Raw genomic sequence first — 72,089 nt, forward strand, 5'->3', positions numbered from 1 at the left:
GCTCTTTTTACGTAGTTGGAATGAGCCGATTGATAATAATTTGATTTTTCGACCATGGCTCGTACTGCCAGCACACGTGCGCTCCGTGCAAAATAAGACACACACTGAGCTACTGAATGCGACAATCCTCCGCCAGTTCGTGCTTGACCTTCATTCCAAAGGCGTTGCTAGAAAAAAAAATATCAAGAATGTTGATCACGCGATTATTTCTATCCTGAGCCTCAGTCGCGTTCATTACCACGAGGTAATCTTCTACGTATCTAAAAGCTTTCTGCACGCCTGCGCTGTAAAGGGACGTTTGAATGTGCTTGTCAATACTGGATAAGAAAATATCACTTCATAGTGGTGGAGCTAATGTAATGCCTACAAGAGCCGATGCACACTCCTTTCTGCACACTCAAGACACAAGATGGCAAGTTCGTGCGTAGACCAGCGCAGAAACTCTACAAGCTCGAGTTGGCCCACAACTCTTTGGGACGGGAAGATGTAGAAAAAAAGAGTAAATGTGCGCAGGCAAGGACTGCGCAAGAAAAGGAGGAAGTTCAGAACGCAAGAGAAAATGGTTTGGTGTCTGACTTCTCGCTTCGGCTCATAGTTTTCTTATAACTCTTGTGAAGGATACAAGAAAATGTTTACTCGCCACGTCTAAAACGCCAATGTCGCTCATTACATAAAATCCTGCCGAGATTGTGGACGTCGGAAAACACCGCCTGCAAGGCCGGCCGGCCTATTTAACCTGTAGAACCATCCTCGAGACCATTCCAGCAAATGGACATCAATCTACTTGGCCCCTTTCCGACGTCTACTTCGGGCAACAATTGGATAGTAGTTTTAACAGACTACCTGACAAGATTCGCCCAAAGAAGGGCCCTGTCGTCTGGAAGTGCGGTCGAAGTGGCCAGGTTCTTTGTGGGGAACATTGTTCTGTCACATGGTGCACTTGAGGACCTCATCACCGAAAGGGGAGCGGTGTTTACGGCGTAGCTAACGCAGCAGATTCTGCATTTCAGTCACACCAGTGATGGGTGAGCAACGCTTACCACCCCCAGACCAACGGGCTCCCGGAGCTTTCAAACAAGATGCACGCCAATATGCTCGCTGTACGTCGACTTGGAGCACAAGACCTGGGATGAACTTCTCCCGCACTTCACGCTCGCGTACAATAAGGCGCAGCACGAGACAATGGAGATGACTCCATTCGAGCTAATGTAACGCCGACAAGCCGCTAGCATGTTGGATGCAGTGTTGTGTCACGTCCAGGACAACCGCGTGAACACAGACGCTGCCAGCTTTGTCTAATGCGCTGAGGAGTCTCGCCAACTTACCCGAACACGTGTCAAAGGACAACAACGCCCAGACGCCCGGTATTGCGACGTACAAAATAGGCAATAAGAATACTACGTGCCCAGTGACCGTGTTATGGTGACGAAACGAATGCGCTGCCGCGAATCACCGCTGCGGACGGCTCCTGTGGCAACCGGAAGTGGTCTACGTTGTGCGCTTAAGAAGTTTTTTGAGCGGTAGAGAACTCGTGGGCACATTTTTCTTTCTGGTTCGTTTGTTTCATTCCATATATTAAAAGTCATGTTTTGTTCCAGTGATTTGCTAATGAAATGGGGATGCTGTATTTTTTTTCGGTGGGGAATTTGCGAAGTGAGCTCCTAGTTTTCACTGCCACCTTCGGCGCCGTCTTGTTATCAATTTTATTGCGATAGCAATTATATGGACACTTCAACCGGATTTCTGCCGTCGCCGTCGCCGTGAGGTTCCCTATAGATAAAATCGTCGCCGCGCGCCGTATGCCCGAGCGGAAGCGTGCGGGGACGCGCGCTGTCACGGAGAGCGAAAGCACTCAATCTCCCACGCGCAAGCAAGGAAGCGGGAAGCCAGCGCCGGAGGGAGCGCGGGGGGGGGGGGGGGGCGCACTTCTACTCTGCCAACAACCGCGCTCGTCGCTCCGCCCGCACCGTCTCTTATCTCCCCACGGCTCTGACCTTTATGCGCCGTGCATTCGCCGCTCAGTTTCCGTTGAAGCGATAGACCGCACGTACCTTCGCCGCTGCGGCGTTTGCGCTTGCTGCCAGCGTTTTGACAGTCGTTGTCTGCAGTCATTCAGTGTGATCTATTCATGTTTGTGCGCGCTCACACCACGCTTGTTCATTCAGTTAATAGTCGGGCCACATTTTCCAACGCACGCTACACATGCAATGCTGCCCGGATCGGCAGTGCAGCGCTACAGGTGTGTCCCTTCGCACGCGCTGCCCAAGGGAAGCGCTTCTCATCAACACCACCGTTTCACACGCGCCTTCTCGTGGTCATCGAGTCTCTCTTCATGTCGGTCTACTTACGCCGCAGCACACCTGCTTACTTAATCATCTCATGTTTACTACAATTCATATTGCTACCAAAGCCGCTCACCTTACTTCGTATGACATTGCTGTGTTGCTATCGCATTCATTGCTTCGCCCATAGGGCGAAACTGTGACATTTTTTTTTGTAGCACGACAATGCGCTAGCGATTTCAGATTGTTCATGCGTCCGGAAAACTGTCGTCTTCTTTTGGATGGACGGGCTCGCCCGATAAGCTTTATGCGCATGCTCAGAGATTCTAGTGGCAGTTAAAATATTTTTAAAAAACTCGCAGCTTCATCAATTGCGACAGCAACCCGCCGCGGTGGCTTAGTCAGCTAAGGCGTTGCGCTGCTGAGCGCGAGATCGCGGGATCGAATCCCGGCCGCGGCGGCCGCATCTCGATGGAGGCGAAATGCAAAAACGCCCGTGTGCTTGCGTTGTAGTGCACGTTAAAGAACCCCAGGTGGTCAAAATTAATCCGGAGCCCTCCACTACGGCGTGCCTCATAATCAGAACTGGTTTTGGCACGTAAAACCCCAGAATCAATCAATCAAATCAATTGCGACAGCAAATTAGTGGATAGCTATACGAAGTAAGCATAGTGTTTTATAGGCCGTATAAAACTGTAAACACCTCCGCCCGCCCGACTGCGCCGTTCGCCTTTACCGCGACGGCGGCTTTCACCACCGCCACCGCTGGGAAACTAGCCAGAGCGACCGATGGAGGTGAGGTCGCACAAAACGATTTACCTCAGATGCATCCGCCAGTTATGATGCTCAAGAACAAAATACACGCGTTAATAGATGGATTATGTGCAACGGCTTTAGTGGACGCTGGTGCATACTTACTCGTACTCAATGAACAAGCATGGTGTGACGCGCGCACGAGCGAACATGAACACATCTCACTTGATGACCGGGGAGACTCGCTGTCAAAACGCTGGAGTGAGGACAGCAACAACGACAGCAAAAAAACTATAAGAAGCTATTGAACGTGCAAAAACAAGTAGTCCGAATTTTCGGAAACTACCATGGTAGGCTGCGAGACTTACCCACACACAATCTTTTTGGCAAACATTCATTGATCCAAGCAAATTAAGTTTTTTATTATAGATTACTCTTACACATAAAAAACACAGACTCCATGTTGTCAGCCTACCCAATTCTCCTCCTCCATACCTATTACGCAATCAAATCAGAACACCACCATTTACGCGTACTAACTATGGATGTCAGGATCTAAACTATCAAATACCTAGGCTACTAAACATCGTTCAACAAGAAATTACATTTTTGCACCCAATTGTAAACAATGTATAAAAACCTTTCTCTTACATTCTCAAATTCATTATAAATAAAATGCTATTGCACTAAAATTTTTGGTATTTACTGTATATGTATATTCATATATGTAATCTGGGCGGTAATGTGAAAGTACATACGGGTAATTTTTGAAGCATGCAATGTATATTCATGTAGTAATTTTATAAATCTATCTTGTTTATTTGTATTTTCTCCATCGTACTCACTCGTTTTTGTGCTGTATTTGCTTTGCATATCATGTATGCCTAACGTGCTTAGGAGCGAGAGCCTCTGTCAGGCCACATAGCCTTCAGATCTTGTTCCTCTTTCTGTATCAAAGAAAGAAATAAACTTAACGTCAACTTCAACTTACTTCCCGCTTTCCTTGCGTGGGCGTGAATGAGCTGCGATCGCCGGCTCACCCTCACACGCTTTCATTCGCACATAGAGCATACGGTGCGCGCGACGATTCTATCGCCGTTGGAATTTATACGGAACCTCGCGGCGATGGCGACGGCAGAAATGCGCCAGGAGTGTCCATATAATTGTTATCGCAATAAAAGTTGACGGGGCATACTTGAAAGCGTCCTATAGGTAGCTATGCAATAATATTGCGACACCAATTAAATATACACTCCAGGTGAATACCCGCCGTTGCCGTTGGTGCCACTGTGATGTTCCGTATAAAGTCCGAGTGCGATAACATCGCGGCCGCGCGAGGTGCGAGCGAGGTACTGTAGGTGCGAGCGATAGCTTGCGAGGCAGTGCCGAGGAGGATGGTGGCTTGCTGCAGGGGTGTCTTCTCGCGATCGCAAGGGAGGAATGTGGGGAAGGTGCCGGCCGTTGCCTCGCAAGCACGAGGGGAGCGGGGGTTGTGCGCGCGCTAGGAGGGAGGGGCGAATGGGACAGGTTCGGGCGGATCTTCCTCCAGCTGCAGTGGCTAAGCGCGTCCTATGTTGGAGTTAATCTGCGCTGCGTTCGAAAGCTAGCCGACCTGAGACAGCTTCGTCTGCGCTGCGTTCTCGCGCGCTTAGTTACCGTTGAAGTAAAAGGCGGCGCGAAAGGGAATTTTCTCGCCGCTGCTGCCGCTCTTCAGCACGCCAGCGCTCTGACAGCATGTCCGCGGTCACCGAGTGAGATGTGTTCGTATTTAATTGCCTGTGCACGCGCGACAACGTACTTGTCAATTCACTTAGTAAGCATATTTGCGGCACTTTATTGAGCTGATAAAACAAGTTACCTCACTTCGCGTAGCTCTCTAATTCGCTATCGAAAACAACGCTTCGCCTGTAGGGCGAAACTTTTGATTTTATCTCTTTTCTCACAGCAGATAAAACAACCACAGCTGCCACAGGCGAGACAGTTAAAACCGTCGTGGTGGCATCATCAAATACTGCCTCAATGCCGTCTATGCTATCAAACAAGTCCACTTCGGACACAATAGCGTCGATCGGTGATATGCAGTCCACGGAAATACCTACAACGCATTCCCCAGTCAAAAAACGTGCATCAGGTGAGCATGTGCACCTTTGTGCTCTGTTGAAGTGGGCCATTACTATAACCCCAACGTTGTGTTGCCCCGTATAATGTTGAATTGAAGAAAAAACACAGTTTATTTATTGTTCATTATTTACCTTACAGAGTTTTGTTTTAAATCAGTGTCCCCGTCTCAAGGCGCATAAATAGTCCGTGCATACTTGTTATGCCAATATAGGGAATTATTTCCCGGGCACATGTGCGCTAATAAAATCAAGTGTTTTCATAAATCACCAACTTGTCGGGGTTTATTTTCACTTCTGTATCCGGACTGGAAGTCAAGTGATGCGAAATATTCATCAATGCGTGAAATGCGATACACAGTCTTTATGCGGCGATAATCAATGCACAAATGCGCTCTGCTATCTACTCTTATATTTCGTATGTCACAGTTGCGATATACCGCATCCTCTTTGTCGAAAGTTCAAGTTTGATCTGCTGCGCGGTCAGCAGGCTTTAGTTGTACATGTTCAGATAGTGATATAAACCATGTTATCTTTACAACAGCCGTGATCAAGAAGAAGAATGTCCAAGAACGACCGATACATATATTTTTTTTTCACTGCGTAATCTGCCGGAAACAACTGTTACATATAACAGAATTCCTGCCTGCTTTTAGATATACATTTGATGTTATCACGCTTACCGACAACGGATACACATTCGTGCAACATAAGTAAACGGAGATACCGTGCAGCCGCAATGAGGTTGTAATGGGAAAGGCGGTTGAGGGATGCAGGGGACAACTTCAGGCGGAAGAAAACGTGATGGGAGGCAGGCAAAACTTGCCAGATCGTAGCATAAGGGAGACGCAAGGGTACAACTGCGGTGGAGCATAAGGCATGTATGGCGGCGTAGTTAAGAGGTCGGTGCCGGAAATATCACGTGATCAGTGGTCGTAGAAGGCGAATAAGTTAGACGTATGGTGTCTAGCAACGGTAACGCGGACAGCGCGCATATCAATGAGTGCTCGCTTCTATCAGCTACTCAAATGTTAGATGACTATGCAGATATCAGCATTTTCTTCAAATACCAACGTAGTGGACAAGTCCCCAGAGGTATTTCAGCGTCGACTTCAATAATCGCAGCCTGGCCACCAACGATGACACCAAGTTTACTCTTCAACAAAGACTAGCAAACATTTTCTCTCCACCTCGTCAATGCGGCATCGCCTCGTGGAACGGCGCTGTTAGGGAAGGCACGGTGTTAGGTAGAACGGGACTGATAGCGATCATCGGTGAAGCTTGGTCATGGATGCTATTGGCTGGAACACTATCTATAGACATGAGCAGCTCGAGGGCAGTGCAAGCACATGAGCATGTCGTCTGGTGTGCTCTACTATTACAGATTGTTCGTGCCGTAGAGCAATTAGCGGAATGGGCGAAACGCATAGGAGAAATTTAGAAACATTGTAGCGGCAGCAAGGTCGCGTGGCATCACTATTAACAATATTGTGAATGATGGAACATGGAATCATGATAAGACCACAGTATCAAATATATTGTATGCTTGTATTAGCAACTACTTAACACGCGAAAGCCCGCCGGGGTAGCTCAGTTATTTAGCGTTACACTGCTGAACACGAAGCCGCCGGTTCGATGCCGGCTGCGGTGGCAGCATTCAAATGGGGGTACAATGCAAAAACGATTGAATACAGTGCATTTGGTGCACGGTAAAAAACCCCAAGTGGTCAAAAAGGAATTCGGAGTCCTGCACTACGGCATTCTCTCTTAATTATATCGTGAGCGCCCATACAATCCCCAAGAAAGCCGCACTGCCGTTTTCCCCGTCCGATCACTGACCACCGCATCGCTGGCATGTCACGAACCGCAACCACTAGGGACGATATTATTTTTCCACTAATGGGAAAAAGTTCACATGGCTGAACCGAAGGCTCTACAATGCAATATGTGCACCAAGGTATAGGCATTTACAAAACGTAGTACGCTCTTGATGTCCTGCACGAAGTACCGTATTTGTGCAAGATGTATTGGTCCTGATGACGATTAGTACTTGGAATCGAGGACTGCGTAACGATGAACGACGAAATGAAGGCGATGAACCGAACGTTGAGCATGAGATCATTAGGTTCACAGAGGCAGTTGGGATCAGTTAAACTGTGCGTGTGCTGTTACATAGGCTAGAACTTTAGTTTCCATGTAGTACATGTTATGCTCTTAACTGCGTTAAAACAAATTCTCGGGTTTTACGTGGCAAAACCACGATATGCTTTGAGGCACGCTCTAGTGGGGGATTTAGAGTTAATTTTGACCACCTGGGGTTCTTTGACGTGCACCGATATCTAATGTGTTTTGTCATTGCGCCCCCATCGCAATGCGGCCACCGTGGCGCGGATCGCATTCGCGATGTCGAGCGGTCCGGCGAAACGCCAAGGCCACTGGGCTACCGTGGCGTGTCTTAAATGCATAACAGTCCAGAGTAGTCATCGTGAGGGCTGCTGTACCCTTAGCGGCACGCTTCGCAACTACCTGCTCTTACTTCCTTCTGTTCATGCTCTAACCATTTGCACTAACCGACACTCCCAACCTGACTGTGTGTCTCTGAGGCCATGTCTCTGTGGACTTGTCTTCGGGCGGACATGCATGAGAGCGACCATGTCTATGAAATCCTGCTTGACCACAGGTGTTTATGGTCAGACATTTGTTTGTTTTTGCATAATTTTATATCGCTTTCATTGTGTCTTCATTGATTCTTTGCTTGCATTTTTTTTCAGCCGGCATTGTTTGTGTTTTTGGCCGTGCCTGGGACGTTCCCTTGAGCACAGAAGACATTGAGCCCTGTGACCACATTGTATTTGCCGAGTTGCTCGGCAAAGGGCCGTCAGACGATATCTGGAGTGAGTAATAAACCTTGAAATCTGGAAGGAGTAATATACCGTACACGGAGTCTTGCACGAAAATTTGAGGCAGCTCAACCACTCGTTCATATTGTTGCCAGGAAGCCTTTCATTCTTAATGTTTTATGTTATGCATAGGTCAGACTGCTTAGATGCTTAAGGTTTTATGATGTATCATTTTTAAGCGTCTACACGAACGAGAACACCTTTTCAGAGCAATGGCATCAATCTCTCTGAAACCTTCAAAAAGGAAATATTCGTATAAGCGTCCGATCTTTTCTCGTGCTGAGCGCAGAAAGTTGAGATGAAACCGGCAGATGACGAGCAACACACAAATGCTGCTTTCGACAAAGAATTATTAGAAGTTGGGTGATACCCTAGAGCAAAACTCAAACATGCAAAAGTTATGAGCCACTGAGAAATTAGAGTTATTTGCTCTATAAGAATAGTGAATGAATACTAACACACTGTTGATCGAGCAACGATAGATAAGCTTGGCCTTATCTATCGTTCCGGGTTCACTTATTAGTCTCGTCACTTCGTCTTTATGCCTGCGCACAAAGTAATGAAACAGAGGCGATTGTTTGTGGGATCCAAAGTTTCTGAATTAAACACTGGAAAATATGTACAAGTAAAGCCGAAACTCAAACCTTGCAAAGCGTAAAATCTATCGGATGTATGCTTCATTTTAAATGTTAATTATGTTCATCAACGTTTTAAAATGATCAGCCGCACGGATCCAATAACCTCTCTAAAGGTACCCGTGACGCACTTGGTTATTCCCTTGAGGAGACGTTACCGGTGTTTTGTAATCTTAATCCCATGCAAAAATGACTGTTGGTTTACCGTTGATGATTTGTTGGGTAATTGTTGAATCAACGTACTTTCAACAAAATTCCAAAGGTCGTTGAGTTCACTTAACAGTTGCACAACGATATTACCGTTGAGGCTTCTCAATAAATAATTTGATGGGTAATTTGTGTTCATTTTCGTAATTGTTTTTTTTTTGTTGTGCAGCAGTTGAGTGCAGCATATAATAATTAGGACTCGGATATGAAGGCGACATTTCAAAATTTTATTGCTCAGCATTCTTTGCCTCATTCTTGTAACATTGTGGTAGGTAGGTAGGTTCTTGTTTTTGCTCGCTTTTATAAAAATTCAGACCTTCACCTGTCGAGCAAATGGGGCTGAGCGAAGCTTGTGGCAAGAAGACACTGTCGCTGGCGTTCCGCTTCGTTTGCCCTAAACTCAGGGTCGGCGGCTCTTCGCTGATGTTTGGACTCAACATCGCGCTCCCCCAACTCGGGGTCCGCGGCTCTTCACTGACGTTTCGCATGGGCTTCGGAAGCCCTCACGATAGAATCGGACGACAAGCTTCGCTTACACTCATTTTCTCGACAGGGAAGGGCTGGTGATGATTTTGTCTCTTTGGGTCCCACGTGTGATAAGGGTAGTTCAAGTTAGCGTTACACGTCCCCGAGCCCACAGGAGTATGTTCCCTTGAGCTTGGACCCTTTCTGCATTATCGCCAGGATCAGCCTACAGGACAGGGGTATGGGCCATTAAGGTTAGGCACTTTCTGCACAATCTCCAGGATCGGCCTACTTTTCAGCGTGACACCACCAACGCAGACAGTTGTGAGCCTATAAAGCTTTCCATTAAAAAAAAATCACCACCCCTTCTCCTGTCGAGAAAATGGGGGGTAAGTAAAGCTTGTGGCAAGACGACACTGTCTCAGGCATACCGCTTCGTTTGTCCTAATCTCAGGGTGGGCGCCTCTTCGTTGACGTTTGGCCTCAGCATCGCGCTACCGCAGCTCGGGGTCCGCGCCTCTTTACTAACGTTTCACCTGGGCTTCGGAAGCCCTCGCGCTAGAATCGGACGGCAAGCTTCACTTGCCCCCATTTTCTCAACAGCAGAAGGGCTGGTGATTTTGTCTCTTTGGGTCCCACATGTGACAAGGGAAGTTCAAGGGTGCGTTACAGGATCCTGAGCCCAGAAGGGTATGTGCTAGAGCACTGCAAGGGCCGATTTTTCAGCCCGGCCCGGGCCCTTTTTTACGTTGGGCTGCCTGCCCTAGCCCGACTACAAGTTCTATTTAGTTTAGTTCTATAAAGTTTGACCCGGGTGCAGGTCAAAAAGCTCATGCCGTGCCCGAGCCCGGCCCGAGCCCGTGAAAAAACTTCTCTACCCGGCCTGGCACACGGGCCGGGCCCGGGCTTTCGGGTAAGCCGGAGCCCGTGCAGTGCTCTAGTATGTGCTATTGAGCTTGGACCTATTCTGCACAATCGCCAGGATCGGCCCACTTTTCAGCGTGACACTGCCACCACCGCCGAAACTTGTGGGCCTATAAAGCTTCGCTTAATAACGCCTGACCGATGGTGGCATTGAACGTTCGCCGTCGAGCACAGCAGCCCGGTGCTCTAACCATTAGGCCACGAGCGTACGCATACGTCTATCGTTGCAAAGCTCTTTGAAACGCTCTGCGCGCGCACCCCATGTCGTTTCCTTCATTTGCGATAGCTCGCGCTTTGAGGCGCCGTATTAGACTGAACTATCTACGAGACCAGCCCACTTTGGTAGCCGTTTACGCTACGTAGAAAACTGCGATGTTGAGCCAGTTTCATGATCGCCCAAGTTCACATAGCTTTAACACTGGTTCGCTGCCGTACAAATGTCATCGTTGTTTTAAGAAACACCAGAAGGCACAGCGATCCATAGGTGCAGTCGAAAATGCGAAATTTTCGTGGAGCCGGAAAATGCGAAATTCACTTGCAAACACGGTGACTGCGGCATGTGGAGTTCCCGAAAAGTAGAGACAGCGCGGCTGGTGGCGATAAGGCAGGCGCCGACAAACGACGACGCTACCTTTGAGCATCGGACGCGCTGTGGGAACCGTGGGATGCAAGTGCGCACACATTGTAAGCATACACCTGAAAGGTCTTCGAATTTACTGTGCCGCACCCTCTGTCTCGAAAGACAATGTATTTTGTTGAACAGCGAAGCTGTTTAAGTCAGCCTTAATTTGTGCGTGTGCCACAAAATGGTCATCGTCAGCATTGGCTGGAGCGTCGTCGTCTTGTTCCACAGTTTAAGCCAGCCGTAATTTGTGCGTGTGCCACGAAATTATCATCAACAACATTGGCTCGAGCGTCGTCGTCTTCTTCCGCAGTTTAAGCCAGCCTTATTTGTGCGTGCGCCACGAAATTATCATCCTCAGCATTGGCTCGAGTGTCGTTGTCTTCTTCCGCAGTTTAAGCCATAATTTGTGCGTGTGCCGCGAAATTATCATCGTCAGCATTGGCTGGAGCGTCGTTGTCTTCTTCCGCAGTTTAAGCCAGCCTTATTTGTGCGTGTGCCACGAAAGTATCATCATCAGCATTGGCTCGAGCGTCGTCGTCTTCTTCCGCAGCTTAAGCCAGCCTTATTTGTGCGTGTGCCACGAAATTATCATCATCAGCATTGGCTCGAGCGTCGTCGTCTTCTTCCGCAGTTTAAGCCAGCCTTATTTGTGCGTGCGCCACGAAATTATCATCCTCAGCATTAGCTCGAGTGTCGTTGTCTTCTTACGCAGTTTAAGGCATAATTTATGCGTGTGCCACGAAATTATCATCAACAACATTGGCTCGAGCGTCGTCGTCTTCTTCCGCAGTTTAAGCCATAATTTGTGCGTGTGCCGCGAAATTATCATCATCAGCATTGGCTCGAGCGTCGTCGTCTTCTTCCGCAGCTTGAGCCAGCCTTATTTGTGCGTGTGCCACGAAATTATCATCCTCAGCATTGGCTCGAGCGTCGTTGTCTTCTTCCGCAGTGTAAGCCATTCGTAATTTGTGCGTTTGCCACGAAATTATCATCAACATTGGCTCGAGCGTCGTCGTCTTCTTCCGCAGTTTAAGTCCATAATTTGTGCGTGTCCCGTGAAATTATCATCATCAGCATTGGCTCGAGCGTCGTCGTCTTCTTCCGCAGTTGAAGCCAGCCGTAATTTGTGCGTGTGCCACGAAACTGCCGCGCCGTAGCCATGACAACCAGGCGACGCCACACAGACACGGCCTCGCAGAGCTCCCGCCAGCTGCGCGTTACTGCGCATGGGCCTTGACGTGATCCTGGCGCGCGTGCGCTCGCCGCCCAAGAGAAATAAATAAATAAATAAATAAATAAATAAATAAAAAACAAAACGAACTTTCTTGGCAAGGCAGGATTCGAATCCGGGTATCCACATTCCGAAGGCGAGCGCCATAACCTCTGCGATATACACCCACGCTTGCAGAACGTGCATTTATGGGAACCATATGGTTGCATTGTACTGACGATTGCAACACAACTTCCTTTGGGAGAGAGAAAGAGAAAATGAGAGTGAGAGAAAAAAAGAGATAGATCGAGAACGAAGGAGACAGAGAGAGAAAGAAGGGGAGAGACAGATAACCTAGCTACAACCAAGAGACGCAATCTATCGGCCAGCATCGCTGTGTCTTGAGCTTTGCGCGGCCTAGTGCAATGCTTTCGCCTTTTTATCCAACGGCCGTGGCACTAGACATCAAACAACGAACGCGCTTTGCGATCACTGCACGCAGCTGTTACAACCATTGACTTGAAAGATCGGATTCAGCAACAACAGCCGCAACAGTAGGACAGCTAATCGCTGTCTCAGCGGCCCCTCGCGACTCTCACTTTACAAGAAACATGCGATATAATCCTTGTCATTGAAGCCTCGCCGAACTGTCTCCTTCCTTGCCTGCACCTCTCGAATGTTCAGTGAAACAAACGAAGGCCAAAGGGAAATGAAACAAATCCAAAGAAAGGTTCTGTGCTCACATTATACCCTACTTCTTAACGAGTTATCTACAAAGATGCTGCAAACTATTTAAAAAGTGATTGTTCGTAAAAATAAAGAAATTAGTAATAACTCACACTAACTTCAAAGGCGTGTGTATGAGCTTGAGTGAGTACCTATGAGTGTGAGTGCACGTTAGTAGAAACGCGAGTGAGTGCCCGTTGTTGCGAATGGACGTGGGCATGAGCGAAAGTGACCATCGTTGAGAGTGACTGTGAACGTGAGTGTGAACGTGAGCACACATGAGCGCTGTATAGGGGTGATAGCTTTTACATTTACTGGAATTTTAAAAATCGCATGTTACAGGTAGCACAATTCTAGTCCTTGAGCTGGGTTATTCAGAGAGGCGGATTTTACTTGCACGAAAATAGAAACACACTGAAATAATTTTAAAAAGTCACTAATTGCCTTTTTATTTCATTAATTTGTGGCAAATATTTCATTTTACGAATTTTACCCGCTGCGCTTGCAAGGTGTATCCGCTTGGAATGAATTTCCAGAATGATACCAGTTTCGAGATTCGCTCCATCAAACTCGCCGTAAAATGTGCTGTTGTTACACTTACTTTTTAACAAAACGCACCTTTATGCACTGGAGCAGAAAAGGAACTGGAACGGCCCATGTATTTCGTCCCACACTTTGGAAATAACATCTCGAAACTGGTGTAATCCTGGAGCTTCATATCAAGTGGATACGTCTTGCAAACTCACCTGCCACAATTCATAAATTGCAGTATGTGCAGTAAAGTAATTGCTTAAGAAGTTAATTCGTGCATTTTTGTTAATTTGTTGAATATGTGTTACGATTCCTCGTGCTCGTAATGTCCGCCTCCTCGAATAGGAATAACCCAGCTCAAGAACAACAATTCTTACCTGCAACAAGCGATTTTTAAAAAATTTCGGGGAAAAATGACTATCGCGTATGAGTGTGATAAGACGTGAGTATGAGCTTGAGTGAGTACCTTTATATGAGTGCGCGTATTCGCCACTCATATAAGTTCAACCGCATGTGCTCACATTAAGTTCGCTGCAGCGTTACCTTGGAGTTCTCAAATCGCCGTGATGTCGCAAAGCACTACCCCCCCCCCCCCCAAAGAAAAGAAAAAGGCGGAGGGGGGAAGACGAATGAATTTTGCTGTGTACAATTATGCGTGTCACCAAGGGGGAAAGATGGCACTTCATAATTTCATTGATTCCCGGAAGTAGCAGACAACGTGCAGCAGGGTGCTACATAGATAGGAAACTTGCGCATTGGCGAAAAAATGTCGCAGTTTCGCCCGAAAGGCGAAGCATCAATTGCGATAGCAAATTAGTAGAGAGTTATTCGGAGTAGGGATAGTAGTTTTATCGGCTGCATAAACGTGGACACATTCGCTTACTAACTGAATTAACAATCGTGGTGTGAGCGCGCACAAGCAAACATGAATAGATCGCACTGAATGACCGCAGACAACGACTGTCCAAATGCTGGCAGCAAGCGCAGCCGCCGCAGCGTAAAGGCCGTTTCACATGGCGCGATTTTCACACAGCGACACAGCGAATTCCGTCACTCAGCGACCGCCGCGACCAGCCGCGACGTCGCAGGCTCTCCGCGACGGGATTCCAACATGTTGGAATTTCCGTCGCTGAGTCGCAGCGATCGGCGCGATGTGGGCGGTGCAACGAGACGTAACAGCAAGCGCCGTCGAAATAGGCACTTTCCTGTTTTACCACGTGTTGGAAGCTCAGTGGAGCAATGTCGCGCACCAGTTTTAATGATGTTTTAACAGAGCGTACCCACCAGCGCCTGTGGCTCACGAGCTTCATCAACAATTGCTTTCTCCAGCTCGCACAATTCATTTAAAAGGAGACGCTGCATGCTATCCAGGTCGGAAGCTGACATACGGCACGTACCCTCACGACCGTCGCCGTCGTCAAAGTCTTCATTGCTACAAATTGTACCAGGCACTTGCACACTTAATAGTACTTAGCTTCTTCTTTTGGAGAGGAAAATACTCCTGCAGGAGAATAGTTGTGGCTTCCATCGTACCGCAACAACACAACTAGAGTGTACAAAACAAAACCACCCCACCACGCCGCACGCTTATGCGGTTTGTGCAGTATTTTCACTAGCCGCAACTGCGGACAAAGCGATCGCCGTCTCAACGCGTTTAAAGGCTGAAAAATTCTGCACTATTCTATTAAAAAAATAATAATATGAAATTGTAATATTTGACTAGTTTCCATGTTGTTTTTTATTTAACGATGAAGGCATGGATACTTTGTGAGCAGGGAGCAACCTTGGGCGTCGCTACGACGGAAATCGCCGCGTCAAAGACGCATGTGAAAGCTGCCAGCGAAAATCGCTCTGCGACGTGCGCGCCAGAACGATTTTTTTCGCCCCAATCGCGCCATGTGAAACGGCCTTAAGAAGGTTCGCGCGGTCTTTCGCTTCAACGGAAACTGAGCGGCGAATGCACAGCGCATACAAAGGTCAGAGCCGTGTGGAGATAAGAGACGGTGCGGGCGACCGCCACCGCCGGGCAAAGCGCAGAGGAATTGTGCAGAGGAGAAGTTGTTGGCAGAGGGGAAGCTCCCCCCCCCCCTCCCTCCCGCGCTGCCTTCCTGCTTTCTTCCTTTCGCGTGGGATATTGAGTGGCTAGTTTACCTTACGCCCAGTTGCAAGATAAGCACTTAGTGAAGCAGCACAGCGTTGCCCCACCTCCCTCCCTTTCATACCCCCACGACCATTCGCGCGACGGTCGCGTTTGCTTTCCGCCGTGCGTTCGTTCGCTCTCCGTGATGGCGCGCGTTCCCCCGCGCTTTCACTCGCGCATACGGCGCGCGGCGACGATTTTATCGCCCTTGGACTTTATACGGAACCTCACGGCGACGGCACAAATCTGGTTGAAGTGTCCATATAATTGCCATCGCAATAAAAAGTGACTGACTTTAGTCAGTCACCTTGGTGGTTTATTCGAAACACTTCCCTCGGGACGTCTTTATTCCTGGAGAGTAAACCATTCATTTATTTTATTATTGCGATAGCAATTATATGGACACTCAAAAGCAGATTTCTGCCGTCGGCGTCGCCGTCGCCGTCGTCGTCGCCGTCGCCGTGAGGTTCCGTATGACGTCAATGGAGATGAAATCGTCGCCGGGCGCCGAACGCTGTATGTGCGAGTGAAAGGGGGCGAGGGACGCGCCCTTTCACGGGGAGTGAACGCACGGCGGAGAACAAATGAGCGTTCTGCGCCGTGCTCCCTTAAGGGCTGCAGAAGTAGGCGTCTCTTTCCTCCTTTACAATCACCATATATGTAGAGCAAACGCGCCTTCTTCCGACACGCGAAAGGCCGTGGGGTAGGGAAGGAAGGCGACGTTTAGCTGCGGCACCAAGTGCCTATTTATATCAGAGGCTCCGGGCAACAGTCACCAACGCCGCACGCATTTTGAGCGAACGCGGGCAAAACGCCGATGGCGTCGACAACAGTTCTGCGTGTTGCCGGTGCTGCTGCATGTCCAAGTTTATACAGCTCATAAAGCTAATATCATTACTCCGTATAGCTCTCTACAAATTTGCTATCGCAATTGATGCTTCGCCTTTCAGGTGAAACTGCGACAATTTTTCAATTATATGGACACTCCATGCGGATTTCTGCTGTCGGCGTTGGTGCCGCGTCGCAGTGAGGTTCCGTATGAAGTCCAACGGCGATGAAATCGTCGGGGCGCGCCGTATGCTGTATCTGCGAGTGAACGCGCGCGAGGGACGCGCGCTTTGACAGAGAGCGAACGCACGGCGTGGAGCAAACGCGACTTCTTCCGTCGCGCGAAAGGCCGTGGGGGGTCGGGAGGGAGGGGAGGCAACGTTTAGCTGCGGCAACAAATGCGTATTTATATGGAAACGTCGCGAGGCGAGAAGGTGGTAAAGACTTCCGACACTGCTCGATAAGTATCCCGTTCTCATCTCGTCGAAAACCTCCGAGCCGCCACCAGAGGCACCGGGAACAGTCACCACGCCGCGCGCGTTCGTTGTGAACGCGGGCAAAACGCCGATGGCGTCGACAACAATTCTGCGTGTTGCTGGTGCTGCTACATGTCCAAGCTTATGCAGCTGATAAGACTACTATCCTTACTCCGTATAGCTCTCTACTAATTTGCTATCGCAATTGATGCTTCGCCTTTCGCGTGAAACTGCGACATTTTTATATAATTTAAGTACGTTTGTGGCGTTTTGTATAGACAGGGGCTTTAATAAATTAGTGATGTACGCTTACGCTTAATTTCGTTTGGTTAGTTTAGTTTTCTGCCCCAGCATTAGTGCTACTAATCTCTCAAGCACCAGGAATACTCATGCTAATGTACTTGTGTCTGCAGGCGCCGGTAGCAGGAAAGGTAACTAGCTCGGAATATCTGCAGTTGATCATAGACATGTTATGCCGCGTAGCGACATATCATTTGTATATCATGTAGTTTTTTTAGCGGTGTAAGTAGAAGCTGCTGTTTTCTCATTCAGCGCGGTGAGTTGTCAGCTTATTCGCTGGCAAGTAATTTAGAAGCAACTGCAAACAGCGCTCGTTCCAGATTTGGAGCATTTGTACTAGCCATAGCGCCACTAGTTTCCTTTCCGACACTGTGCACAAAGCCAAATTACATTAAAACTGGTTGGATTCGTTTCCAAGTCATGCTTTACAGCAATACAAATCACATTGCCCAAAAGAGAACCCTCGATAAATTTCTGCAACCTATTGAAAGAAACGCAACATGGTCCAATGGGTTATTGACTTCTCACGTTTCACCGGGGTTTGACAATTCCTACGGGCGCCGGTTGTCTGCTGTGTTCCCGAGCCTGCACCTTACCTCGAACACTGTGTGCTGCGAGCATGAACAAGTACCAGTTATCAGACGCAGACCACCTCATCACATTGATCAGCTAACTATAAAGAGAAAGGTGCACCCTACTCACAAACGGAACTCTAATTTGTCTTTATCCTAAGACACATTTACCAGGTAACCTAAAAGTTTTTAGCCTCCTTCTACCAGTGCACAATACCTGTATTTAGCTTATGAAAGCACGACACACATTACTGTCTACACATTGTGAGATGCTATGTGATATACTGCAAAACGAGTCACAGTGGCGATTCGCCTATGAAGGCCGAAAATAGTCAAGTATCATACCTGTAGCAATGGAACGACGCCGCTCACAAGTGCTTGCACCTTGCGGAGGCCCGTTACGCACAAACACTTCCTGTTTTAATGCGAACTTCAGGGTTTTTAAATATATATATATGCGTGCGTGACACCTTCATTTAGCCGATTCCATGCGAATATCGTAAGCGGAAACAACCATTTCCTTAAAGAGCCATGTCATGAGTAAGTTGTAACAGGAACTTGAGTCGTGCCTGCTTTGCCCTAGTGGATAGGGTCCTAATGCCAGAAGAAGCCAGGTGTGTGGCATAGCCCGTGCATTTATTGGCGAAAAAGTGCAGATGTGGCAAAAAAAGCAGACGTTGGAGGGAACAAAGACAATGCGCAGCTTGACCCGTCTCGTCGTCTTCGCTGCTGAGCTATGATGAATGAAAACCGCATAGACCAGCTCAGGCCCCTCGCGCAGCCTGTTATTCGCCGCATATTTACCGGCTCACTCTTTCCTGAAAATATTAATAGACTACACAGCGCACCACGAGCTTCAAAGAACTGAAGGACAGCCACGACCGGTAAAAGAGAGAGAAGAAACTTAATTAAAGGGGGAGATGTCGGCGTTTGTTATTTGACGGTATCGTGCTACTTCACGCCTGGGAAGGGGTTTGGGGGAACTGTTGTGACAGGGCAGCAAATGAAGCTGGTATGTCCAAAACAAGGATGATAGCTGCTGTACAGTCAAGTGCTCCTGTTTAATGTACACGCTTCACGGCACACCTACCTTGGCAGAGAGGGATTCAGGCTTCTACGGTGTAGCAAGGAGAAGGTCTATGGCATGCATAATTTGCACAGCTGTCCTCGCCACCGCTGTTCGAATCTGTACAAATACTTCACGTAAAAAACCGTTGACGCAGGACACCATACCAGGTTTCAGGTTCATCTAAGCCAGCGAGTTTACCTTGGCGTAGAGAGCACTGAAATGACTAAAGTGGCCTTTGTTCAGTTGTACATTGCGGACTACGCAACTAGACAGCGTAAGACACAATTAAGGAATCAAATGATGGCTTGTTTCTATCTCTCATGTATAACTGCACAATTCCGAAATTCTAGGCACATTTTCCAAGCGTTTACTTGTCTCTTTGCAACTGAGACTATATTTATACCAAATTTATCAATCGGAAAAAAGCTGGCATTTACAATTTCCGGACAAAATTAAGTTTTAAGGCTTTTCCTAGAAACTTTAATAGGCACTGAGACGAAGGCTGCTTCATATCGTGCGTGATGGTACGTTACCCAATCAACAAGTAAATTTTTTTAACTTCGGTATATTAAAGGCTTGCAGTTTATCAAAATAAATCCGCAGACTACTGTGGCATCAATCATAACCTGTGTGTTTCCCTCATAAATTACGAAAGCAATTTTCACAAGCAAAGCTCAATTTTCTTCAATTGCAGGTGACAGTAACTACAAGCTGGCCAGCGAGGTGAATACGACAGCCGTCTACCTCGGTGTGTGGAGCCACGAGATACCGCGTGACCAAGCAGATGACTTTTACGACCTACTAAAAAGTGAATTCCCTGAGTGGAATGCCTTCTGTCTCTTAAGTATACCTTTAGATACGGGAAAGATGGGATGGGAGGAGGTGCGAAAGATAACAAAGGTATGTTGCTCCACTTTGCCTTTTCTATTTAACTGAAGAAATACCTACGCGCTCACGTAATTTGGGCAGCGTGCACGACGAATCGCGCATCAGTCTTCGCAAGTGTGTTCGCAAGCGCGAACTAGACACAGACAGAAAAAGATCGCTGGCACTCCCGTAATCGAGAGTAGATGTGAGCATTAAATGGCTACCGAGAAAGCACATTGGTGCCGCTACCCAGGTCTGAAATCTTACTGGGCCGAAATGAATCTGTTTTAAACTGAACCTCGTTGCAAGTCTCGTCTCGGCCAAACAACCATCCGCGGCGCGCCGGCCTGGTCACGCAGCGCGGCGCCCTCTCTCGAAGGAGGTGGCGCAAAAGCCGCGCCGCGGAACTCCCGGACCGGTGGCTTTGAAAAGAGCACCGGTAACTCTTGGCGAATTCCATTGGGAGAACAGGAGCAGGGCGCCGCGCAGTGCGAAGTCGGGCGACAGCGCAGTGAGAGCAGGGACACTCGACCCGCCACAGGGACACTCGACCCGCCATTCGGAGAGCTCGGAGACTAAAGCAATCGACGTCCCACTATTCTTTGCAGGAGAGCGGCAAAACACGCGTGATCGTCTTGTGATCTGTCGGGCGTAACGCTGTCACCGTTTGCGGCCACGTACTACATACTTTTGTGCAGCGCCGACGCATCCCACAATGTTTCGGCCTGCGAAGATAATCTGAAACTGCAACATGAATCTGAAGTTGAGCTCCAGCAGCTTTCGCTGCTGTCACCGTCGAGCGTCTCAAGCACTTCAGCAAGGCGAAGACGCCTTGCTGCCGCTGTCCCCCGCGCATCCAACGAGAAGCATGGCGAACTAGAAATGCCAGGATCTGTCGCTAAATACCTGCGAAGCTCGCACGCATTACCGACGTCAAAAAACAGCGGTGCCAAACCACCAACTACGCTTGGCTGCCTCCGTTGCCGCCGCGCGCGCCGGCTGAAGCAAAATAAAAAGAAATGACGAGGATATGACAGTTTAAGTCCCGTGACTTCCTCCGTACTCCGCTTTTCAGGCGAGAGCAGTCCGGACTGCTCCCGGCTGCTCTCGGCGCAGCGAAACTGCTCTTGTTCTACCACTGGATGACGGCTCTCCCACTCCTGTTCGACCATTGAAACACGTCGCCTCTGGAACGAGCACTTTCAGCGTGCGTTTGATTGCTCCTGTTCTCCCAATGGAATTCGCCATCTGTCTCAGCGCCAAAAGATGACCGTCAAGTGTATGGTGCACTATGTCTGCCGTTTAAACGTCGCTATTGAAAATGACAAAGTTCCGCGTACAAGAAGTTACAGCTTGAGAGACATTGTGAACAAACATTAGGAAGAAATCGGAAACAATATTTTAGGGGCGAAGCTCCTTACGCCGTGGGTCAGTCTCTCCTCCGTCATAGCCACCTCGTCTAGTTCGTGAAGTGATCACTAGATGGCGTTGGTGGCGCTCGCTCCATTCAGCGCGTCTGCACCGCTGCCGGTGCAGTGCAGCGGTGCACGGACATGCAGTTTCTGGATCCGCTTCTCGGCGTCGCCGTGCACCTTCTGCTTCGCGGGTTCCAACGTCGGGATCCGTTTCTCGGCGCGGAATAAAATTGCGTTCGATATGTACAAATGTGCAGGTGTGCGAGAGAGCCGTACACGACGGCGAGTTTCCAAAACGCCTCTGGCTGCACTTTGACGACGCGGCTTATACAACACATGGCTTGCAGATATGCTCTCACGTGCACATCCTTTGACTACTTGAAACCCACGACCACCCGAGGGACGTGCATAGACATTGCATTGACGAACGGCCAACTGCAACCCATACAAGAACCGCTCTCCTTGCAGTTCACGGACCATAAAGCCGTCATTTGGAAGGGACAACGGAAGCCAAACCTCATCTAAGAAAATGAATAAAAGTTCTTATATAACCTCACACACTGGTTCTCACGTCTTTCATGATGATGCAATGGGCGAATTTTCACGGAAGAGTCATGAACCTCCGGAGCTTCGCCCACTCATCATCATTCACCCCGTGGATATGCCGTTTTTTTTTAATTGTTTGGGCAGTAACAAGCTTATGTAGCGCTGTCCTGTACAATAGGTTGGGGGCCAGAGACCGCATTTTCTTAAGTTTTGACTAGTTGCTCAGGTGAGCAACTAGTCAGCTTGACCCCTTTTGCTTTCGCAACGATGTCCGGATGTTCTCGCAGGTTCTCGTTCCGTTCACGCGCCCATTCTCTTCTTGATTTCCCGGATAACTGCTCTAGATTTTCGCTCAAGGTCTCTTGAAGGTCGCCGACAACATGAGCTAAAAACCTCTCATGCTTAAAACGAACGCACAAACATATACAAATACGCTTCAAAGTTCTATGTTTCCCGAGAAAAGGAAGCGTGGTTATGTTCAACAAGAACCTAACTGAGATCTGGTGATTTCTGCTCTGCTCCAATATATAGCTTGGAGTTTAGCTCGGCTCCAATCTTAAGCATTAACTGTGCTAAGAACCAGTGTTCGAACACCAAGTATACTTGATTTCGCTTTATTTATTACTATTTTTGCCTTTCCATAGGTGAGCTATTGGTGCGTTGAGCGGTGACTGTTGGTGAGCTATTTTGTCCATGACATCGAAAGCAAAGATCGCTAAAAACGGGACTAAGCAGAAATACACTAGACAGAGCGCCGCAACACTGTGATCAGGGGGACACAAAGTGAGATGATAATTATCGCTGTCAGCAACCGAATTAACTAAAATTGAATAATTAACTTTTCATTGAGTGCAGTAAGTGTGCATGTCTGTATTTAAAAGTTAGAGGCAGTCGTGTTTCTACACAGTTTCACTTGGAAAAATTATTCTAGCATGTAGGTGCTCCGAGATATCCGACTCCAAATTTGAACTGTCGTTCGCATGATTACGCATGCAAGAGGCTGAGCATCGGCGCAAAGCTCCTAACTATTCCCCTTCTCCTCTCGGCTGGCGAAATCAAGATATGACAGCGCGGTGTGCCGTGAGCAGTACGCATGATCCTGTTAAACGCGAAAACAGGAGATAATTTTTCGGCACATTTTTGTATTACTTGATATCGCAGCGGGACGTCATCTTGTGAGCGCGTTAGCTTCACTGTCACCTACTAGAGTGCTTCTGGAATAGCGGTGCCTCTGTACAGAAGTATAACCAATAATATCCACGTGGAGTCCGTTTATGCTAACATGGATGCTTCTGGCGAGACGAGGTATTCTACCGAAGAAAAAAATTTCGCAGTTTCACCCGAACCGGGAAGCATCAATTGCGATCAAATTAGTAGAGAGCTATACAGAGTAGGGATCGTAGTTTTATCGGCTGCATAAACTTGGGCACATTCGCTTACCAATTAATTACCAAGCGTGGTGTGAGCGCGCACAAGCAAACATGAATAGATCACACTCGATGACCGTAGACGACCACTGTCAAAACGCTGGTGTGAGCACGCGCGGCCGCCGCAGCGAGCGACGGTTCGTGCGGTCTGTATACGCTGTGCTTTCGCCGCTCAGTTTCCGTTGAAGCGAGAAAGGTCAGAGGCGTGTGGAGATCGCTTTCAAGATACGGTGAGCGCCACAGCCCGCACCGGCGCAAATGTACGCAGTTGTCAGAGTAGAAGCCGCCCTGCCTCTTTCCTGCGCTCCATTCCCACTTTCCTCCTTTCCGTGCGAGAGATTGCGTTGCCAGTTTTCCTTGCGCCCGGTTGCAAGATACGCATTTTGTGGCGCAGCAAAGCGTCGCCCCCTCTTTCCCTTCCGTACGTTCACAGCCTTTCGCGCGACGGAAGAAGTCGCGCTTGCTCTCTGCCGTGCGTTTGCTCTCCGTAAAAGCGCGCGTCCCCCGCGTGCTTTCACTCGCACATATGGCACGCGGCGACGTGTTTATCACCCTTGTACTTTATACGGAACCACACGGCGACGGCGCCGACAGCAAAAATCCACTGAAGTGTCCATATAATTAGACGTGCTACTTGCATTGACTGAGATGAGTGGGAACGCTTCATTTGCAATGCGGCTGTACGCGGCTCGCTACCAATACCGTCTCCTTCCAACTAGGCCTACCCTCAAAAACGTGTTTCGGCGCTTTCGCACAACAGGGTCACTCCATCGTCCGAGACAAACAAGGAAGACAATCGTCGATGAAGACTTTTAAATCGACGTTGTCGCGTGCGTAACGTCGAAGCCAGAACTTAGCATCCGACAGATTATAGATCAGTGCAGTTGCAGCGTTGGAACAGTCGCAGATTTGCTAAGAAAGCCCATAAGTTTTATCCCTATCAAGTTTACCTTGAGCAGGACCTAAGTGTGGCGTACTTTGGAAGGCGGGTGGACATCTGCAATTGTGGCCTGATGAAAATTGATAAAGAAATGGACTTCTTACAGAGAATAATTTGGACAGATGAAGCTCGGTTTTGCCGCAATGGCACTGTGAATATTCACAACGCGCATTATTAGTCACAAGAAAATCCGCACTGGCTGCGGCAGCACAAGCATCAAGTTTGCTGGAGTGTGGTGTGGCATACTCCGGAACAGGATCATTGGACCTCATTTCTTTGAGGACAACTTGAATGGAAAGTGTTGTGATCGACGACTTTGTCTCCAATATTTCCCTGAATGACCTGCGCCAAGTGCGGTTCCAGCACGACGGAGCACCACCACATTTCTCCACCACGGCAAAGAGCTGGTTGGACACACGTTTTCCACGACAGTGGATCGGGCGTGCAGGAGCGATCTTTTGCTGCCGAGATCCCCTGACCTTTCTCCGCTCGACATTTTGCAGCGTAAGTTATTATGGGCTCATTCCAACAGCCGTTTCGGTTCGCGATGATGCCACCGCTGGCGGCTCCCACCGCGTAACCGCTATCGCAGGAAACGCGAAAAAAGTACCCCGATTACCGCCGGGATCGAGCCGGCGCCCGTTGCGTGGGAGCCGGATACTATACCACTGAGTCAAGCAAGTGCTTGCTAACGGACAGCGGAAACATGCCTCAAAACGCTCCCAAGTACGCAGGGGGAGACGACTCGAGCCTCCGCCAGTAAGGTGGCGCCATCTAGGTAAGATGCCTGCAAATGCAGCGGCACAGGCACAGACGACGGGCATCAGACGACGACATGCGATTCAGACGAGGCACGCTATCAACATGCTCCAGAGCTGCTGAGCTACCACCAGTGTCGTGGCGCCATCTAGTTAAGGTGCCTGAGAACGCGGTGCTCCCGACATGCAAGTTGCAGTTGTAAGGCTTGATGGGGCTCAGCAGACTGCTTTGCACATAGCATTACAAGCCTCATCTCGCCGTCGACGCCGGGCGGACAGTTCAGATCGTTCTCGTCAAAACGAGGCGAACAGACTGCCGCGAAGACTCTGTTGTGCGGGGTGCCCAAATTGGAGCTACTCTTGAGCCGCTCCACCAGCTTACGCTGTGACTATGGTGCGTGTGCCGCGCAGACCTGTGACTTTTTTCTTTGGGGCTAGGTTAAAGATCGAGTTTATGCAGTAGAGCCCAGTGATGATAATGATATGAAGCACAGGATAACATCTCCCTCCAGAAGTACGGCGCAGAGTTATCGAGTCGGCGCGAGTGTGGTTGATGCTTTGCGTTGCGCTGGAAGGGAGCCATTTTGAATACTGTTTAGGGCATTGACATCAGGGATGGTGAAGTGTTTTCATGAGATTTGTGCATGACCACACCAAACATAAAGCGGCAGTATGAAATATTCGTTAGCATAGCTAAAACTGTTTCTGGTGTTGATGGTGCAATTGTTGCTCTTGATTTCAATAAAACTTACAATACTTGGAAATCAGCAGTCACTTTATTTGCGTAGCCCAGGCAATGACCATGTCTGCTCGTCTAATCAACATTACGCAAGCGCACGGCCCTCCAGCATCTCAGCGCGCGCCATTATCTCGGCATGGCAACTGCCGCCATCGTTACCGGCTGCGCGGTCGCGTGTTACGACAACGGTTCCGGATTTTTCGATTTTTTTTATTTCGCCAGGCGAGAGGGGAAGGGGGACAGTTGTCTTTGCCCATGTCCCCGCCCCGTTCAGATTAAACGCCGCACGCAACAGCCGCGTCACATTCGGGTGGACCTTTGCGGCGATCCAAAACTCTCTTGCGTCCTTAATCATGAACGGCAATTCAAACTTGGAGTCCGATATCTCGGAGCGCAGACACGCTAGAAGAATTCTTCGAACTGATACTGTGTAGAAACACGACTGCCTCTAATATTTCAATGCAAACATACCCACTTATAAGCTGCAGTCAATGAAAAATTCATTATTATATTTTGCTTAATTGGGCTGCTGACAGCGATAATTATCATCTCATTTTGTGCCCCCCTGGCCACATAACTTATTTGCAGGGGTTATTGTGGCGTGCCTCCCAGTGCCTAATTTTAACAAAACCATAAAGCTTAATTTTGAACAACCTGCATGTTATAAGACTGAGACCGATCAAGCTGCCCAGCGCTTCTTTTATTCCCAAAAGAAAACTCTCCAGCTCATGCGCGAAGAAACAGAAGATCAGGTATGATAATGGCTATGTACACATGATGATGGCTATGTACAAAGTACTATGTACTAGAGCACTGCACGGGCCGATTTTTTCAGCCCGGGCCTGGCCCGGGCCCGTTTTTACGTTGGGCTGCCCACCCGAGCCCGATTAAACGTTTTATGGCGAGACCCCGGCCTGGCCCGGGCCCGGAAATAATCTATGTTACCCGCTCGGCCTGGCCCGCCGCCCCTTTACCTTAGGCCCGAGCCCGGCCCGAACCCGGCTCGATATCAGCCCGAACCCGGCCTGAGACCGAAAAAAACATGTTTTTCAGAGTCGAGACTCGCGAGTTTAACTCCCTGCACGTTACATACATACCACCAGAATGTCCGAGCCCGGCCCGGGCTCGCATCAGAAAACCCGAGCCCGGCCCGAGCCCGTGAAAAAACTGCTCTACCCGGCCCGGGCTTTCGGGTAAGACCGAGCCCGTGCAGTGCTCTAGTATGTACTATGTAACTTCCCCCCATCATGGAAGCGACCAGCCTGGCCGCAGCTTAGAGATCATCTAAACGGGGAGTGGAGGGCTTCATCCGCGAGACGTGAACAATTTCTGTATTCCGGCGGCGCCGGTCAGTGACGGAGTGTACTGGTCGGACGAGATAGTTCACTGCAGATGTTTGCTGTTTGCTGCACAACAGTGTACGGGCCAATGTAGCGTTGAAGGAACTTTTCACAGAGGCCTGGAGTTCGGACTGGAGTCAAAAGCAGGACTTGGTCTGCAGGGTGAACACGGACGTCGCGGCGTTTGTAGTCGCAATGACGTTTCCTCTCAGCTTGGATGGCTTCCGCGCTTTGCCGGGCGATGTGACGGCAATGTGCAACTCGGCCAGCCAACTCTTCTGGAATGGACGTGTTAGGCGAATAAGGTGCTAAAAAGAATGCTCTGTCGATATGGTGGAACGAGGTCGTCCATACACAAGGGAGAAATGGCTGTAGCCGGTAGTCCGTTGAACAGCAGTAATATATGCGAATGCCACAAAAGGAAGAATTTTATCCCAGTCAGTGTGGTCAGGACGGACGTACATGGCGATCATGCCAGACAGCGTACGGTGGAAAAGCTCAGTAAGGCCGTTCGTTTGCGGATGATAGGTAGAAAATGTCAGCGACCTCAGAAGCGGTACCGGATTGCAGAGGCGCAGCCTCGGCATATCATGTTAAATGGTCGACCGAAGTTACAATCCAACGGTTACCGGAGGGTGTCAAAGGTAAGGGATCATATAAATCAATGGCAAGAAATTCAAGAGGTGCGTCCGGGCAAACGAAAGTTTGTAGTAAACCGACAGGAGGGATGTCGAGGGTTTTCGGTGTTGACATGACGCACAAAAGGCAACGTATTTGGCCAGAGTTGTGAATCGGCCAGGCCAGAAGCAGTGGGTCTTGATGTGGTCGTAGGTCTTGTGGAAGCCTAAGTGGTCAGCCGATACGTCGTGGTGAAGTGCCTCTAATACTCGAAGGCGAAGGCAGCGAGGTAGAACTGGGACCCACCGAATACCTATCGGGTGGTAAACGTAGCGGGACAGCACGGCATCTTGAAGGTGGACTTGTCGAAGTTGGCGTCACAAAAAGCTGTTGGGTGGTTCGGCGAACCCACGAAGGCAATCCATGAGACTTCGACAGTAGGAGTCGGCCCGCTGAAGCAAGACGAAATCAGAGCGTGATGAAAGCGTAACTTGGTCCAGAGGCGTTAGCGAGAGCTGGTGTGAGGCAGGCGTGTCATCGGAACGACGTGGTGGGGAAGACGACGACGCGTTACCGGGAGAGAGCGACAGCGGGCGCGTCTGCATCATGATGACTTTTTCCAGACTTGTACGTTATTGTAAAGTCATATTCCTGCAAGCGCAGTATCCAGCGTCCTAAGCGTCCTGACATGTTTTTCATTGATGACAGCCAACACAGAACATAGTGGTCGGTGACGATGCTGAAGTGGTGGCCGTAAAAGTATGGGCGAAATTTCTGAATTGACCAAACGATAGCCAGGCCCGCTTACTCTGTGATAGTGTAGTTCCGCTCAGCTGGAGAAAGTGTTCGGCTGGCATATGCTATGACTTGCTCTTTAGAGGCTGCATTACGTTGCAGAAGTACTGCGCCAATACCTTGGGCGCTTGCGTCAGTATGAAGTATGGTGGGGGCTCGATCATCAAAGTGGCGAAGCACTGGTCCGGAACTAAGATGTTGCTTAAGAGCTTGAAAAGCCGACTCGCAGTCGTCAGTACTTGTGAAATAGGCACCGGTACCCAGTAGCTTGTGTAGAGGAGCCGCTATTGCAGCGAAATTGCGTATACATCGACGAAAATGTGACGCCTAGCCGAGGAAACTACGTAGATCTTTCTGTTGCGGGGGGCGAGGAAACTGGACAACAGCACAACTCTTTTCGGAGTCTGGCTGGTTGTCATCTTCTGAGACGGCGTGGCCTAATACATTTATAGTTTTGCTTGCAAATTTGCATTTTTTTGTATTGATCTGGAGACCAGCATTTGCAAGGCACTTGAAAGCTTCCTCTAATTGTTTAAGATGTTGTCTGAAGTTAGACGATAAGATGACAATAATGTTACGGGGAGAAAATACGCTTGAAAATATATTTACAAATATATACAACGGGTAGTAGACAGGCATACCAGAAGCCCATGCGCGCGACTATCCGGGTGATCGTTGTCTTCGTCAGTCCTGTCATCATCGTTCACTACTGCAGCGCCTCGTAGCAATATTGTCCAGATAACACAGGCAGGTCTTCCCTTTTAGTCCACGAAGAACATAATGTGTCGTGCTCTCAAATGTGGCTGGAGCGCTACAAAGGCCAAAAGGCATCACGTTAAATTCATAAAATCCGTCTGGTGTAGAGAATGTGGTCTTTTCCTTGTCAGTCTCATTCATCGGAATTAGCCAATATCCTGATCGAAGGTCAAGGCTGTAGTGTGTCCCTTGTAGTGTGCCCAAAGCGTCGTCAATTCGAGGTATTGGATATACGTCTTTGCGTCTGATCTTATTGAGCGCTTAATAAGCAACGCAAAAGCGAACGGAGCCATCTTTTTTCTTTACGAGAACGACAGGAGAAGCCCAGGAGCTAAATGAAGGTCGTATTATCTTTCGCGCAAGCGTGTCAGCAACCTGTTGTTCAATGACCTTTCGTTTGGACGGCGATACACGATAGGGGCAGCTTCGTATAATAGCAGAACCACCGGTTTTGATGCGGTGTGTGTCCACGGATGTCTGGCTAAACAGAGGGGAACAGTTATCGAAACAGGCTTTGTGCTCCGCCAAGACAGTCAATAAGGCTTCGGACTGAGTGGCTGGTCGGTCAGAAGCGATGACGGCTGGGGGAGGGAAAGAATCATCCAAACCTGAGGTTGGTACTAACGAGGAAGAAGGGCAAAGCGTGAAGATAGAGTTAGGTTGAGCGTCGGTGATCCCTTTGAGCAGCATCACAGGAGTTGAGGATGTGTTGCAAGCAGACAGAAGGGCGCAGTAGGAGGAGTAGAGAAAGAAAGAAGGCAGAGATGTTAACCGGAAATGCATCTGGCTGGCTACTCTGGGGGACGGCAAAGAGGGAATGGAAACATGAGGTAGAGAGAGGAGGGGGGAGGAAGGTACATGGTGAGCTCGCGCACGCAGAAGGACCCAGCCACGTGAAAACTGAACGAGAGCAGGCAGCACTGAGAATTCCGCGAGAAATACAGCGGGAAGAAGGGGCGATTAGAACGTCTTCGTGGCCAGGACGCAGGACGTAGTCTACAGCGATGGCCAAGTCAGTAACAGTCAAGTCCGTAACAGCAAGTTACGGACAGAGTTCGTAACAGGTGCGAGCGCTGTATAGGTAATATGGACAACTTCACCTCTACATGAAATGACGGCTGAAGCAGAATGTAGGAAGTCCCAACCCAGTATAAGTTCATGGACACACGTGGGAAGGACAATTAACTCAATGTGGTGGCGAATGCCAATGAGAACACGAGCAGTACACTGTCCGTAGGGGTGAGTGAATGCATCATTAGCACCACGCAAAATAGGTCCAAGATAAGGCGTTGTTATTTTCCGTAGCGTGAACACAGATAACTACGAAGAACAGAAACGGCGGCACCGGTATATAGTGTTACCCGCCGAGAGGAATTTTTCAAATACTGAACGGGAGTGCCTGGCGCTGGTTTGGGCAGTAGCACAACTCCGCCCCTACGTATACGACCGCACATTTTCCGTGGTTACCGATCACCACACCTTGTGCTAGCTCTCGGCTATGAAAGACCCCACCGGACGATTGGGTAGATAGGCGCTACGGCTTCAAGAAGACTCATTTGCTGTTTTATACAAGTCAAGCCACTTGCACAAGGACTCCAACTGCCTCTCTCGTCATTCTGTCGACCGCCCTGAAGATTAGGCGTATGACACCTACTTTTGCGTCCTGGCCATTTATGATCTGCGCGACATCCGCACTGAACACCGGCATGACGACTGCTTACGTGTTCTTATCGATCGTCTCAATTTGGGACATTGGGAGCCTTCACTGCTCGTGTTCGTGATCCGCGACGACGTTCTCTACCGTTGCAGCTTACATGCCTTGAAGGACCAGAATTTTTACTCGTTGTACCACGCCATCCCCGGACCTCGGTGCTTGATCAGTTGTATGACGCCCTATTGCTGGCCACCTCGACTCTTCGCCTACCTACGACCGCGTACGGCGCCGCTTCTACTGGCTAGGCCTGTACTGCTCTGTGCACCGCTGCGTTACAGCGTGTGCGCTCTGTCAACGAGGCAAAAAACCTGCTGTGCTGCCCGCTGGACGCCTTCATTCCATCGATGTGCCCTCAGAACCATTCTATCGCGTCGGTCTCGATCTTCTCGGTCCTTTCCCGACGTCGAAATCTGGCAATAAGTGTGTCAATTTTGCGACTGACTACGCGACCCGGTACGCGATCACGCGAACTTTGCTCACAAGGTGTTCAACTGAGGTGGCGGATTTCCTTTTACATGACGTCATCCTCCATCACAGCGCACCCCGGCAGCTCCTCATTGACCGCGGCCGGACCTTCTTGTCCCGCGTTGTTGAAGACCTACTTAGCCCTTGTTCTGCTGAGCACAAACTTTCCACCGCCTGCAGACAGACGGACTCAAGGAGCGGCTCAATCGCACGTTGATAGAAGTGCTGTCTATATACGTTTCTGACGACCACATTGATTGGGACTAGAGCACTGCACGGGATCGGACTTACCTGAAAGCCCGGGCATGTAAGGTGCAGCGAGTTATTCTCGGGCGTTTCAACCCTGAAAAACACGTATTTTTCGGTCTCGGGCAGGGTTCGGGCCGGTTTCGAGCCGGCTCGGGCCGGGCTCGGACCTAAGGTAAAGGGGTGGCGGGCCGGGCCGGGCGGGTAACGTAGGTTATTTCCGGGCCCGGGCCGGGCCCGGGTCTCGCCATAAAAGTTTTGATCGGGCTCGGGCGGGCAGCCCAATGTAAAAACGGGCCCGGGCCGGGCCCGGGCTGAAAAAATCGGCCCGTGCAGTGCTCTAATTGGGACAGCACGTTACCCTTCGTGACATTCGCCTATAATTCGTCGCGTCACGAGACCGCTGGTTTTTTACCCTTTCCCCTTCTTTTCGGCGGCCACACTACTTTGCCCTTTGACACACTGCTTCCTTCCTCGACCAACGCTCCCATTGAATAAGCTCAAGACGTCTTCACCCGGGCTCACACAGCACGCCGAATTGCCGGCTCCCGGCTCACCGAGTCTCAGGCAGCACGGAAGATCCGGTCGACAGCCGACGACATAGGGACGTTCGATTTCCTCCTGGCTCCGTTGTCCTCCTATGGACACCGTGTCGCCGCGTCGGCTTGTCTGAAAAGCTGCTGCCGCGCTACACAGAGCCCGACACGATACTGCGTCAGCTTGGCGATGTGAACTACGGAATCGCTCCGCTGGACTCGCGCGTCCCCACTGACGTTGTGCATGTGTCCTGGCTGAAGCCTTACTTTGCCGCGAGTTCACCTCTCTTTAGTTATGTTACGGCGCAGCCAAGAGTAGCGCCAGTCCGAAGAAGACGATTTGACGTGTAGAGGTAGAATCGGTCTCGCCAGCCATCTTGTTTATATATCGTTGCCTCTCTTGTATATATTGTAAATTCACCTGTATATGTGACTTCCGCAACGTAACAATATGTTATTAAAGCTGTTGTCGTACACATGTAACTTCGTTCATTGTCTAAGCTTGGCCGCAGCTCTTTAACGCCCTCTGCAGAAATCAATCTCAGAGCAACGTGGTCACTATACGATTGCAATGTAGGCTTGTCGATGTGTTCTGCGAAAGTACAATTGCGAAGCGGAAACAATTTCCAAGAATGTGTTTATTTATATAAACAAGAAAGAATGGACGAGGACAAAGCTGAAAAGTTATTTAAAAATCTTGACGTTTCGGCTGGGACAGTGCGCCTGTCCTCACAAACGAAAAAAATGAGTCAGCTCTTTTATTTTAGTCGCCACTTATCCAGAAAGCTGCGCAAAATGTGAATCCTATAGACGGAAATCTTAACCCGAACTATACGCGCGCACTCTACATAATATACTCAGCCGCATATAACCTCGCACCCATTCAGCTTACCCCTTCATTCTGAACAACGCTTCCCGTATGGGGACGGAAACGTCAACACTATAAAATAAATTTCTCCTTGGTCGGCGTCTGTTATGTTTTTCGCCATAATTGTTGCCGACCCGACGAGATCTCTTCAGACTGTCGGCTTCATGACCCACTTACGCCGTTGACCAAGCACCGTAACTTGCCTGCTTTCAATGCAGTATTGCTATAGCAGAAGTATCTCGCAAAGCATGCAGAAAACTATCTTTGTTTCTTGCGATTTCATTGATTACGCAAATGAAATACTAATTCTTTAATTTATAATAAGATGCTCTTCCAGAGGGAAGAGCGAATAAGCGAGCATGTATTACTTCTAAGTGGTAATGCATTTGAAATCGCTAATTCTATTTGCCAACACAACAATCATTTTCGAGAGGCTAGAAGCGGCATATTTTGCACTGATGTGTTAGTAAACTATTTGTAAAAACGTTTCTTCGCACTGTTTCTGTATCCACGTTGCCTGGGCCGGTATTTTGTAGCGATGCGTTATGCGTTATTCCATACTAGTCTTATCATCCACGGCTCACGGCCGGCTGATCCCTTTGATAACGTGTGCGGGCCGTCGCTCTGACCACTGACCAAGCGCGAAAAGCGCGAAAAGGCGTTAGCATCGGAAAGGCGTCGTTAGAAAATACCTGCCCTGCTGCACAGCAAATGCCTGTGCCGCCTTTTGCAGCGGAGGCAGCGCTATGCCTAACTGCCAAGAGTGTTCTGGATGGGAGCTTCGGCACCCCCTAAGAACCCCAAGTGTTCGAAATTTATTAAATTTTTCTACTACTGTGTTACTCCAACCTTTGGTATAGCTTTGCGAAAACAAAAGAAATCAAAACTTATTCACACCACATGCTTCCTTGTTGCTTTACAGAGCTGAGAAAGATAGCACTTATTTTGCAATTTTATTTATTACGGTGAATATTATACATGGAAGTGAAAACATTTCATTTTCCTTACAGAACTTTGTGTCCTCATTACATAACAAATTGACGGCTAATGTGTCATTCATGATAGGGTTTCATGTCTTTGCTGACCCATTGACTTTCTCTAGCACCACTTCAATTCTTATCAGCGATGCGCTTCAAGGGTGAGTCCTCTCTCTAATAATACTAAACGTTCTTGCCTGTCTTAAAATAAACTGATCTCTAATCAGTGACGTAACTCTGCAGTGAGCCATAAAGAATCACAAGCGGTAGACTTGAAGTTCGCTCTATGAGGAGGGCACCGAGCTCACATAATTTTGGCATAAACCCTACGCTCGCAACAGTTATGTGTAATTTCAGCTAGGTGTCTGATGGTACCCACGGGCGATATTTTTTTCCGCTTTGGTTGGGACGTGGCATAACGTCATAATGGAGTTAAATATAAGCATGCAGGCCTGGGCGATAATTGTCACATTATATTTTGGTATATGGAACAGTCAGCACGAAACGCGGACACAGTCAGTGCAACCCAATGCAGCCTCGCCTTGAAAGCATCTTGAGCATGAAGCGGAGAAGTGCGTCGAAACACCTCGTCTTCTTGGCTGCCCAATAACACTTGCTCAGAATTCATTCTGCCCACAACGCGTTCTACACATCTGACTTTATCCAAATCTCTGTAAGCACCTTAGTTTCCGCGCTATTAGCCCCGAGAACGACCTACAGGGGCGCTGCGAGCGCCGCTTGCGTGACGTCAGGGCACGGACTCGCGCCTGTCGTCTGCTGCCGTTCGGGTGCTGTTGGGGCGCCTTCTGCAGTGTTTCCGTTTGTTCGCTGTCGTTCCCTGTGCTTATATACTTATGACGGTCATATCAAATACATTTTACGACGTCTTCATTCATGCAAACTTATTCAAAGAGCTTGTTTCCTAGACGACAATTTATTTCTCAAGGGCAACGCTGCAGTGCCAGCCGAAGGAGCTCACACAAGCCCATTGCGTGTTTTTCATGCGCTGATCTAGACTTTGCAGATTGATGACCTCCACAGGGCATTATTCCCCTGTGGAGGTCAAAAATCAAGTGAATTCATTTGAGGCTTCTGGTGTCTTCTCTATTTGGCGGGTATTTGAGGTTGTCGTTTATGTACTCTCGAAGCGAATAGTTCTCAGTGTGGATGTAGTTATAGACAACGCAGGATCGAGACATGGTGAGGCAGAAGGCGTTTGAATTTTCCTCTTCAGCGCTGTATAGCCTCGGGTATACCTTAGGCATTGTAATTGGCGCTTAAATAACTGCTTCATGGTTAGAATTCGAAGTTGTACTGAATTGATGGGTTTCGCGAATAATGCGTGCCTCGCCATAACCACAGTAGGAAGATTTAGTTGCGTAAGGGCTGTGCCATGATGTCGATAAAGGCAACTGAGGGTCACAATGAAACATTTTCTCGCATGCAATTGATAGGCTCTCGATCTTAACCATGAAACTGTTCTTTCAGGTGATTGCTGTCATGGTATTCGTGAAGTATATACACACTATACGTGACGCGCCGTCGTGTTAACAGCCTTGAGCAATGCGTTTTCTGGGTGCCTGTTTCAGAGAACGGTCAAAGTATTAGCAAACGTTTTCATGCAAAATGCGCGCCTAACTGTTCCTTTTACGCATTAATAAAGTAGCCATATTTGACTAGAACAACTCACCATAGTAATAAGAATCATCATAAAAGATTCGCTGTGCAGTTTCCTTCCAACACGCATTTATAATATTGACATCAAATACCAATACCAAGATTTTTCTTGTAAAACGCAATGTCTCTCATAGCTAAGCACTAAGGGAATGTTAAGTGTTTTGCGGAGCATCATACACAACTTCGTGTGTTGAAATTGCAGACATTCTTTTTACGCAAAATTTATGGACAGACACTGTGCATTACGCATTGCAAAACCAGTATACGTGTACTCAACGACTCATGCTACATAGCTTGCGATATCCACGCCGCAAATTTTCACGACTCGCGGTTTTGACGAAGAAACTGCCGTTCAGGCATGACAGTAAAAAAAAAATCCGACAGATCCTTCAATAAGTACGGCTCGAGCCACCAATACCGCAAGCATGCACGAAGGGAACGAGCGCGCGCAGCAGCCGAGCGAGCGGCGTCCTGGCCGTGACGTCACTCGTAGAGGGCGCCACTCCAACTTCTCGCCGCTAATAGAGGCATACTGGTTTGTGATTTTCACGAAAAAAACACAACGTTAAATGTTAAGGGCGTCTGGCGCCAATCGTGAGCTTAATAATTCGGGAGATTGGACAAAATGCGTACTGTTCGCTTTCATGTTTCGCCGCACAAGAGCTCTGGAGAGTGGTCTTGCATTTTTTACACTCTCCCGTATTCTTCCAGACAAATTTCATGTTTTGCTGCCGCACATGGCGACATTTCACGATATTGTGCGCACTGCATGAACTCAATTTTAAGGCGCCTGTGCGAATTTTTTTCTCCCTCATACCGCTTGAATACCACAATGAATCAGGACACCGTCCTAGGTTTGAAATATTTTTGCATTCAAAAAGCAAAATGAGATTTGAGGGAGAATTAATGCAATAGACCAAGCTCTGCCAAAATGATCACCGATGGCTTCCGCGTCGTTTTCAGTACACGTTTTCTATATTGTCCTATGCTTATCTCTCAAAGCTTTCATTGCACAGTTATTGAGCATGATGTGGGACTGCTGGACTCAGTGTACGAAAACAATTACCTGACAGAATGCAACTCTTCAATGCGTCGAAGCTGTATTAGTTGCAGCAGTACAATTCGTTGAGCAAATAGTTTAACACGAAAGGCGATTAGCAGATACTATTGCCAGGACACGACAAGACTTTTTTATGTGTGTCCGTCGATGTTTTGCCTTTTTAGGCGACTAATCGTCGTTCATGCATAACTTCACACAGCTAAGCACGGCATGCATATTTACGCGTTAGCATATCGCACAGCCGGGTGAGTTCCCTAAAGGCCAACTAAAACGAAAATTTACCTTGGCTGTCTGCACTTTGTTACGTCCTATTTGATTGCGCTCTTTCTGCAGAAAACTTGGCTGAATTGGTTATAATTAGGTACTATATATTATCGAGCCAAATTAGGCAATGCTGTAGACCTGGTAATTGTCTAATTTCCTTATTTGAAGCATTTAAATAGCAGCTCCAGCAGACGACGCGTGAACCTTGTGGTCGGCGGATATAACGTAAGTTGCAGGACGTAGCCTCTGATATTTTTCTGTACACCAAGGGCACCTACTGGTGTCGGCTGAACTCAGAGTTCACGCTCAGGGCTCTTGCATTCTGGATCATGCGTCACTTTTAGAGAGTGGTAATGACGACGTTTTTTTTGTTTGTTTTTTCATCAGTCTTGGCATAAAAAGTGTTTACGCGCTCTTTGTGATGCATACACTCATATTTCGGACGCAAAATTTCGAACAGAGGTTGCGCTATATTTACACTGCCCGTAGAAGAAGGAGAAGAACAAAACTTTATTTGCACAAAAGACTTCGTTGCCCTCAAAACGGGGCAATTCGCGTGGTCGGGCCCCTATTCTAAGGCACCGCTGGCCCACGCCATGCTTTCTGCCCTCCGGACCAGCCTGAGCTGGTCCCCGAGGGCAGAGCTGGATAGCAATGCCTCCAACCTCTCTCTCGTGTTATTCTCCTGTTGCTCTTCCGTGTGAGCCGTGCATTCCCATGTGATGTGATAGAGCGTCGGTGTGCTCCCACACCACGGGTATGTCTTTGTACGCTGTTGGGTAGTCCATATACAATCTATATGGAGGTTTGCGGGGTCCGAAATTTCGTTGGCGGTTGGCCGTATACACTTTGATTTGCGCGCGAATAATTTTAACGGCTTTCCTGTGTGCTTGTATCTTGTACTTACGCCTCATTTCACCATTCAAGCAAAATAAAACTACAACTTATAATTCAGCCCGCAAGTTTTGTTTACTTCCGCCAATAATAAAGCTTTAGGCCTTCATATGTGCAGGTACAGCGTTGTCCTCCTCGAAACACAAGTCATGCTGGACCCTCCGTGCATCATCAATTGTCTTTTCAGTTCCCCACAAATTCTGGTAAATAAGAATATGCCACTCGATGCGTGCCTGGAAGCACTCGTGCACAAAGACACTGATAATTCATATTTCGCTTGGTGCAGGAAAACGCTGCACGTTTTAACGGGCAGTTTGACAATCCCAGCGCTCTTTCGTTCTCCTTTGCTGTGTGGGAATTCTACGCGGAGATCACAAACAAGGGTGATCCTGCTACTGAAGGAGGACGCTGTTACAACAAAACGTTTTCCCACGACAACACTGACAGACAGGTCAGTGTTATTCTCCTATTCGGTATTCTATAGGTCAGTGTTATTCTCCTTCGTTATTCTCTGTCATCCACATATTTATTTGTATATTCGCTGTAAGATCAACAGCATTTATTAGTTACCTTACCATAAATTTATCGGTAAAAGAGTTTATAAAGAAGGCATGTCAGATATACTTCTGATGCTCACTTGAAACTCAGCAGACGTCATTGCGGTGAATGCCTGGTCAGCGAGCGCAACAACTTATCATCGGTGTGCTCTATTAGCATTGCGTGGCGACGACTTGAAGTGTCACTATTATCGGAAAGAGAGGGCACGACTTGTGCTATTATAAGTTTCGCTAGTCTAGGTGATAGTGACACCTACACGAAGTGCGGGATTAGATATTTGTCAAGGCGTGCTAGTCACTGTTGCAGCTAACAGCATTGTCTACCTCACCAAGGTACCGGCGCAACTATCCACAATATTCATAGCAGGTGAGTCTTTCTAATACAATGGCATCATATGGGATTTAGTAGGAGCTTGGCTGGTGAAACGAAATCTATAACTAGGGAAGCTCTGGGATCCACATGATTCTAGTCCAGCTGTACAACACTCGTGCCCACTACGCTCATCCGTTAAGTTCATTTGCAGACATACAGGACAAAGGTTTTCGCTAAATGCATCTCAACCAGATTATGACTTTCAGTGAAACACCGTAAAAAATATGGGGATAATAATAAAGGAAGCGAGACTGATACTCCGAAATACGAACCGTTAAGTCAGTATTCCTGCCTCGTCATATGAAGGAATACTGCAAGAGCAAATTGCTTGAAACCAGTCTTCTTAACCACCGCTGTCAGTGATAGCGTGTTGTGCTCGGCAAGACCTGAGTTTCATGATACTGACACGCGCATATTGTTGACGTTTTATGCTGACCGTTTTAATCAGCTAACCATTGTTACAAAGTTTCCGCTCGGCGCTAGACGTGCCAACATATTGTTACGAAGAGTTGTGAAGAAATGGTTTTATTTACAGGAGATGGACGATGATCGGAGCGTGGTCGTAATGCAGTCCGGCCTCTCAAGCTCTTCGTTCTCTTCGTCTTCTCTTCTCTCTTTTTGTACCTGCCTTTCGTATCCGTTACATTTCCCCGCAAGCAGACGAAGCCCGTGGGGCGAGTGAGGATGGACAAGCAGGGTAGAAAGGCTTCAGGCGAGCAATATGAGTCAGCTGAGTTCTGCTTGATCGCCGACCATTGCACAGGAGGCAAGCTATTACGTAAGTGAGTTCGCTCAGGTGGTCCACAACTGCAAATGGGCCTGAATATTGTAACAAGAGCTTTTGACACAATGCACGCTGGCGTTGCGGTGTCCGAAGAAGGACCAAGTCACCTTTTTCGAACGATACTTGGACGTGACAGTCGTCGTATCGCTCTTTCGAATGACTTTGCGAGGCCTGAGTAGGAAGACCAGCTATTCGACGGGCTTCTTTGGCGAGACACAAAGTCTTCGATACAGAATTGTCATTGTGCAGAACGAATGGTAAGAAAGTGTCCAGAGGGCTTCGCGGTAACCTTGCATACAGGAGATAAAATGGGCTATGGTTCGTGGTTTCGTGTTTCGCCATGTTGTATGCGTAAGTGATGAAGGGTAGCACGTCGTCACAGTTCTTGATTGGAGGAGACGTACATGGCAAGCATGTTGGTCAGCGTTCTGTTTGTCCTTTCAACGAGGTCATTGGTCTGTGGATGATACGGCGTGGAATGACGGAACTGTGAAGTGCACAAACGAAGTAACTCTTCAATGGCATCAGCAGTGAACTGGCGACCACGGTCGCTGATGATGACACGTGGCGGGCCATGACGAAGGACGACGGAACGCAGCAGGAAGACCGCCACGCAAGCAGCGGTGGAAGAGGGTATGGCTGCAGTTTCGGCATACCGTGTAAGATGGTCGACGCAGACAATTATCCAATGGTTCTTGTTGTTGAATAACGGGAATGGACCCAAACGGTCAATGCCTACTTGCTCGAACGGCGTACTAGGCGGTGTCAATGGCCAAAGGGGACCCGGGGCTGCGGTGGTCGGTCGCTTGTGACGTTCGCAGGTTTCACAACTAGCGACATAGCGCTTGGTTGTTTCGTACATCTTGGGCCAGTAAAAGCGCTCCTGTGTGCGGTGTAGCGCTCGTACGAAGCCGGAATGTCCGTATGTCGCATCGTCATGCATGGCGCGTAGAACGTCGGAGCGGAGACTTTCGCGGACAACAAGCAGAAAATGCGCTTCATGCCCGGAGTAATTAGTTTTGTAGAGCAACTCATCACGGACAGTAAGCCGACCGCTGCCTTGAGAAGTACGTGCGGCAACAAAAAGCGGATCGAGGGTAAGATCATTCTCTTGTTCTCGCTGAAAGTCTGCCGCGTCAGGGAACGTACAAGTAACAGCAGCGAGACAGTCGTCAAAATTCTCAGCATTCCAGTCGGTAGTTGCAAGAGGAATCCGAGAGAGACAGTCTGTGTCAACGTGACGACGGCCACTCTTGCACGATACCACAAAGTCGTATTCCTGGAAGCGCAGTACCCAACGTGCGAGGCGACCAGAGGGATCACGCAAACCGACCAGCCAGCATAAAGAATGATGGTCGGTGATAATGTTGAATGCTCTACCGTAAAAATAACACCGAAACTTCTGTACGGCGAAAACAGCTGCCAGGCATTCTTGTTCCGTTACCGTATAATTGCGTTCAGATTTGCTCAGGCAACGGCTGACATATGCGACACCACTGCATCACTGTGACGTTGTACAAGCACCGCTCCTATCCCGATTCCACTAGCATCAATGTGAACTTCAGTCAGGCAAGATGAATTGAAGTGACGCAAGAGGGGTGCTGACGTTAGTAAAAACTTCAATTCAGAGAATGATGCGTCACACTCTGGTGTCCAATTGAAGGCCGCAGCTTGTCGCAAAATACTTGTCAATGGGTAAACGATGTCGGCAAACTGGGGAACTAACGACGGAAATGCGAGCATAGGCCAATGAATGAGCGACGTTCTCGTGCTGACTGCGGTGGCTTGAAGGAGCTCACCGCTTCAATCTTGCGAGGATCGGGTCTGATGCCATCCTTGTCGACTAAGTGCCCCAGGACCAGTGTTTGGCGTTCGCCAAACCGACATTTTTTTAGTTTATAACCATTCCCGGTTTTTCGATGCAGTCGAGAACAAGGCTGAGGCGTTCGTTATGTTCTTCAAGCGTGCGGCCAAAGATTACAACATCATCGAGGTAACACATGCATATATCCCACTTTAGACCACGTAGTACTGTGTCCATGGATCTTTCGAAGGTGGCAGGTGCATTGCAGAGGTCAAAAGGCATAAAATTAAATTCGAATAGGCCATCTGGAGTCACGAAAACGGTATTGTCCTTGTCGGCAGGGTCCATAGGTATTTGCCTATACCCCGATCGCAAATCAAGTGTTGAGAAGTACGAAGCAGCGTGTAAGCAATCAATGACATCATCGATTCGCGGTAGCGGATATACATCCTTCTTTGTCACTGCGTTTAGAATTGTCATTGCGTTTAGACATTACAGAATATACCGTCCTACAAAGTTTTATTACTGCCTCAATGTAGGTCGTGCAGGTTTCGCCTGGCACCTGCGCGCGTCGCAGTAGCGTCTGTTCTGCCCTTTTCTTTTTCGTCGCGGAGTCGCCGAATCGCATTTTGATTTCCGAAACAAATCTGCCCCATGTTGTTAACGTTTCCTCGTGATTGTCGAACCACACCTACACAGTATCCGTTAAAAAGAACACGACGTTCGAAAGCTGAGAAGCGCTGTTCCACTTGTTGGCGGCACTCACCCAGTGATAATGGATATGCCATTCCTCGACGTCTTCGTCCAGTCATCCGGCGAAGGGACGCGCATCTCTCAGTTGAACGGAACTGGTCGGCGCAGCAATTGGAATGGGCCGTTGTTCGTCTGCGTCGTAGGACATATTCAACTCCGGTGTATTCGGAAGGAGTCCAGCAAGGCGACGGCTCCGTCGAAGAACTTGTGGTTGAGCCTCCGTCTTCAGGTGTCGATTACCCAGCACCGTCCACCACAACTGTTACGAAGAGTTGTGAAGAAATGGTTTTATATACAGGAGATAGACGATGATCGGAGCGTGATCGCAGCGTAGTCCGGCCTTTCAAGCTCTTCGTTCTCTTCGCCTTCTCTTCTCTCTTTTTGTACCTGCCTTTTGTATCCGTTACAATATATTAGAACTTTCCTGAATTTAGTCGCTGATGCTATGAGGAACCAGCGCTGGCCAGGAGGCACTACGGCAATTTGGGTGTGCGCCTGAAATATGCTGACACCAACCGATAGGGCGGCCACTGAAATGGTACCACGTTTTGGATGATAATAGACGTACGGCTGTATCAACGTTTGCTTCAATTTTATGTATCCAGCCAAGCTCTGGCAATATGGCCATACCGATGCGCGCTGGAGAAGCGCATGCGCTCATGCGTTCTAGCACGCCGGTTCCCAGTCAGGTCAAAATATGGACACATGTACCTCAAGATGAGTGGTGAAATTGATGACGTGAAATCGCAGCATGTGCAGCTGAAAACTGTTTCCACCGCTCGCTAGGCTCCGTGTTACGGCGCTGCTGATAGCACGCGAAGTTTCAGTGCTGGTTGCCCATAGCAACAGAGCTTTGTCTAATCAGACTGCGTGAGGGCCGCGAATAGTGGTGCACATTCTTGAACGTACGCTGGAACGTAAGATGGCTTACGTATATATAGCCGATGCATTTGAAAAATGGATCAGATTTCGACGACCAATGTCTGTACTTGCCGCTATCGTTGTGCTTCGAGTGTGACACAGTTTTGGCACTGCGTTGTCCTTCGTCGTCACCACATCGTGACACTACTTTGACGTGGTTCTGTGAAGCACAGCTTTCGTTTCTCAGCGCTTGATGCTGTTAAACATGCGTATTCATAAAACAGCGTGTATATCCAACGCACATGTATTGATATGCGTCTTTCTTCTTGGCTCCTGTCTCCTCAGCAGCACCTTTTAGTCAAATAGTTTCGTTTCCCACTTCGCCCACTGCCGCCACCTCGCTTTCATTACCACCGACATCTCCCTCGACGCTCGCGAGCGTCGATACGACTTGACGCACCGCAGTGTGATGTTTTCTTCTGTCCATGAAGTGTTACTACGGACTGTGTTCTACGGACTGTTCGTGTCTCTGGTTTATGTGACAAATTCTACAGCCGTTTTCTTGGACTCTACCATATTATTGAGCGAACTTCGCCTGTTAATTACCGCATCTGGCCTCTTTGTACTCCCTCCGCTCGTCGTTGTCACGTCACCCGTATTGTATACGTGTGTCGTTTGAAGCTGTACAGACGTTTTCACGAGGGCGCTTTCGACGATCTGGCGGGGAGAGTATGTGTCAGTGTTGCCTGTTCGGTCTGGACTGTGAGCTTGCCTTGCGCTTGCATTGCGGAGTGGTAGCTTTCCTTCGATATTTGCATTTGTTTTTGTCACGAATGACTTACGCTCGTAAATAATGGCATATATACTCATCTAAAGGCTACAGGCCAGCACTGTGCAGTTTATGGGTGGACAAACAACCAGCGGAAAATAACGATTTTGGGGACCAAGTCTGCCGCGATGTGGTATGCTCACGCTTCGCCGGTTTCCTGCATCACCTGAGGACTTGGCATTTCAGTCTAATGTGAACCAATGCACACGTCAGTAAAATAACGCATTTTGGTAAACTCTTTTCGGCACATTTCCCAACAGGTTGCGAGAATTGTCACTCTTCGATGCAATATTTTCTCGTATGTAGTGGCTGAGGCTACATTATTCTTTCAAACACGACTTCATTCCAGTGCCTAATACGGGGGGTCACACCGCGCACTTTTGATCGTGATCGAGCCCGATATGGGTCGAATTTCTTGGTCGCGATTGGCTTCTTTGCTCAATCTGCGGAAGGGAGCCAATCGCGGTCGAACATTCCGATCCAGATCGGTCTCGATCGCAATCAAAAGTGGCCGTGTGACACCGGTATAAGACAAATTGGAGCACTCTGCGAGAGAACTAGTAGGTAAATACACTTCGTAACGATCTGGAAGAATCGTGTGCTATGGAAGATGTATGCAGTCCTTGTATTGCAGGAGCAGAGCTTTTAGTTGTTCTTTCTTATGCCTGGGAAGGTTCTGATTGACGTCGAAAGTTGGTTCAGGTATTATAGTCGTCGTTGCAGGTGCACTGGAATCCGTGAAGGAAAAAGCAGTGCTGGCTTGTACTATTTCGTCGATGTAGGCGACCGTGGTGCCTTTGTTAATGTGCTTGTATTCGGGGCTGAAGTTCGTGAGCATCACCCTTGCTTTCCCTGCACGCAGCTCAGCTATGCCTCTAGCGACGCAAATTTCACGGTCGAGCAGTAAGTGATGATCGCCCTCGATGACGCCCTACTGTCTGCAGACCGACGGAAATCATTACGCTTGAGCGAGGCGGAACGGCGACTTGTTCTTCAAGCACATTCAAGGCATGGTAACTGATGCTCGTATCCGGCGGTATCGCTAGGTGTGTTGAATGCGTTATCGACTTGGACCTTAAGTCGATGACTGCACCATGTTGGTGTAGAAAGTCCATGCCTAGGATGACGTCCCTGGAATAGTGCTGCAGGATTACGAAGCTCACCGGGTAAGTGCGGTTGTTTACCGTGACTCGCGCTGTGCAGATTCCAGCCGGCGTTATTAGGTGACCTCCCGCTGTCCGGATATCGGGTGCTTGCCAGGCCGTTCTCACCTTCTTCAACTTGGCGGCGAACGGGCCACTAAAGACGGAATAGTCAGCTCCAGTGTCGACGAGAGCGGTGACGCTATGACCATCGATTAGCACGTCTAAGTCGGTAGACCGTCGTCTAGCGTGGTGGTTAAGTCGTGGCGTCGGATCACGGCTGCGTCGGCTTGCGCCGATGCTGCTACGTCGCGTCGGTAGGTCTTCTTTCGGCGGCGAAATGTTGTCGTCAAGGCTCTTGGCAGGCGGTGTGCTGATACCTAGTTCTGATGATGAGCGAATCGTCGTCGTCGGCGGCGGAGTATCTTCGGTAATGCGTCGTGCAGCAACCGCACCTCCATCGGTTGCTGCTTTTAGTTTCCCGGATCCCTGGTTCACGGACCTGTCCCGGGCTGGGCCAGTGTATGGTCGGCGCTGCGGCGACAGGTAGCGTCCTGGTGACGGCGAACGTGAGGGTCGTCGTGGTTGCCATTGGGCTCCGGTGAGGTAGTCAGCGATGTCACGTGGTCGATCGCCAAGCTGTGGACGTGGCGCGTTGACGGCGAACCCCCGTAGGCCTATCTCGCGGTATGGGCATCGGTGGTAGACATGGCCGGCTTCCCCGCAGTGATAGCAGAGCGGGCGGTGATCGGGGGCGCGCCAAATGTCCGTATTTCTCGAGTGGCTGCGCTGGGCGACGGGCGGGCGTGCTGGCGGCGGCGGCGGTGGACGACGGAACTGCGGCCTTACGGGGCCCTGGCGCGAGCGCGGAGGGACCCGTTGACGGCGGGCGACGGTGGCGTAGGTCATCGCTTCCGGCTGGGGTTGCGGATATTGCGGCTGCACATCGGGTACTCCTAGTGAGCGCTGAACTTCTTCTTTGACGGTGTCGGCGATAGATTCCACTTGAGGCTGCGACTTGGGGAAGAACTTCTGCAGTTCCTCGCGAACGACCGCTCTGATGGTCTCGCGCAGGACCGTCAATGTTGTTCGCGGCCAGTGTTCGGTGGTTTATTGCCTTGTCCGCATCTCAAGTGTCTTCTCAATGGTTGCGGCTTCAGAAACAAATTCAGCAACAGTCTTGGGCGGGTTGCGTATCAATCCGGCGAAGAGCTCTTGCTTGACACCCCTAATCAAGAAGCGACCCTTTTTCTCTTCTGGTATGTTGGGGTCGGTTTGCTTGAACAGGCCAATTATCTCCTCCGGGAAAATCGTGACGTTCTCGTTGGGCAGTTTCACCCGGGCTTCTACGAGAACTTCGGCCTTTTCCTTGCGCACGACACTCGTGAAGGTCCCCAAGAAGTTGGAAGGTGCACGTCGCCAGGGTGGTCTCTCTGTTCTCAAACCAAGTTCGAGCAGCGTCATCCAACGAAAAATAGACATGGCGCAGCTTGTCTTCGTCGCTCCATTTGTTGAACGTCGCGGTCCTCTCGTATGTCTCCAGCGAGGTTTCAGGGTCTTCAGCCAGTGATCCACGGAACGTCGGTGGCTCCCGAGGTTGTTGCAGCATGATGGAGGACGCTGGGGCTGCCATTGGGGTCGTCGACTTGGCTTTGTTCGCTGTGGTCTTCTCGGGAAGAAGTCCGTATTCTGGCAAAAGTCCTTGCTGCCTGCGGCTAGCTCGCTGGTCCTTGGCGGCGTTGGTCTCGTCCTCCGGTTTCGGGCTTGGGTCGCGGCTTTGCGGGGGCGTTCGGTGCATAAACACAAAAGCACCTCCACCAGATGTCACGTAGTAGTGACGCTGAAATAAACAGTCGTAAAACTGTGTATGACGAAACTGATTCTTTATTAGGCGAACATGTGCCCACGAAAGTAAGCTACACTCGAAGCACAACGAAAGCAGCGAACACAGTTGGCGATTGTCGACAATCTGATCAGCGGTGAAAACGCGTCGGCTTTTATACATGAGTGATCGAAAGTTCCAGATTAATCCCTGGTACCCGCGTGTCTTCGAGAAAGTTCTAGACAATTCGCGTCGCTTATACGATCAGATTGCATGAGCGTCGGTGACGAGAGACAACGGATAGAAGCATCGATAACGTTCGAGAAACCTCCGATACATGCAGGCGCTTCCTGTGCCTAGCGATAACGTTTAACATTTGTTAGCCGGTGAAAAGCGGTCACCGGTAAAATATATATACGTGTCAATATGGACACTCCAGGCGAATTTCTGCCGTCGTGGTCACCGCGACGTTCCGTATGAAGTCCAAGGGCGATAACATCGTCCCCGCGTGCCGTACGCTGTATGTGCGAGTGAAAGCATGCGACGTTAAGCCGAATCGCGCACAAGGGAGGAAAGCGGGAAGGCAGGGCGGGAGGGAGGGGGGTGGCTTGTGCTCTGGTAGCCAATGCGTACTTTGCGCAGTGGCATGCGCCGTATCTTGAAAGCGATCTGCAGATGAGACGACTTTGGGGTCCGGCTACTCGCGGTCGGCCTACCGCCGCTTGCGTTGTTGCTCCGTACTTTGGTGTTCCGTACTGGAGAACCAACGATTGCACAGCAACCTTGGTTCTCCACAAGAAAAGTAGAAAGATACCTATAAAAAAAGGAGTCAGGCAAGGTGTCATGAGTAAGACGCCGGCGGCGAGATAATAGAAGACAAGGACGATGTGATCGGAGCGTTCCGAACGGCGCGAGCGCGCGAGGCGCGTGATCCGAGCTGTCATCGGGGGAGAAGCAAGGCTGAGCGAGGATTATCGACGTGGCTCCGGGCCAGGAAGGTCGCATCGCCAGCTCCGCTCTGGCGACGGGAGACTTGGGGGTCTGGTTGAGTCCGTGACGTTGGCCGTCCAAGGTGTGGCCGTCGACTTCGGCAAGTTCGAGCGAGGCTCCTGGACTGGCTGCAGCCTCTCACGGCAGGACCGGGCACCCCAGAGAGGCTCCCCCTTCTACGGCAGACCGGCACGTTCTTTCTCCACGAGACGCCACGTCGGCACCCACGAAGAGGTAGCGACGCACCCAGACGCTAGGCCTACCAAGGTGGCCCCAGTCAACGCCGTGTCACTTCACCGACGAAGTTTGAGACGCCGGCATCTAAGACGAGTACACCGACGGGCCGACGGCAAGACAGAGGCGACCGCGGAATCGACGAGTGCACAGAACTCTTGGATAAGGAGCCGCCAAGCCTCGCACTCGGACAAACGTGCAACGGCAAGCGCAACAAGGTGACTCGCATTCGTAGCGTCTCAGTGATATCACAGGGTTGCCTGACTTTGAAGGATCAGCCGCCACAGCCAAGCGTAGGCGCAAAATAGATCTTGTTTAGTGTATTTTTGTGAGGATTTTTCCCGCGGTGTGCTTGATTTTTAGATTGAGTTTTGAGTGTGCGTCCGATTAAAATCTGCTTGCTGTGTTGCCATGCGTCTTCCCTCTCCATCTCTCATAACACCCGCACGCCCTCGAGATCAGTGACAACAAAACACATCACACAAGGAGACACGATCTCTCCAATGCTATTCACCGCAGCCTTAGAAGTATTCAAGCTCTTAGACTGGGAAGGCTTTGGAGTGAGGATCAACGGCGAATATCTCGGCAACCTTCGGTTTGTAGATGGCATTGTCCTATTCAGCAAGAATGGGGGCGAATTACAGCAAATGATTGAAGACCTTAAGCGAGAAAGTGTGAGAGTGGGGTTGGAGATGAATATGCAGAAGACAAAAATTATGTTCAATAGCTGGGCAAGGCAGCAAGAATTCAAAATCGCCAGGCAGCCTCTCGAGTCTGTAAAGGAGTACGTTTCGCTAGGTCAATTACTCACAGCAGACCCTGATCATGAGAAAGAAATTTACAGAAGAATAAAATTAGGTTGGAGTGCATACGGTAGGCATTGCCGAATCCTGACTGGGAGCTTACCACTGTCGTTGAAAAGAAAAGTGTACAATCATTGCATTCTACCAGTGCTAACATATGGGCCAGAAACTTCGAGGTTAACAAAGAAGCTCGAGAACAAGTTAAGGATCGCACAAAGAGTGATGGAACGAAAAATGTTAGGCCTAACATTAAGAGACAGGAAGAGAGTGGTGTGGATCAGAGAACAAATGGGATAGCCGATATTCTACTTGACATTAAGTGGAAAAAATGAAGCTGGGCAGGCCATGTAATGCGTAGGATGGATAACCGGTGGACAATTAGAATTGCATAATTGATACCAAGAGAAGGGGAGCGCAGTCGAGGACGGCAGAAAACTAGGTGGGGTGATGAAGTTAGGAAATTTGCAGGCGCAAGTTGGAATCAGCTAGCTCAAGACATGGGTAAGTGGTGATCACAGGGACAGGCCCTCTTCCTGCAGTGGACATAAATATAGGCTGATGATGATGATGACTCCGCACATGTCGCTCGGCAACTTAATCACCAGACGACCCCAGTACCTCCATAGCGCGCACACATCCCGTAGCAACTGCCACAGGTGGTCAACCGAGCGCGTTTCGCCTAACCTCCTCCTCCTCTGCGAAGCTTCACCTCTTTTCTCCTTCCCCACTTCGCTGAACGCCATCTTGACTTTCCTCTAGGTGGCGTTGGTTTGCCGCGAAGTCTAAAGTCCCTAAAAAAACTAGTTTTTTAGGGACTTTAGGGAAGTCAGCGCGCTGCTTCGTACTTTCCCCGGCGCGCAATTCTCTTCTCCACCTCCAGGCGCCTTCCTCCTCCGCTTTCTTCGCGGCTTCACACTACCACTCGACGGTCCTCGCTCCACCTAGACATTTACGCTTGCGCGTAAAACGTACTTAATTCAACATTTCGACAATACGCAGCTGGTGATCTTTTCTTTATTGAGTCTCTCGCGATCGTGCTGTTGCAGAAAGTTACATACTAATACGTATGACTACTTGGTTATTTTACAAAATTAATTACTCCAGGAAACAGGATTACGCTTGTTTGCTACAACGTCGAACACACTACATCGTCACTTGAGGCCCACCGCATCATGCTGTACCACGTCGTCTTGCACCGGAGCAGCAGAACCTAACGAAGTATTGTTTCGAATGTTGGCTGGTTATTGGTAGCGCTCAACAGTAATGCATTAATTGTTTTTGACACTTGACATGGAGGCAGAAAAGACCGGTGATTTGTGCGCATGTGATGAATATCCGAGCCTTGAATATCGGCGACAGTGCTCTGATTGGCACCTTTTTCCACACATTCAGAACTTTGCGGCAAACTTCCGTGTCACAATTCTATATATATATATATATATATATAGAGAGAGAGAGAGAGAAAATTAAACGACTACTACTTTAAGAATGGTCCCCGGAGGCACGGCTGAGAGTGTCATAAATGCCCCCATTGTAGTCGAGTTTCTCCAAATGCCATATTTCAGACGCGATGTGGGAAAACACTGATGGAGCAATTCGCTTCAAAACATCCTTTCAAACCGAGAAAGGCGAGAGCAACTTCTCACGCCAGCTCTTTCTAGCGTAATGCAGTTAGCGTTGTTGTAGTTCAATGATGTCAGGGTTATATGATCCAAATTATCGTCATATTTTAGGATTAGGACTCCTTCTCGAGTTGCAAGAACTACACGCGGATAAATTTATTAACCCTTTAATGACGACACATATAAATACCCCCAAAGTGTGTGTTTCCTGTATAAACGTGCAAAACAATCATGAATAAGCATAATCAACGAAAAGAAATACATTTTGTGGAACTTTTCCAGCATTACGGGCAAAACCCAAGGCAGGAAACTGAAAGTGGGCTCCACCCCTAGGCAACTATGACTTCCTTTGGACTTTGTAGACAGTTCTCGTCATACGTGAACCACGGGTGCCCATTTAATTTGCTTTACGCCACGTGTGTGACACCACTGCAGCCGAAGATCTCTCATCGGTCTGTCTCCTCTAACCATGCTTTTCTTTTTCTTTTAAAAAGCGAGTCACGTGCCAACTTCCTTTTTCTTCTGATGTTCCTGCTCTAAACTAATAAATTACACTTGCTTCCAGTCGTCCAGTGTTGGCTGCAGTCATTTAGCAAGAATATTTTCACTCGATACCAAAACTCGACAGAAAAAAAAACTTTTCTGGTATGTTGCTTATTTGCAGCATTCGTAAATAAACGGTTAAATACTTGTATTTCTCAGTGACAGTTTCGCATAGCTTATATTATCTCATTTTCTGTTGACGTGCATATTTCTTTGGAACATGACTCTAAACGTCTTTTACCTTTTAGTTGGGCACCTGCCTTTTGCTTTTGTCTTTATAATAGCCGTCTCTCAACTTACCAGAATTTAGATTTCGGAGGTTGCACCTAGATATGTTATAAGCATAAACGGGCATAAGTAACTGCGCTGCTGGAGGTATTCCACTGTGAACTGCGTAGGAAGTTGCTTGTTTACGTTTCCATCTATATGCAGTGGCTCTGTCAAGATGTATATGCGGCCAATGGAACCCTGGTTGACCGGGGAAGGCAGTTGTATTGCTTCGTTTCTGAAGGGGCAGCATCACTCGTGGTAAGTAAGTAAAACCATGACAGACCTTTGATGTCCAATGGTGCTATGAATAAGGATGGACATAGTGGTACCGAATAAAATGTACCCTACCGACATTCATTATTCGGATTCCATCTTTCGCGTTAATGCTGTTGAAATTAACTCAACGACATTAGAGAATGATCAAAATTTGCAAAAAAACACCTTCGACGCAGCGACGCACTTACCACAGAAAAAATACATTCGCGCTAATTTTTGTAGAAGTTCAGCTAGATTTTTCGCATCATGGTTGAGAAAGTGGCGCAAAGCGTACAGTACATTTTGCAGATGCATGATGTAAATGGCCAAATTGCTTGTGGGAACTTTCCTGAAAGCGCAAGCTAAGTAATCACAGTTAAATGGACCACAACAAATGGCATTTGTGGTAAGATTGCTCATTTGTAATAGTCAAAAGTAAAGAAAAAAGTAAAATTGGAAAGCGTTTGGTCACATATCAATTGACTTCCCGCATATGTTTGTAACTTTGATTGTGGAAGCGTCCACATGTAGATTTCTACTCAGGAAGCAAAATCTTGTAGAATTTGACAATAACAGACTTTCTTGGAATTTTTGAGTTTTAATGAAGAAGAATGAAAAATTGTAGGAAAATTTGTGGCGCCATGCAGACATCATTCGCGTCGGACGTTTCACCCTAATTCATTTCACTAATGAAACGTTGCCGCTTCTGCCTCCGAATAATTTTAAGAGAGTTCGAAGAAGTACTTGAATAAAGCCCATCGAGTCTAATGCAGTGACACGGAAAGATGTACTGAAAAAAGAATTTTGGAGAGTAGTTTGTAAGCAGGATGTATAATAACTGTAGCGCTTGGAAAAGTCTCAACACTGAACAGACGAACTCAGTATATCGGAACTAGGGATAGCCCAACTATAAAATAATTTGAACTATGAAGTAAGGAAAACAATTAACCGCGAGACCCAGCAAGTCAAGTCCAGGGCACAGTGCCTGTCTTTGTACGAGGTGCGTTCAATAAAGATTGCCCTTGTCCCACTTCCTGTGGACGGAGAGCAACGAAATTTTGCAGATTTATTAGTCCTTCTCTAGATAGGTGCCACCCAGACACACACACTTCTCCCATCTTTTTATGCAACTGTAAACACCTCGCTTGTAGAAATCCACAGGTTGCCCCAAAAGCCATGTTGTGACTTAAGAAATCACAGTCTCATCAGCTGGAAAATGCTTGCCCTTCAACTATGACTTCATTGTTGGAAATATGTGGAAGTCCAATGGTGCGAGGTCGGGTGAATAAGGGGGATGCGGTAGAATTTCAATGCCGCAGCAGCGTGCTTTCATCTGGGCAACATGTGAGTTGTGAACTGGGGCATTGTCTTGCAGAAGGCGGACACCTTTGGTGAGCATGCCACGTCTCTTGCTGTTGATGGCCTCCCGCAATTTCCGCAGCATTGAAGCATAGTATGCTCCAGTAATCGTGGCACCCTTTGCTAGGAAATCCATTAAGACTACTCTGTGGTGCTCGTCCCAAAAGACTGTGAGCATGACCTTGCCCACCGAGGGCTGGGCGCGTGCATTCTTTGGAGGCGGTGAGTCCAAGTGCTTCCATTGCATCGACTAGTCTTTAGTCTACGGATCATAGTGATGGACTCAGCTTACAATTGGACAGGTAGAATTCTGTACCAGAAATAAATTCTTGTCCCAGACTACAGCATATAGTCCATCACAGCACACTTCACAATGATGACGGCTTATTGCAAGTGGCATCCTCTTTGAAATGGGGCGGCGAGAAATAGTCACCTAGCCTGTTTAAGGTAATCAGGTATGCTATACATCTTTTTAGTCAAGCATTCTGTAAGCATCATCTCATTCTTTTTTCTCTTCCTTAAAACTTCCACGTCTACCTTCTACAGTTATCTATGCCTGTAACAGATCCAGTCCTACCAACCTCTCCCCTGAATTTTTTTCGAGAATCCCTGGAATGCACCGCAGCTCCATTGGGCGTCAAGAGGAGGAACACAATATTAACTGCTGGTGAAAAATGGTGATGCTTTGCAGCGGCTGTACAAACAACAGCACTGTAAACCACCTAGAAATCTAGGGTACATTTTTCAGACAAACATTCGCTAATTCACAATTATACGCGAGAGATGTACAGCCCTGTGCCCTCTGTAAAGGCGAGAGCGTTTTCGAAGGAAACAGCAGGCTTAATCGTCGGGCACGGACAAGCCTTGATACCAGGAGACAATGCGTTAGTTCGATTTCAGGTTTCATTTTTCTTTTCTTTTTCTTTCCCGTGCCGATGCACCACATTCCGCGTTCCACGGGCACTCCTCTGAACATCTTTCTCGTCGGCTTCTATGCGCTGCACAGTGTAGCAGATGATGCTACCAGTATACTTGAAACAGGTGTTTCAACACTCCCGGCGCGAGCTGCGCTAGGGGCGCATTTCTAGAGCGTAAAAACGCTGCACGGGTAACAAGACTACCTGGTCGTTAGACAATCTCAAGCGACAGGCACGAACCACCCCATCAGCACCAGGAAAAGTCTCCATTACATTTCCCAGCTTCCAGCGAAATCTGGCCACATTTTCATCTTGTACAATACCCACGTCATTTGTCATTATTTGTGATGGAGCCATAGTGGGACAATTATGGGTGTTTCTGAGCAAAACCAGATACTCTTCATACCACCGCTTCCAGAGACGATTTTGATTTTCTTGCCGTTGAATCCACGTTTCGACCAGCTCAGTATGCGTCGGGGGTTCCACCTCGAGTGTTTTTAAATTGGGAAGGACAGTGAGCATCCGGCCGTGCAAGAAATGAGTGGGAGTTAACTCTTCTGGTTCATCCAGTGTAGCATAAATATATGGTAACGGGCGACTGTTTAGGGTGGCTTCGACTTCCGTTAAAACAGTGGCTACCTGCTCGTAATTTATGTACGATGTGCCAAGAGCCTTTCTGAGACCGTCCTTGACAGTTCAAACTCTGCGCTCCCGGAACCCACCCCAACCAAGGAGCGCCTTCTGGCGAAAACTTCCACGAGATTCCATGCAAGCAAAAATAGTCTTAAACTACACTGCCTCGTAAGAGTTCATATAATGCACGAGGCTCTCTCAAATCACATTAAAACAACGCATTGTCAGTGTAAACAACACGACGGTAGCCGCGGCGAGAGGTGAATCGGCGAAAAGCTTGTAGAAATAATTCAGTGTTAGCACTTGTAACAAGCTCTACATGAATGGCTCGTACTACGGCACACGTAACGATGACAACAGGGGCTTTCACAACATGTTCACCTTTCACATATATCGGCCCTGCAAAATCCACTCCTACTGTGTCAAAGGCTGAGCCATTTGCCGCGCTCTGCAGGCAATGGTGCTATTGGGACAGAGGCGGGTTTCGCGCGGAACGAGCACACCACGAGCACTTCGATATCACTTTCTACACGCACTGCCTGCCGGCCACAATCCAGAATCTCTCCCGTAGCTCTGCCACTGTAACTTCTATTCCAGCGTGGAAGAGACGCTTGTGGGCACTGTGGGCGATCAGCTGCGTCACTTGGTGATCGCCAGGAAGCAGTAGAGGGTCCTTGTCACTAGGTTGAGTAACTGCATTCTGTAGTCGCGTTCTCTGCGCAGATGTCCGTCGTCCTCGCCAAGAAATGGGTGGAGATCTTTTATTGGCGATCATGTTTCGATGACGCGCCCAGCTTTCAGTGATGCTATTTCCGTTGACAAGGCTTGGATTTGGGTTGGATAGCCAGTAAACTTGCGCTCGAGCAATTTCTTCAGTCAATAGCGCATTTTCCTTCCGTCGTGTTAGTCGTCTGGAACCACCGGCAAACCTTAGGATCCAAGCGGTCACTCTAAGGACGCGAGTCCAGGAGCTATATCTGCTCAAGTCGAAGAGTGCAGGGCAGGGCTCTGTTGACGCATTTAGTGCGACGGTATCGGGCGCACATTGTTCTATCACAAGTTGTGGGCTGGTATCTACAGTTGTTGTCGGAGGCCATCCGGTCCGCGTCGCTGACCAAGCTGGCCCTTTCCACCAGAGGTCATTGGTGTAGCGTGAGCGCGCTCACATTTCCCTGGAAAGCAAGTCTGCAGGGTTGTCCCTTCCAGAGCAGTGGTTCCATTGTGAAGGGTATCTTAGTTCTTGTATTTCGAAGACTCGATAACGGACGAATGGCTTCCACTTCCCGACGGATCAAATCTCAAGCATGCGAAACGATAAAATTTTCAACAGGTCGTAGTTGAGGTTGTGGCCTTTCTTCAGATGATCATGAAGAGCTGCCGCTCCGGCCGCATGCGATGGCGCATCAAACACGACCCGTAGGTTTGTAGTCATGGAGACTCCTTGATGACTTCGTGATGTGGCATGCAATACGCCTCGTTCTGGAATGTGTCGTGCGAAGGTACGGATTCTGCGTGATCGTCCTTGAGAAACTGTGTGACCGCCGTATCGTACTGAAGTAGATCTTCACACTTGGACAGTCAGTGAAGGAGGCACTCTAACCTTTTCTTCGCATACCGACCGATTGTCTTTGAGTTCGACGTCAAGCACGTTCCAGGGGAGGCGTACTTCGTAGCGATAGTCGCGTAGCTTAACATTTTTGTTAAATTCTTTCAAAGCAGTATTATTACGTTCAGACGAATCTGGCTCATCAGTCATACCCATACTCTCACGCAGCCAGAATTTCTGTAGTGATGATAGATCGTCGAACAACGAAGTTCGAAGCACACACACACTAGTCTGCGTCCGTCGATTGAGACATCTATCATTGCTTATTGGACTTGGCAATACCCATCCGAGTGCCGAGCTTCTAGCAACCAGTTCTGTGTGGGTCTCATCCCAAGTCACTTCTTCTCTTAATATTTTCCGGATCTGATCTGCCCCGATTAGCAAATTCCTGGTTCCTGTAGTATTCCAGGATAAGCAATCGCGTCAGCGAGGGGCCTACAACGGCTCTTTATTATCTTGACAAAGTCGTTGTCATGCGCAATCTCCACAATGTCCTAGCTAATGTGCGGGATTTCAATAGCCTCAATTTCCACAAGGGTCCCGGTAAACTGACTCTGCAATGCAAGTTCAACCATGTTTCGTTGTGAAGTGGCGCTGGGACTTCGATGGCGAAGGACGCGTATGCATAAGTCAACTTCATCTATGACTTCGAGCTTCAGTTTCAGCGATAGTTCTTGGCTAACAAAAGTACGTTGGCTGCCGCTATCAAGAATGCCTCGTATATAGCAGATTAAGAAGCCAACAAACAATGACACAAATGACAACATACGGGAATTTACTTGTACTTACTAATTGAATTAAAGAAATGATAAATTAATTGAAATGAAAATGGATGAAAAACCTGCTGGCCGCAGGTGGGCAACAAACCAACGTCGTCGCATTACGCGTGCGATGCTCTTAAGGCCCATTCACACTTGCGACTAGGCGAGGTCGCGCGACCAAGTTGGTCGCAAAGCGACCAGTCGCAAGTAGTCGCAAATGGTCGCTTTTCTCGAAATGCGACCATTTCGGGCCAGTCGCTCACTGCTCGATTTTTCAGTCGCGCGACCGCAGTCGCAGAACAGCTGAACCAATCAGATGCGAAGGAACGGGACGTCCGTATACGCTGACGCTTATGTTACGCGGCGATGACATTTCAAGCAGACGTGAACGGCATATCGTGATACATTTCGGTTTAGCGACTCGTCGGTCGCATTTGTAAGTGTGAACATCGTTCGTCTTGAGTAGTTTTCTGGTCGCCAGTCGCAATTGGTCGCGCGACCTCGCCTAGTCGCAAGTGTGAATGGGCCCTTACCACTGAGCTACCGCGGCGCCGTTGTCCCATCCACTTTCTGGGGTATTTATGTTTTACAACTAGAACTAACCCTGGGGAGTGTTAGCCAGCGCCACTACTCACAAACCTAGGCGGCGAATGTGGAACATCATTTCTGCCGCAGGCGTCACGAGTACGCGATCTTGATACGTGATTGATAAGTACGTCAGGAGTACGTGATCAGGTGTAATGCGAAGACATGGGTTCGTTCCCCACCTGCGGTCAGCAGTTTTTTCATCCAGTTTCATTTTGATTAATTTATCATTTCTCTATTTCAATTAGTAAGTACAAGCACTTTCTCTTATGTTGTCCTTTATGTCATTGTTTGTTGGCTTCTTATGATATCATTAATAAAAATCGGCCCCTCGGTTTCCTTTATTCTCGTTCGTATATAGCAGCAAATATTGCGGTCCCGCATCCATACTGTAAACAAGTAGAATACCAGTGTCAACTTTGCAATGGTTCTTGCTGCCTACTTGCGTAGCATGCATCAACGCAATGCTCAGAGACTGCTTCGGTTCAGGTGAAACCGCCTGTGATTTGTTCTTATAGCACATAGATGAGGCACGTCTGCCGGCGCAGTGGGTGCAACTAACCATGCGACGCCAATCCTGGACTGGATGTCCCTTAGTAGTGCACCGGAAACAGCTGCCGCTTGCCGTGAGCAGACGCCTTTTCTAGTAGTGGTCCAAGGCGGAGTCGCACTCTGATGTTGCATGATGCTTCTCCCTCCTTTAGCCTCCCTGACTTTCCTCTTTCGCAAAAGACGCACGTTCCAGTTGCACTGTTCTTAAGCACTGCAGCCGATGAAGATGGTGTCTTTCTGCGACCGGATCCGGGCAGCAGGTACTGTTTGCTGGACACCTCTAGTGGACCGTGTGCTGTTCTCTCCATGCAGTCAACCTCAACGCGAAAATACTGCAGAAGATCTTCGAGGTCTTCCTCCACTGTTGGCTTTAGGTTCCGATCGTTACTTGCCTGAAGGCTTCTGTGTCTATGGTAATTTACCATGACATCTTGAGGGATGGCTTTCGTTAACACTTCGCCGAGCATTGCTGCATATGATGATGCCGGGACTCCGATACTTCTCAGTCCTCTTATATTATCCTTTAGGAAATCGTAAATCAATCAATCAGAATGAGCTTTATTTATACAATACAAATAATTCATACAAAAATAGTTGGACCAATAGCCTATGTGGCTAGTACCTGGTCCAATACAGAAATAGCATATAGGTCAACCACGTACATATTTTCTCAGTTAATAATAACATTGCATACATGAACAAGTATTAATTTGTAAAGGAGGTGTTATTCCGATTGTCTAGACAAGAAGAAGCGTTTACATGCAAGGTCAAAGTTTCTGGTTACTTTTACTTCCACAGGCACAGTGTTCCATGTTATAGCGCCAAAAAACTCCAATAATCATTCACCGTAGACATTGCTGCAATAAGGAAGGTTTAGGTTAAAGTTAGTTGCTTGTCTGGTGTTTGCACGTGGGAAGTTAAATATGGTGTTGGGTAAGGGGAAGTTGGTGTTCAGTATTTTATGAACTAAACAAGTGATCTTATAATTTCTTAAAGCCGTAAAAGAAAGGATACGAAGGTCAATAAACAGACTGCTACTAGGGGGATGAACAGAAGAAAATGTTATTATTCTTAGGGCGCGCTTTTGCAACTGCAGTATAGGTGTTAAGTAAGTTTTATATGTTAGGCCCCATATTTCACAACAATAGCCCAGGTGGGTATGAAATAAAGAAAAATATATGCAACGAAGCAAAGCACGAGGAAAATATTGCCTGGCACGGGCCAGGGTGTAACAGCTGAAAGCGAGTTTCCTACAGAAAAGGTTAATTTGTTCTCTCCAATGCAAGTGACAGTCTAAAGCAACTCCTAAATATTTAACCGTATTAACACGATCCAGAGTTCGGTTCGCTAAAGTCAAATTAAAGGTACTGTAATTTAGTATTTTCCTGTTGGAGTGAAATATGATATATTTCGTTTTATCTTCAGTGTTTAGGGCTAGTCTATTTTCCAAAAACCATTGGTCTACCTTTAGACATTTAGATATAATGTCTTGCAATGATGAGAGCGAGTCACCTGAGTAAACTAAGGCGGTGTCGTCAGCATACATTAAAACTTATGTCAACCTAAGTGCATGCGGTAAATCGTTAATGTATAATGAAAACAGAATAGGGCCTAAAACCGAGCCTTGTGGTACACCACATAAGACACCAGTGAAATCGGAGTGATGTTTATTAATTACTACTTGTTGCCTTCGTGCTTTAAAATAGCTGTTTAAGAGTTCAAGTGCGTTTCCAACAATACCATAAGTTTCCAGTTTTTGTAACAGTATGGAGTGACAGACTGTATCGAACGCCTTTCTTATATCAAGAAAAATTGACACAGCAATTTTCTGCTTGTTAAGAGCAGAGTTAATGAACTGCGAAATGGTTAAAACCGCGGTTGATGTAGATCTATCTACCCGCAACAGAGCCATGCTGCTGTGGGCAGATAATGTTATTGCTTACTAGAAATGCATTTAACTGTAGTACAATGAGTTTTTCAAATACTGTTTTAACTACACTAAGAATTGAAATTGGTCAATAACTACTCGGATGGTTCGGATCGCCAGTTTTGTACACAGGGATAACCTTTGCAACTTTCAATAAAGTAAAGGTTCCGAAATCACGTGACATGGATCGCAGAGCTCACCGGAGTGAGGGTACGCAGGTTCTCAAAGTGCTGTGCCTCAATGATCTTGGCGTTTCCGAAACGCTCCTTGAGAATCTCAATGGCATCGGTGTAACTGGTCTCAGTAGTAAGGATCCCTGTGATAGCCTTGGCTGCCGGGCCATCCAGAAGAGAGCGGAGATATTGGAACTTGTCAATGTCACTGAGGCGCGAGTCTGATGCACGTTGTGGCGGAACACGTCCCAAAATGACTGCCACTTTATCGTCGATCTATCGAACCTCAGCAGGTCCAGTTTCGGCAGTCCTAGTCCAAGTCCTGCAGTGGTACTCACTTGGGGACCGTTCTCGGCAGAATGCATCCCGCTGTTAGACAGTATGGGCGGTGGCTGTACACGTATACCTGTACCGGTGGTCGGAGGATGAGACAGCTCCAATATATTGTGTCGCATCAGTCCCAAAGCGCCTGCGGCCTGGTCTTCATATTTCAGTACGGAATCGTAGTCAGCTGCGACTTCGTCGTCGGACGTCTCGGTATGAAGCTCACCGTTGATCTTCGTGAGCTCACCCGTGCTCTTCTCGACACGCTGAAGATAGTCCGGAGCGATGCCAGGTTGAATCCAACGAGTTCAATTTCATTTCATTTCAATAAAATGAAATGAAACTCGTTGGATTCAATCAGGTCGCTGATCGGTTTCACAAGTGGCGTCTTCTGAGCTCTTCGAGCGGCACGCATCTTTTTCAAGCGCTCCATGGCCCATCCAAGTCGAAGTCCTGCTCCCGGGTTTTCGGCACCAAATGTAAACGCGAAAGCCTTTTCGAAGGAAAGGGCAGGCGTCGTCGTCGGGGACGGACAAGCCTTGATACCAAGAGACAATGCGTCAGCACGTCTTCAGGGTTTCCTTTTCCTTTTCTTTTTCTTTCCCTGTGCCCCTGCACCGCATCCCGCGTACCACGCGCACTCCTCCGAACCTCTTTCTTGTGGGCTTCTATGCGCCGCTCAGGGCAGCAGACGACGCTGCCACTATACTTGAAATAGGCGTTTCAACAGCCTCGTCAGCCAGATGTCGGGCAAGAACAAATAGGGAAGATAACAACTGCGGCAGAACCCATCTCACAATGAATGTCGAATTTAATGCTATTAGCATTGGAGCAATCTAGCGATACACAGTAATGCCACCGCCGAAATGTGCCATGTATTAGGCGTGTACTGCTGCCGGACCCCTCTATCTCTCATTTCACTCTGGACACACTGCACCATCTAGCGGCTTCGTTGCGATGCCCGCGCGTGCCGTCAAGGTGTGAGAAGCGTGGCGTGCTGGTGCGTGTGAACGGTAGGAATTGTTCCCTCGCACGGTAAGCTGGGCGACTTGTTATGATTGTATCAGGACAGCCCACGCGCATTTGTGATGCAGCGCGCTAAAGTATCGGGCTTCTGTGCTTGAGCAACCCGTGCGTCGTGAGATCAATTCCGCTCAGCAGCAGAAACAAAATTCGTCATTTTTTAAAGAGTGTGGCATATAAACATTCTAGGGGATTTTCAACATCTACCCAGAAATCTAATCAAGGCTACCATAATGTCTACCACGGCATCTGGAGACCCTCTATCACCAGCCTCGACTGATCATTGCCTACACGAACAATCTTCTTCTTCGCAATGTCCACGCCATAAATCCGTGCTGTCACAACTGTGGCGTGGTGGAATCTAGACAGCGTATCTTGCTTGAGTGCCCAGCTTACAGAGACGAACGACATCGCTATAAAATGAACACGGAGAAGCTCGACCAAGGCCCCTTGCCATTGACACGGATGCTGGGTCCCTGGCCTTGCCCATCAGAACAACGGAAATCCTTGGACTTCTTTTTTTTACATATTTATTCAATTGGTTTGCTGTCTAAACTATCACTCACGCACATCTTCTCATCAAGACGGTGATTTTAGTTTGTTGTACATCTATCGTCGTCGCATCGCACAATTACCCCACTGCTGATAACATCACACGACCTGCATTTGTTACAGCGAAGCTGTTAAGGGCTAGGTCACCGAAGATCGTGCCTGCGTATGGGGAAAAATATCATCATCAGCATAGTCTCAAGCGTCGTCCTCTTTTTTGAGCGCACGGCCCCTGCTCCTTCCCGGCCGGCTGATCCCCTGCTAACTCCCTTCTCTTGCGCTAGTCGACCCTCTTTTTTAATGCCGCGTCCCCCCCTGAGTAGAGTTCGGCTCGGCGGCGAGGCTAGCGCGGCAAGCCAGCTGGAAGCTGCGCCCGTCTAGACTTGAGCCCTGCTGGGTGGCAGCGAGGCTAGACCGGCGGCGCTCCTTGTTTGCGTCCCTCCTCCTTGGCGGCTGACGCGCGCTCTTTCCCTCGCCCCTCCGGCTGCTCCGCGTGCGTCTATTGACAGGGCCGCTGATAAATGGTAGACGAGCAGGGCGCAGCGCGGCGGCCTGATGGCGGGGGCGAGATAGGCAGCTACCAGGCATGACACGCGTGACTCCTCGGCCGCCTCTGTCACCGGCTCCCTCCGGGATTCCGCCTGTCTACGAAAAAAACAGTAGGTCAACGGTCGAGTGAGGTGTGGGAGGAGTTAGCGTTAGCGTTGGTTGTATATACGGAGCTTTGGGGAGGGGGGTATTCTGTAAGAGTCCAACTCGTGGACTGTTTATTTCGGCTGTCGCGATTGGCTCCAGCTGCACAAGCGAGAAGGAGACTGGCTGGCTCCTTGTCGCTCGTGCTGCTGGAGCCAGTCACGACAGCAAAAGTGGACCGTCCACTATGTGGACTCTTACAGAATACCCCTGGTGGTCAAGGGCTCTTGTCTCGGAACATCGTAAAAGCGTGAGGAACGCGCTAGGAACGTCGTCGCCCATGGACGCCGAGCCAGTTCTTTCAGAGCCGGGCATTGTATAGTCATCGTCTAAGGACCCGCCACCGAAGCCTCTTTCCCGAGTACGTAGCGAAGGGGTCGGTTTACCACTTTGTAGCCAAATTCAACGTAGCAAATCCGCAATATAGTGTTACGGAGCAATCCACACATGGACCAACGCGATGCTTGGCATCGCGAAAAAGACGACGATGAAGACGCTAGCTTTTGGCCCGGATCGGACGTCCCTTGCCCTAGCCTCCTCTGTATATATTTTGTAAATACATCCTTCGCCTCCATCTCGCTTCCGTCACACTTTGATGGAGGTGCGGGGTACGTCTCGCCTCACAACGGAACTTCACAGCGGCCGTCGTTTCGGACATCTGTCTGCAATGGCGGAAGACACAGCGTCTACATCAGCGCCCGCCACTTCAACGGTCGTGCTTGTGCAACCCCGGGATCCTGGCACGTTCTCCGGTTCCGGTGACGCGGACGTTGAAGACTGGCTGGCGCAGTACGAATGCGTGACTAAAAACAACCGATGGGACCCTACCATGATGTTGGCAAATATAATCTTCTACCTGACAGGCACTGCGAAGGTATGGTTTGATAATCACGAAGCTGAGATTGGGAGCTGGGACACCTGCAAAGAAAAACTCCGAGAATTGTTTGGGAAGCCCCTTGGCCGGAAGATCGCCGCGACAAAGACGCTCGCGTCTCGTGCGCAGACGGCTACTGAATCTTACGTCGCGTACATAGAAGACGTATTAGCGCTATGCCGAAAGGCCGACGCCGAGGTGCCGGAGGACGACAAGGTTGGGCATATCTTGAAAGGGATCGCCGTCGACGCCTTCAACCTTTTAATGTGTAGAAATTGTTCTACAGTCGACGCCATTATAAAGGAGTGCCGGCGCTTTGAGCAGGCTAAAAGCCGGCGCATTGATCACTCGTTTGCCCGGCTTCCCAACACGGCGGCAACGTCCTCTTGCGAAGACCGCACGGCTGCAGAACCGTCGGTTCCATCAGATCAGCTGACACGTATTGTACGTCGCGAACTTGAGCCCATGACCCCTGCTCCATTTCACGCCTGTGACTCGAGCTCGATTACTGCTCCATTCGTTCAAGCCACTGTCCGGCAGGAGCTCGCCAACATAGGCATTCACTCTGTGTGCATCGTTGCCAGCCCAACACAAACTTCATGGCGTCCGCCCTCTTCTTATCAAGAGCAGCGATACGCTACTCGATATCGCGACCCTGCTGCGTGGCGAACCCCTGACGATCGACCGATATGTTTTACTTGTCACCGTATCGCCCACGTCGCCCGTTATTGCGCCACCCGCTGGTCCTCGGCGCCTCGAACGCTGTCTACCCCTTACCGCCGTCCTGAGAGCAGCCGCATTCCGCCTTCAACCCAGACCTATTTCCCCAACGACGGTGTTTCCCCCAGGATAAGTAGCCGCTCCCCGTCGCTGCGTGGTCACCAGTCACGCTCGCCTCCAGGCCGTCGCCCGTCGTCGCGCTCACCACAGACTCGCCACCCGTCGTCCCCCTTCAACCCTGCTCGTGCCTATCAGGAAAACTAAACAATGCAGCGCCCGGAGGTGACGCTGCATTGACGACTGCCACCAATTTGCCGTCATCGAGAAGTGCCCCCAACCCCTTATTCTCGGCTTAGATTTTTTGTCCACTCATTCTGCCCTCATTGATTGTGCGACCGGTGCTCTTCAGCTTGAGCTGCCCCATCCTCCCGGCATTCCAGCTGACAACACACGCTTATGCTCTCGCCACCACGTTCGTTTGCCGCCTCAAGCTGCTACATACGTTACTTTCACGTCTTCACATGACATTCCCGATGGTGACTACGTCTTGTTTCCGATTATCGACGTCCTGTTAGCCCGCGATGTCGCCCTGGCTCACACCGTTGTTTCCGTTGCTGACAATACGGTGGTCGTGCCGCTTCTCAACGTCAGCCTGTTGACTCAGGTTATCCCGCAAGGCATGTCGCTGGCCACCATTTCCGCGCTTGATCCCTGCAAGATTGCCACTTTGGATGCCGATGTTTCGCCGCCTTCTTGCTCGGCTAACTTCGCGCCTTCGTCTCTCGACGACATTAACAAGAGGATTGCTCCCGATCTGACCCAGGCGCAAGCCCAAGATCTCTGCCAGGTCCTGGCGTCCTATCGTGACATCTTTGATTTTGACGGCCGTCCTCTAGGCCAAACATCTGTCGTGGCTCATCGAATCAACACTGGTGACGCCACTCCTATACGCCGACATCCATATCGCGTATCGCATCACGAACGTCAAGTCATCCAGAACGAGGTCGACAAAGTAATTACAAAAGACGTCATAGAACCTTCATCTAGCCCGTGGGCCTCGCATGTCGTTCTCGTGAAAAAGAAGGACGGCAGCTGGCGTTTCTGCGTTGATTATCGGAATTTGAACAGTCACTCATAAGGACGTCTACCCTTTGCCTCGTATCGATGACGCCCTCGACTGCCCGCCCAATATTTTTCTTCCATCGACCTTCGGTCTGGCTATTGGCAGATTTCAGTCGACCCTATGGGCCGCGAAAAAACTGCCTTTATTCCGCCCGATGGCCTATACCAATTCAAGGTCATGCCGTTTGGACTGTGTAATGCCCCAGCAACTTTCGAACGTATGATGGACTCGCTGCTGCGGGGATATAAGTGGTCCATCTGTCTATGCTATTTAGACGATGTGATTGTCTACTCGCCTACGTTTGAGAGCCACCTCACACGTTTATCGGCCGTTCTTGCCGTCTTCCGAAGAGCCACCCTTCAGCTGAACTCCGCCAAGTGCCGTTTCGGGCGTCGCGAGATAACTATGCTCGGTCACCTTGTCAGTGCTGCCGGTGTTCAACCAGACCCCGACAAGGTGCGAGCAGTGCAACAATTTCCCGTGCCGCGTTCAGCCAAAGACGTCCGCAGTTTTGTAGGATTATGTTCCTACTTTCGTCGCTTTGTCCGGAAATTCGCGGACATCGCCCGCGCTCTTACGGAACTCTTGAAGAAGGACGTTCCTTTCGTGTGGGGACCCGAACAAGCAGCTTCGTCTTCTGCCCCCGTCCGCCTACTCACTACACCACCAATACTGGCCCATTTCGACCCCTCGTCGCCTACGGAACTTCGCACTGATGCCAGCGGTCATGGAATTGGGGCTGTCCTTGGCCAAACACAGCACGGCAAGGAACGTGTAATCGCCTACGCCAGTCGCCTTCTGTCCTCGTCTGAACGAAACTTTTCCATCACTGAACGCGAGTGCCTGGCTTTAGTGTGGGCTGCCACCAAATTCAGACCTTACTTGTTTGGTCGAACTTTTATGTAATTACAGACCATGATGCTCTATGCTGGCTTTCGTCGCTGAAAGATCCGTCTGGACGTCTCGGCCGCTGGGCATTACGGCTTCAAGAATACTCGTTTGATGTGCACTACAAGTCTGGACGATTGCACCAGGACGCTGATTGCTTGTCCCGTCACCCTGTCGATGCTCCCGACCTTATTGAACCTGACTCCGACGCCTGCGTACTGTCCATCCTTGTTTTGGATGATGTTCCACCGAACAGCGACCAGACGCGTCCTTACGCCTTATCATCGACCGTCTTACCTCTCCATCACCAGACCATTCTGTTCGCCTGTTTGAGCTACACGACAACGTTCTGTATCGTCGTAATCTCAGCTCAGATGGCGCAGAGCTTCTGCTTGTCCTACCTCGCCATCTTCGCTCCAGTGTTCTTCATCAGCTTCACGACGTACCAACTGCCGGTCACCTAGGTGTCTCGCGTACTTACGCCCGCATCCGACGCCGGTTTTTCTGGCCTGGCATCTACCGTTCTGTGCTCCGCTACGTCGCTGCTTGTGAACGCTGCCAACGCCGCAAGCGCCCTTCAGCGCTGCCTGCAGGCCAGCTACAACCTATTGATGTCCCTGCAGAGCCATTCTTCCGCGTCGGCCTTGACCTTCTTAGCCCTTTCCCTACTTCCATCTCGGGAAACAAATGGGTTGCGGTCGCGACAGACTGCGCCACGCGCTTCGCAATCACCAGGGCTTTACCGACAAGCTGTTCTACAGACGTCGCTGACTTTCTCCTACACAACATAATTCTACATCATGGCGTCCCTCGGCAGCTCCTCACCGATCGCGGGAGGTACTTCCTCTCAAGAGTGGTAGATGACATCCTTCGTGCTTGCTCCACTGAACATAAGCTCACCACCGCTTATCATCCGCTGACGAATGGATTGACCGAGCGCCTGAACCGAACGCTAACCGAGATGCTGGCCATGTATGTTTCACCAGATCACCGTGACTGGGACTGCGCGTTACCCTTTGTTACCTTTGCGTACAATTCCTCGCGGCATGACACCGCCGGATATTCACCGTTTTATCTGCTGTTTGGCCGACATCCTGCGTTGCCCTTCGAGACTCTCCTTCCTTCGGCTCCTGACTCGCCTACGGAATACGCCAGTGACGTCGCAGCTATAGCCCGCGAAGCTCGTCAACTTTCCCACGATCGACTTTCTGCTTCGCAAGCAGCCTGGAAGTCCCGTTACGATAGCCGACACAGAAGCGTGCAATTCACGCCTGGCTCTCTGGTGCTCCTATGGTCGCCATGCCGCCGCATTGGCCTATCAGAAAAGCTCCGCTCACGTTACACCGGGCCTTACAAGGTCCTTCGTCAACTCTGTGACGTAAATTACGAAATTGTACTCCTGGATCCTGATTCTTCAACCTCATCGCTGCCAACTGAAGTTGTTCATGTTTCCCGGTTGATGTCATACAGCTCTTCTAGCTCCTCGCCTTCATAGCAAGCGCCAGGACGACGCTTCAGCCGCCGGAGAGTGATGTTACGGAGCAATCCATACATGGATCAACGCGATGCTTGGCAGCGCGACAAAGACGACGATGAAGACGCTAGCTCTTGGCCCGGATCGAACGTCCCTTGCCCTAGCCTCCTCTGTATATATTTTGTAAATACATCCTTCGCTTCCATCTCGCTTCCGTCACAATAGCTAAACCCCAACATAGCAAACCTCATCAGAGCGCCAGCTTCACTGGACTTCCCTCTTCACAGTGTGGAAGGGCTGTGACTTTTCTCATTTCCCTTTTTCCTCTGGCCACTGTGATGTGTTTCGTTGTCACTGATCTCGGAGGCGTGCGGGTGTTATGAGAGATGGAGAGGGAGGACGCATGGCGACACAGCAAGCAGATTTTATTTACACGCGAACTCAAAACCAAAAAGCATCAAACCAAAAATTCAAACACACCCTGAACTAGAACACAATGCATAAATAAATGTTAACAAAAATATACAACCGACCAAGTCTATCTACGTTCATGCCCTTAACTTTGCCTACGCTAGTCCTAGGCCCTTCTTACACCAAAGTCTGGCATCACTGGCCTACTGTAGCGACGATACAAGAAAGTCGTTCTTACGGAGCTGTGGTTGCTCGTATCTTCCCGGTCGGAATCTCGTAGAATCCTTTTCCATGTGGCCGTTTCGCCGATCTTCGCATCAACGTTGCTGCATAGAAGTCGGACCTTTCAACTGGCTCGTCTCGGAAGCCTGGGTAACCCGGTCGCTGTTGCTGACGTGGCCGGGAGAGGTGACGGGTTAGGCCTAGCGACGTCCTCGGCCGCTGCTTCTGTCTCGCTCCTTTCCCGAGTGCCGACGTGGCGTTCCGGGGATCATCGAGCGTGCCGGTCTGCCTTGGAAGAGGGGTCCTTTCTGGGGTGCCCGGTCCTGCCGTGAGAGGCTGCAGCCGGTCCAGGAGCCTCACTCGAACTTGCCGAGGTCGACGGCCACACCATGGACGGCCAACGTCACGGACTCGGCCAGACCCCCAAGTCTCCCGTCGCCAGAGCGGTGCTGGCGATGCGACCTTCCTGGCCCGGAACCACGTCGATAATGCTCAGACAACGCCGTTTCTCCTTCGATCACGCCTCGGGTCACGCGCCTCGCGCGCTCGCGCCGTTCAGAACGCTCTGCTCACATCGTCCTCGTCTTCTTTTATTTCGCCTCCGGCCACTTGCTCATGACAGCCACCTTCTTCTAGGGCCTTTCTTCTCCTTCGTCCCATTCACTGCAGAGTATCATGTAGGCGAAAATACGCTGGCTAAACACACTGAATTTCTCTCTCTCTCTCTAGGGGACGGACCAAGCATTGGCACATACGTAGTTGTACATACTCATTTGTCCTAGTTGTTTTTCAATCGGGCACAGATTAGCGCATACTCAGTGGTGGAAGTTTTAACACGAAAGTGTTTTATGCCGGGGTCCACCAAGACTTCACTGACGTATTTCCGTCACGGAAATACGTCAGCTTACAATGTACACGAACATAATACAAAGAAAGAAACCAGAAGAAAAAGTTCCACAAACATGCAAAATTTGGAAATCGAACCCACGACCTCTCGGTCCGCGACGATAGATCGCCGAGCGTTTAACCCATTGCGCCACAAACGCATTTGCAGATAGCTACACAGACGCGCCTTATATATCTAACACTCCTCCGTGTACCCGCGCTCTTGCTCGGGGCGGTGCCGCCGCCTACGAGCAGAAAAGAGAAGTACTGCATTATGACACTAACGCGCACCGACAGTGAACGCTTCGGTGGTCTCAGCACTACGACGCCTCGATGCCAGCATTCGAAGGGACGCTGGCATCAAGAAGCACTACCGGTGGTGGCGTTCACCGTACTCAGCACAGCGGAGCGTGGCCTCCGCAATTAGCTCTGAAAATGTTTCTGAAGTTGATCGCGGAGGCTGCAATTACGACGCGCTGTACGCGCTGATTTGACTCGGTGACGATTCAGTTACGTGCTTTGTCTTGCGCGTTGTATTAGTGTGTCAGTTACGTGCTTCGTCTTTCGCGTTGTGCTAGCGTGTGCAGCGTAGTGCAGCTTCCATATGCACGACGGTTGCTCATGGTCATCGACGTTGGTAGTCGTGATGGAGGAGACGTGCCACCAGGCGTCAGCGTGGGTGCATCAACGCCTAAGGGCGCTTTAGCCACAAAACACCAATAGACATTATATATCAATGTGCAATAAACATTACACTACTTCTGTGAAGACACGTTTCACTTTCGTGTTCTATACCGATTCCTATATAAGAGGGATCAACCACATTTTTTGTATATGCCCAGTGGCCCAAGTTGTGGTGTGGCAGAGCTTAGAACCGCAGTGTTCTTTCTGCTTTGTGGGGTTTTACGTGCAAAATTAGTTCTGATTAAGAGGCACGCCGTAGTGGAGGGCTCCGGATTAATTTTGACCACCTGGGGTTCTTTAACGTGCACTACAACGCAAGCACATGGGGTGTTTTTGCATTTCGCCTCCATCGAAATGCGGCCGCCGCGGCCGGGATTCGATCCCGCGATCTCGTGCGTAGCAGCGCAACGCCTTAGCTGACTGAGCCACCACGGCGGGTAGAACCGCAGTGTGGGTAAAGTTCCCAACGAATGCTAATTGTATAAAATTAAGTTTAATTATTTTAAAAGAAGATAGCACCACAATTAAAAAATAAAAAGTGGGTATCGGGCATGTGGCATTCCTCTCTAAAGATTGACGCTGAATCCAAATGCACCACGAGAGCTTCTAGGAAGCGCATAATTACTAAAACCAGCAATGTGTAGCTCCTGGGGCAACCGTTTTTCTTAAATCAGCAGCACTGTGAGAGAACGGCAATGAGGACAAAAAAAAAAGCAGCGCAGCTTCATCACGACAGCCGTGGAAGAAGTGCAATGAAGCACTGGCCCCCAAACCTCACTTGCAACATCTCCTGCTTGTCGGACGTATTCCCAGGCCAGACCGTTTCTATGTCGAGAGTGTTACAAATGTGTCATCACTCCGTGCTGTGGTATGACGCGTAAGAACTGTTTGACGTCAGCGATGTGTAATTGTTGAAATTCGTTCAGATGTTCGCGAATTCTTTAGGTGCTGCTTATGACCTGGAATGGCAGTCGCATAAAGCCGTTACCAGATGGTTGACTTGATCACGCGAACCTTTATTGCTGTTGTGAAATGTTCCGCGCACTTTGACATCTTGCCGGTCCGCAAAAAAATGCGCTATTATTGCGGTCAATCGGTGCCCCAATAGTAGAAGGCTTTAATGAGAACCATAACGTATCGGAGATACATTTTTGTCGCTGTAAATGCGATATTAGGCGAAAAATAAGTTTTCATGAATTTGCCCTCGTTTTTCAGCTCTGCGATGTCCAAATGAGTGACGTAAAATTCGATGCCTAAATGTTCTAGAGGTTATAAAATTCGTGTACAACCCAAACTTTCCAAAGATGTGACGCTTTCCCACGCGTGTGTAGTCCGGTAGTCAAAAGTTCGACGAAAGTTCGTCTGGTCAGGTAACACGATGACGAGGAAATAGCGGTCACTGGCCAATTCAATGGTGAAAATAACACAGAAGAGACGTTTCGGGACCCGTATGGGTTCTTTGATCACACTAATATGTCACACTTCCTTGATCACACTACACATCTATGTGTAGTCATACATGTCAAACCTTTGCTCGAAAGCTAGGCTCCCGATTCCGCTATATTCGCCGCGCACTTTCTCAGTAGCATCATGTGCATGATTAGCTGCTTAGTTCGACCTAGGCTCAAGAATATCAGTGCAGCCATTTACAATACTTGGAAGAAAGTCGATAAGAATACCGTTACGCATTTTACGACGCACGAAGACAACGCTGCAGAAATGAACAGCTTCTGCCCGTAAGCATTGCTTGAGTGGCATGTGTCTGGGCTTTACAGTCTTCTCATTAGTTTATCCACAAAACTACGGTTGAGAACCATCATCAGCAAATAGCGGCCTATACTAGTACTTCTCGGTTGATTGTTTACAGCTTTGAAAATGGCCGTAGAAATTTGACTTCTTAGCCCTCGTAGCCCTTCAGCATGTCATATTTCAATGAAAACACACCTTTTCGCATATAATGTTCTTCATACACTGCATACCTGGACAAACAATTGTTTGCTAATTGAGAGCATTTGGTAACCTAACAAACTCACACTGTTACAATGAGAATTCTCAGACAAAATCAGGCATTACCATGCTCCTAATCAGCCTGCCTGAGCATCCGCGAAGCGGGTACGAGAGCTCGGGCAAGAAATGCGTGCTTTTCGGGTACCGTGGCGATGCAGTTTCTGAAATACAGCTGACTCACTAGGCGAAATCATTCTAGTTATTTTGTGGCACAAGATGTATCCCACCAGATTCTCGTTTGCCTCTCACATGCCTCATGTGTGCATACTGAAACGGCCACCATTAAAGAGCTCTGTTGATCCTTGGGCTTCACTTTAAAGATTGCTGTACTAGATAAAGAAAAATGTCCTGCTTGTGCGTTAAGATTGCGCATTATACAACTCTTAGAATTATGA

General features: G+C 49.0%; 1 protein-coding gene across 1 annotated transcript; it reads left to right on the forward strand.

Moving 5' to 3' along the window:
* Nucleotides 1–5,047: 5,047 nt before the first annotated feature.
* On the forward strand, nt 5,048–31,407 carry LOC125945118 (uncharacterized). The gene is made up of 4 exons (XM_049666689.1): nt 5,048–5,166; nt 7,924–8,046; nt 19,455–19,660; nt 31,321–31,407. The coding sequence occupies exons 1-4, from the start codon at nt 5,055–5,057 to the stop codon at nt 31,405–31,407; spliced, it is 528 nt and encodes a 175-aa protein (XP_049522646.1). The 5' UTR covers nt 5,048–5,054.
* The last annotated feature ends 40,682 nt before the right edge of the window (nt 31,408–72,089 follow it).

This window comes from Dermacentor silvarum, chromosome 4, assembly GCF_013339745.2.
Source record: "Dermacentor silvarum isolate Dsil-2018 chromosome 4, BIME_Dsil_1.4, whole genome shotgun sequence".
Classification (NCBI taxonomy): domain Eukaryota; kingdom Metazoa; phylum Arthropoda; class Arachnida; order Ixodida; family Ixodidae; genus Dermacentor; species Dermacentor silvarum.

Coding starts and splice junctions, on each gene's coding strand:
- LOC125945118 (XM_049666689.1), top strand. CDS start 5,055: ATGCCGTCTATGCTATCAAACAAGTCCACTTCGGACACAATAGCGTCG. Junction 5,167..7,923: donor AGTCAAAAAACGTGCATCAG/GTGAGCATGTGC, acceptor ATTTTTTTTCAG/CCGGCATTGTTTGTGTTTTT. Junction 19,661..31,320: donor AGGTGCGAAAGATAACAAAG/GTATGTTGCTCC, acceptor CACCGCCTGCAG/ACAGACGGACTCAAGGAGCG.